The sequence below is a fragment of the Coptis chinensis genome, chromosome 3 (genome assembly GCF_015680905.1).
Source record: "Coptis chinensis isolate HL-2020 chromosome 3, ASM1568090v1, whole genome shotgun sequence".
In the NCBI taxonomy this organism is placed as follows: domain Eukaryota; kingdom Viridiplantae; phylum Streptophyta; class Magnoliopsida; order Ranunculales; family Ranunculaceae; genus Coptis; species Coptis chinensis.
In genome coordinates this window covers 68,130,389-68,202,477 of record NC_141458.1, presented here as the reverse complement: position 1 = coordinate 68,202,477, position 72,089 = coordinate 68,130,389, and the positions used below count along the sequence as shown (strand labels likewise).

General features: G+C 34.5%; 2 protein-coding genes, 2 long non-coding RNA genes and 2 pseudogenes across 15 annotated transcripts in view; 4 read left to right on the top strand and 2 right to left on the bottom strand.

The window, feature by feature from the left end:
• Nucleotides 1-1,328: 1,328 nt before the first annotated feature.
• On the bottom strand, nucleotides 1,329-4,391 carry LOC147510529 (putative receptor-like protein kinase At5g18500 pseudogene; annotated as a pseudogene). Its single transcript, XR_015216008.1, has 4 exons — nucleotides 3,898-4,391; nucleotides 3,704-3,808; nucleotides 1,640-1,747; nucleotides 1,329-1,492 (listed from the first exon to the last, which is right to left on the bottom strand). The product of XR_015216008.1 is annotated as a putative receptor-like protein kinase At5g18500 pseudogene (transcript).
• A 19,283-nt stretch (nucleotides 4,392-23,674) lies between these two features.
• LOC147510528 (pentatricopeptide repeat-containing protein At3g51320 pseudogene) lies at nucleotides 23,675-24,508 on the top strand (annotated as a pseudogene).
• Nucleotides 24,509-41,806: 17,298 nt separating this feature from the next.
• Nucleotides 41,807-43,146, top strand: LOC147510527 (uncharacterized). The gene is made up of 2 exons (XR_015216806.1): nucleotides 41,807-41,960; nucleotides 42,809-43,146. It is a non-coding gene; the product is annotated as an uncharacterized LOC147510527 (long non-coding RNA).
• Nucleotides 43,147-44,150: 1,004 nt separating this feature from the next.
• On the top strand, nucleotides 44,151-48,056 carry LOC147510526 (ubiquitin C-terminal hydrolase 12-like). Of its 9 annotated transcripts, none has more exons than XR_015218915.1 (6): nucleotides 44,311-44,486; nucleotides 44,637-44,705; nucleotides 44,942-45,004; nucleotides 45,301-45,460; nucleotides 46,728-46,900; nucleotides 47,602-48,056. XR_015218915.1 is itself a non-coding variant. In XM_086602468.1 (5 exons), exons 1-4 carry the CDS (start codon nucleotides 44,463-44,465, stop codon nucleotides 45,436-45,438), a joined length of 294 nt encoding a protein of 97 aa, XP_086458594.1. In that variant the 5' UTR covers nucleotides 44,311-44,462; the 3' UTR covers nucleotides 45,439-45,460; nucleotides 47,602-47,741. The 9 variants fall into 9 exon arrangements, 5 of the variants coding, with proteins under 5 accessions (XP_086458596.1, XP_086458594.1, XP_086458595.1 ...); XR_015218914.1 differs by lacking the exons at nucleotides 46,728-46,900; nucleotides 47,602-48,056 and adding exons at nucleotides 46,208-46,298; nucleotides 46,396-46,652; XR_015218916.1 differs by lacking the exons at nucleotides 44,637-44,705; nucleotides 46,728-46,900; nucleotides 47,602-48,056 and adding exons at nucleotides 46,208-46,298; nucleotides 46,396-46,652 and having other exon boundaries at nucleotides 44,151-44,486.
• Nucleotides 48,057-61,371: 13,315 nt separating this feature from the next.
• Nucleotides 61,372-66,181, top strand: LOC147510525 (uncharacterized). 3 transcript variants are annotated; one of them, XR_015218912.1, is made up of 5 exons: nucleotides 61,372-61,791; nucleotides 62,090-62,169; nucleotides 64,220-64,544; nucleotides 64,976-65,006; nucleotides 65,748-66,181. It is a non-coding gene; the product is annotated as an uncharacterized LOC147510525 (long non-coding RNA). The 3 variants fall into 3 exon arrangements; XR_015218913.1 differs by having other exon boundaries at nucleotides 61,377-61,791; nucleotides 64,220-64,254; nucleotides 64,360-66,181; XR_015218911.1 differs by having other exon boundaries at nucleotides 61,379-61,791; nucleotides 64,220-66,181.
• Nucleotides 66,182-71,030: 4,849 nt separating this feature from the next.
• The window catches only part of LOC147510524 (uncharacterized), a 3,171-nt gene continuing 2,112 nt past the window's right edge, over nucleotides 71,031-72,089 (bottom strand). The window contains exon 6 of the mRNA XM_086598168.1: nucleotides 71,031-71,182. Coding sequence (XP_086454294.1) covers nucleotides 71,031-71,182 — 152 coding nt within the window. The remainder of the gene's footprint in view (nucleotides 71,183-72,089) is intronic.

Sequence of the window (72,089 nt, the reverse complement as noted above, 5' to 3'; positions counted from 1 at the left end):
CCATCCCAATTTAACACCTATCCAACCTCCATTCATAAAAAAATCCACCAATTTCTGAGGACTGCATCATGAAACCATTTCAAAGAAACCTCAAATTTGCACTTAAGCCAATTGCCCTCGAGATCATTCATAATTTTCTAAACTTTCCCAGTAAAGAGACTTTGCCCAATATACAAACACAAAAGTCCATCATTTCAGTAGTTGAGAAACCTGGTATGTCTTATTCCCCATCATTTGAGCCTCATGAAGGATGTATACTACCAACCTCTCACTCTCTTGGACAAGTCAACTATGACGGGTTATTGCATAAATTCCATGATGAGTTACATAAGCTTTCTCTTGTCATTCTGTATAGTACACTCCAAATGCATTATTTCATTCTGTTTGGGGGTGTATGCTTTTATATGTTTTTCTATAAAGATCCCCAACTGTTTAGACTATTAGTATATCATTAACAACATATCATCCATCTTATGCATAGTCTTGGGGAATTTGACTTAAAATGACCCCGCACATATAGTCTTGAATATCTGACTATAAAAGATTAATGTTATGTTTTCTTGATGCATTCCTTAAGGTAACCGGAACACTTAACTTGGAGTGTGTGGTTGTAAGTGATGGAGCCTTAGTCCACGTATATCTCGCATATTCTTTGTAAAACACTTTTTACTCATCGTTTAAGTAAGAGTGACACTGTGGAGCGAGTATACAATTTTCTTTTTCTTTCTTTTTCAAAATAGTTGTTTTTCTCCGTTCTCATAATAGATGATTCTCGATACATCAATAGTCACTACACCATAACAGGCTATTTGCAACGGCAAAAAACCGTTGCTAATAATTTTCGCAACGCTTTTTAAGCGTTGCAAATATGGCGTGGGTAAAGTGTTGGAAATATTTGCAACGGTTAATAAGCGTTGCAAACAGAAATTTCCAACGGTTATTAACCGTTGCAAGAAAAACTTTCCAATGGCTTTTAAGCGTTGCAAATATTATTTGTAACGCTTGTTTATGCCTATTTCATACAAAATTTTAGCAACGTTTTTAAATTTGTAACGGTTATGAACCGTTGTTGATGGGTTGAAAATAAAAAAAAAATCTCATATTTTGTAGCAACCAACTAAACCTGCCCCATTTTATTAGGACGCACTTAACCTGCAAAAATAACACTACTTGTTCTATATTGAAACAAACATCTCATTTCCATATTGAAACAAACATCTCAATTCCATGATAAAGTCCCCATTGCCTTTTCATACCATTTGACAAGTAAATAATAGCAAACACAAGACTGAAAAAAATAGGATATTCGTTAAACCATGTATGCAATATAACTTCAAAATATTTTCTAAAAGTTACAAATTCATATTTACAAATAAGGGTAACATATTCAATACGATTTTCCAAGAAATCTCGAATCATTGCAATACTAAGTATTGGTGATGGCTTCACTCACTATAAATCCTAGTGTGGCTCCACAAAGTCCATCTAATTCCTAAAAATTTACAAAACAAATAATGAACTTAGAAATACAATAGTACTAGTTAAACTCATGCAATTAATTAAATATTTGAAAATCCACCTAAAGAAAGTAAGAAGTTGAACAAATGAGAAAATGGAGGGTGAAATTTTAAGCTTTTACCTTGATGAGGAGCTTGAGGTGAGCATGATCATTTGATTGGGGAGCAATTATTTTGGTCTACTTCTTGCTTTTCCCTCCCTCCATCAAATTGATACCCTACACAACACACTGAACAACACATGGAACGACAACAAAATAATCTATCTAGCTATTCTAAAAGGCTTTGAAACACTTTATATATAAACAAAAGCACCACTTCTATAAACCTAGGACTGTCCAAAAATATTGTCCTGCATCAACATGTACTAGCAAGCCATGGACCCAACATAACTCTAAAAAGGAAGGGTTGGAACATAACAATGTATAGAGGAGGTCGACCTACTTTGTACCAAGTGAAATTCAAATTTTCAAACAAACACTTGTGTCCAATGATAATATATAAAGAAAATAATGTGGATTCTCTAACCATGACACCCAACTAGAAGCATCTAGTCATCAAGACATTAGTTTCAAACACAGAGATAAATGGGGCAAATAAATTGTAGATAAAAAAAAAGGGTAAGAAAGAGTTGTACGAAAGATTTGTCTAACCTGTTTTATATTTCTTAAGCACAATGCAAACTCAAATACTGAGTAGTCCACCAATAGGGAAAACCAAACCTAAAAAGTCAACAAATAATGATAAATTGTGAAGACATTGACATGTGGTCGAGCCACACATCCTTGTAGAGTTAGTATAGCGAGTCATAAAGAACAATGAGGTCATGTGCTCCATTGCTCCGTAATATATATAAAGTATTCATTCCATGACTAGCTATGTATGTACTAGTGCAACTGTGCAAGTTATGAATGAAACAAAACTTATGTGCCTGTGTACTTAGTCAAATATGCACAATATATTACTTCCCAATAAGTGGAAGCTCAAAAGGAATTAATTGTGTGGAAGAAACAAACAAGATCTTAATAGTATTTAGCTTCATTTGCAGCTTTAACACGTGACTCTAAGTTGTGCTCATCAAGAGAAGAATTAAGGCTTTGAACATGCTCCCATGCTTGATATTCCAAATCTCTAGCTTCTAGTACCTCCTTGTAGAACCAACAAAAACATATAATTAAACTAATCACATTCTTTATATAGCTATTTTCAATTGCAAACACTAAACTCAACACAGAGAAATCCACTACGTTTTCTACTTTTCTTTTCCACTACATGATACTAGTGTAATCGCGCTCACACAAGCAGGCACACACGCACACGCAGAAAATAAAAAAATAATAACACAAAAGAAGAAAGTCCACGAACCAATCCTGGCCCCACCCTTGTTATGGTATAGTTAATTCATGAGGAAAAGTCGTCCATCCACCCCCCAAACACATTCATCACATATCTTGTTATGGTATAGTTAATTCATGAGGAAAAGTCTTCCATCCATATTAAACTAACAAAGAATCCCACAACAGTGCATAACACCTTAACTTTAATCAAAGCTACTTCAAACAACAATGTATATAGAGTATAGACACTTAACAACTAATCTTTTTCCATAGGAAAATGCTATAAATAGGAAACTCATTGCAAGTTATCAGCAAAACAAACACATCAATGCACATACAAATTTACCTGAAACTAGTTAGTAGACACTGTCTTTCCAAACTCCCTAGTATTATGAGCAGAAAAGTGAACAAGTGATCCTAGCCTTCAACAATTTATGTGGTAACTTTTCCATCCTCCAAGTAATGTTGTGGCAATAGTACAACATACAAAATCAAAACAAAACCTATAAGTGAAACAAAATTGCAAGCACACACTTCTTCCACTATACCCAATCAAACAAGCAGTACAACGAACGGGGAGGGAGAAGGTAAACTAAAAGAAGTGAACTACTAGTGAAATTAGGAATCTAGTGATTCATCTTGGATCTCAAGAAGTTCACATTTTATGAATATAACGAGCTAACTATGAATGCACTAAAAAAATTACGATGACCATCTATGAGCGTTCTTTAAATGGTTGTTCTTATTTCTGAAATTTGTTGGTGCATTGGCTATTAGCATATTATAAGCAGTATCTAAGATAACCTGAAACTTTTTCAAAAATCAGAAGAGTTACGGGTAGACACTGACCTGTGAGTTCCTTCAACACAATAGCCTAGAAGTCGAACTAAGTTTTTGTGACGCACATGACCAATAGCTTCAACTTCAACTCTGAACTCCTTCTCTGCTTCGCCTCTTTAAAAAAAACGAGCAATACATCTTTAGACAACAAAAAAGATGTACAAATATAACACAATTTGAAAAAGAACCATTTGTCAACTTACAGATTGTTGAGGAGCTTCTTAGCTGCCACTGGGGTCCCATTGATCAAATTACCACGGTAAACAACTCCATATCCACCCTCCCCAAGGACGTTTTCCTTCAAAAACCGACTGGTTGCAAGCTCTAAGTCCCTCAATGTAAACCAGTGTCCCCAACCAAGGTGAGAGAACTCAGGCAGGCCACTAAGTGGTGAAGGCACAGTTATATGATACGAAGAAAATGACCTATATACAGTAGCAGTCCCTGAGCTTCCTTCTTCCCCAGATTGAGATCCAGCGCCATCTTTTTCCACATGGTGAAATGAATCCGATTGGCTGCTATTGTTTGATTTCCCCATTCCCACATGGACCATAACCTTGTCCGACTCCTTGTCACTAGATTTTTCATGAATAGTTAGGAGAATCCCTTCACGAGGAACGAATTCATTGCTTGATACTTGCTCCACTCTTACCTCTTTGATTTCTTTAGATACAGTTGGAATTTGACAAAGGGGCATCTTATCGGTAGTCACTAGCAAAGATAAGAAAACCCTAACCTAGTGGTTGTGAGAGAGAAAAAGAGGATTTCTATTTTGACATACCAAGCGTGATTTCTTTTTTGTTTCCCTCTTTTCGAAATTTCGATGTTGCTTTGGCTTTTTGGATTTGTAACACTTCTCAAATGATTTTTAAGCGTTAGCAATTAATTCCGGAAATCCACTAAAAAAAAGTAACGCTTTACAACATTGCTAACACTTATATAGCGTTGGCAACTTGCTAACGGTAAATAACCGTTGCAAAACAAAAACGGTGCGTGTTGCAAATATTCTATTATGGAGTGTTGCAAATATTCTATTATGGTGTAGTGAGTGATGTGATTTTCCAAAAATAAAACGGACAATGGATTCCACATAGACCAACCCTTAGAAGTACACAATCTCCATTCTTCTAAGGGCGGTTTGAGGATCAGTTATGTGTTACTAAGGGTCACCCATATCACCATGCACTTTCTGTCTCAGCTTAAACCATATAGATACCAATTGTCCCTTGCTCACTAACATATTATCACGTCAACCATCAAATACATTTAGACAAGGACAAGGTACCTACAACAATCAGAACAGAGCATTAGTTCCCATCCCATTTTAACCAGAACTACCAAAATCCACCAAAAAGACCTAGTTCCACCACCTACTAGTGTCCAATCAGCTAAATCCTCCCATTATGTCTTGTGCAGTAAACCCCCCAACACACATAATTGAAGCCACAGTTTGACTGAATTGGGTTCAGTAAAGAGCCGACACGAAAGTTGCCTGAGATTACCTATTATGATTTGTTTTCAAAAGCTTAGCGTTTAGAATCACAGCTTTTTGAGTACGAGTTTCTTAAAACACCTCTCCATAATTTTCAAAACTAAAGGATATAAAATGAAAATTATACACCCCGGAATAACAAAAATGATACCGAATTCACGTATAATTTTATCTTCTTGTCAAAACCTCTATTTGGTTAGAGATACATTTTGATTGAGAAAAACAATTAATTAAAACACACACACATACACACACACACACACACATTTCATATGTGTCTGTATAGATAGTGTTTACATACTTTACGTTTCGCACTTTTTATCGTTAGTGTAATAATAATCATGCATGCATGTTAGATCTTCTGCATTATATATGTTTTCGAAAATACAAAAACCCATAAAAATCTCATAGTAGAATAATTATCCTTAGTACAATAAACCATGTATTTCTCATTCTATATCAAACAACCCACGCCCCAAACTTATTTGGGGGTGGTGTATTTTCATCATAAAGAACATAATACAAGTGTATCGCCGTTTTTGTTCATGTTTCTATGGAAATCTCTTTCCTTATCTCTTCATACTTTGAGGACAAAACATATTTCTATTTGGGGGTGGTATTGTAATATTTTGCAAAAACTAGACATTCTATATAGTAGATATAATAGTATATTTCTTCATTTCTTAAAAAAAAAAAAAAAAAAAAAAAAAAAAAAAAAAAAAAAAAAAAAAAAAGACCTAAAATATTTTTATGTTTATTATTAAAAAGTCTTGTTTCCTTTTTCTATGATGAATAAAAAGTTTAGAAGTCTCATTATAGCAATAGAGTAAGGATTTGTTCTTCGAACTTAGACTAATATACATACAGTAGTTTCTACATCTATTCATGAATGACATGCATCAGCATTTGTCTGTATATAGCAGTAAGTTTCCGAGACCAAGGTTAGAACAATTAAGTTCCATATCCTGTGAGAATCTAGTCAAAAGCCTCATCTAAATAATTATTGAGTGATGACACAAAGGATGTCCGGATAGAAAGATCACACGTTCACTTGCTTGATCACCACGCCATATCCTAGGAGAGAATTTAGGCCTTTTTTGGATCGATATAGCCAAATAAACGTCAAAAATCCAAAAAGATAGTTTTTCTCTAGTTACCCCCATTGAGCCTTCACTATTTTCTAAAAACCTTTTTATTCTTCACCAAAAATTCTTAACCCGTTACAACACACAATAAAAAACTTACCCAGCTGACGAGTTGAAAACTGGATGAATATCAGAAAAAGAGAAGAGCACACTACTAAAAATATGATTTTTTGCCGTAGCCAGTTGTGTTGGCAAAAGTCCAAAATTCGTGGAAAAATGTGTTTTGCCGCGGAAAGACCTTTAGCCACAATCGAGGCAATATTGAGTGTGGAAAGAAGTTTTTTGCCACGACTTTTGTCACCGCTGCAAAAGAGTAGACATTTAGCCACTGCCATCTCGTGGCAAAACATTGTTTTATATTTGAATTAGTTTTATTTTTTTTAAATAAATAAAGGGTCCTGTATTGGGCACTCACCAAATTCGATTGGGCAGCCTCCAGCCCAAGCCTAACAAGAAGCCCAACAGCCAAGCCCAATACACCCCACACACACACACACACACACTCAGTGTCCCGGTTACTCATTTTTTTTCAACTGTTCTAACTAGTCATCTCTCTTGCGAGTTCTGAACCCAAAAAAAAAAAGTTTTCTCTCGAACCGGTCATCTCTCTCGTGAGTCCTTGGTTTTATATTCTGAGTTCCATGATGGGCTGAGATCGCTACAACACCGACATGAAATTCGACATAAATTGTTTAAACCAATCATTCAAATTTCTTGTATTAATCACTCCTCCAATGTTGAGTTGATCAAGATATGCATTTGTGCTAATGAAGAAAGAAATAGTCAAGATATACAAGTACCAAACCGAATTATTGTTTGGAAAAGCCCCAAACGACACAGTGAGGTTGTTTTCAAGGTGCCCCAAATGACTTATTGACATCATTTTATATATGGGCCAAACGACCCAATGAGGCCGTTTGAATGTCTTTGTTGTTTTTTTTTTTTGAATATCTTTGTACATTAGTTGTATAAGTTAATATAAGATTTTGAGTTATACTAGAGCTAAATCAAAGTGAGGTCCTGTATCGGACAACCACCAAATTCGACTTAGATTTTGAGTACGTACATTAGTTGGAGCTAAATCAAAGTCTAGTTTCTTTCTTTCATGGTTCAAGTCCACTTCTCATTTTGCACCCAACTTCACTAAAATGAACCTCATGACAAACAAACCAAATTTTTTTAGTCCAAACCACCCAGCTATGTCGTCCAAGAGAGTCCCCAAACGACCTAGCCATGTCGTCCTGGAGATTGCCCAAACTACCCCGCCATATCGTTTAGCTAAAACGTCGAGAGTTTTGTCTCAAACAAACAACACGCACAAACGGCTTGAGTGTACACTGAAACGACATGGCGAGACCGTCCATTTAAGTGTACACTCAAATGATAAGGCGAAACCATTTGAGTGTATACTCAAACGACATAGGGAGACCATTTGAGTGTACACTCAAACGACCCGACCAGGATGGCTCTACTACACGTCTCAGAAGAGTAGATAGTCACTTCACCAAGTGGTAAAATGTTTAAAAAATTGTGCACCAAAAACTGAAGCTTTTTACTTCAAGCAAAATATCTAAAAGATCCCGGGGCATATACACACCAGTCCAAAATCTAGTACAAGACTAAAGTAAACTGCAAAACTAAACAGCCAACAAAACTAAAATGTGAAAACAAATAGAATACACAACTTCAAAAGATGTTGACTCCCTGTGTAGCTCAATGCCACCTCTCAGTGTAGCAGTACCTAGCAAGATACAAAAGTATAATACTAGTAACAGGTACCACGGGGTCCTGCATAACAACAGAAAAGGTGAACGATTAACAAACTATCTATGACGTGAAATTACCACCACAAAGCAACTATTAATAATTACTTACCTTCTATAGAGACCCCATTTTTGCACCCCAGGCATAATTCATTCATGATTTTGCCTTGAATTAAATTTGATCATATAAGGTGATTTGCTTTCTAGAGTCTTCATTTCTACTTCAAACTTCTTTCTTTTCATCTTCTTTTAGCATCTTTAGACTCTCCTCATCATGTTCTAACTATGGAAGAAGTTTCATTGCTTTTTGAGTTTTGAGCTGAAAATGACCAAAATGCCCCTATAACCCTGTGGAGCCCAAATCTCATTTTTTTCCACTCTTTCTTTGGATAAGATTATTTCATATTTGAATTCCCCTTGAAAAATCCTTCGAAATGAGTACAAGCTTGCCTAGGTTCCTTTTGGATTTCAGAAACCCTAATTTTGCCCTATCCCGTTTCAGCCCGTTGTGCGCACTGTTGAGTGTAACGATTTTTTGGAGTAAGATTTCGACCCAAGGGTATTTTTAAGAGTTCATGGACCTTCCTAATGGATTAATTAACATTTTTTGTGAAGAAGAGTTTGCCTAATTTTGACCCGGTCAAAGGGAATTTGCATCATTGAAAATATGGTCAAAATGGGCCTTTTTGTGGATTTTGGACTTATGCTCGTGGGCTGTAGATCCAGCTCGAGTTGGACCTTTTCATTAGGGTTTCTAGCCCATTTTCAAGCCTCCAAAAATCTAGAGAACCTTCCTTAATTGTTTGATTTGATTTGATCCCTAAAATCAAGAATATTCTAGAGAATATGCCATTTTGGAGCCAAGTTTGGAAACCCTGGATTATGGGCTCATTAAGGACGTGTAGGGTTTGATTTTTTTCCCTAATCCATCTAAAAGATCCAAAAACCGAGGGTCAAGATCGCACCCCTTATCCCACCTCTTGAATCAAGGGCCAGATTTAGGAGGTGCATCTAGAAAGATATCAAGCCATTGGATTTTTCTTAATCAATACTCAGCCATTGGATCAAATTCATTACCATATTTGAATCCACGCCCAAAATCTATAAATTTGGGTCTCATTCACCTATAAAAAACATCTAGAGCTAAGGATCTGGAGCTAGGAATTCGGAGTTAATAATCTGGACCTAGCTATTCAGAGCTAATAGTCTAATAGTTTTCTTTTCTTGAGTGTTCTTCTTTTTTTTCTTTTCAAGTTCATCATTCTAGAGTAGAATTTCTTTAGTTTAATCTGGAGTTGAAGGTAAAATTTCGACTTTAAGGTTTTTCTAATGAAGTTTTTCGTGTTCTTCGTCTTTAGTCTTCTTTTCCCCTATTTCGATCTTGAGTAGAAGCTTCTTTTTACCAAAAAGTTGTTTTTTTCTCAAATCACCTGTTTCAATCCAAAATTCATAGTTGTCAATTCCAAATCAAGTTTATCATCATCATTCATCAACAATCAATCAATCTACAATCAAGTATGAGGCAACATTCCAAACAAGGTGACATCTTTCTTTTCCCTTTTATTTTAACTAGTATTGCATATTAGGATTACTTGTTTTTTTTTAGTTTTACTATAGCATATAGTCATTTGCTTTTAAATAATTTAGTGAAGATCATCCAACTTGGTAGATTAATGTTCAAGCTTTCTTCGTTCTCCTATCTCAAAACTTTACACCTCAATAGAAGTAAGGTTGGTTTTTACCAGGCGAGCGTGGGTGCCTAACACCTTCCCACATCGTACATTGACTCCCGAACCCAATAATCATCTAGTTTCGAGGGCTAGTCCTTCACATAGGTTTTACTCAACTTTTCCTTAATAAAGTTAGTGGCGACTCTAAAATCAATTGCATAGACCTAGGTACACATTTTTGTGCGTACACCTTCCTAAACAGATAGAAATGCAACGCTGAGAGAAAAACAAAGCAGCAAACATGTATAGTAGACGTGGGATCCAACAGTCGAACAAATCCCCTGTCATATGAATAGTATTAATACAATCCAAATGAAACACACTCAAAAAATAAAAAATAAAAAGTACTTTGGAAGGAGTGGGTAGTGTACTAGTTATAAAGTTCCAAAGACATATAGTATACAACTAAAGCCGCACTTGGAACCATAAGAGCTTTCATTCACAACTCCTGAATGTATACTCACATTTTAACAACCCCCCCCCCACACACACAACATGTAAAAGAAAACAATGACATTACATAGTAATAGAGCGCATGGATTTATATCAACTTTGATGGCACATCTAGGAGAGACATTAGCTCTAGAGTAACTTCTCAACAACTCATGAGTAAGTTGTCTTGAATATCTCTGCCCGGTATAAAAGCTGATTGGCAATCTCCAATCAAGTTGGAGATGATAGGCTTCAATCTGTTAGTTAGAACCTTGGATATGCATTTATATACAACATTACAACATACTATAGGCCTACATGCCTCAACTCTAAATGGTTTGGAGTTCTTAGGAACTAAACAGAGAAAAGTAGAGTTGATGCTTACATGTTTGTTCATTTTGGCCCCAACCACTACCTGGTATCATGAGTGCTCCAAACAAGTTATCATCTATTATCTTTTAGCACTTATGTGTTAACTGGAGGTCAAGGCTCCGTAATAAGTCTTTATCCATTTTCCATCTTAATTTCATCTCTTATTACACCATAGATACTAGCAAAAACCGGAAGAAGAACCTTCAGTACGTACCAAATTGGTATCAGGGTTTAGGGATGGACAAGCGTGACCAAGCCATGGAGGCATGGAGAAGCTCTCAACTCGCCAATTGGATCTCATGAACCAAATGATTGAAATGTTTGAAAAACTCAATATTTGTATGGATAAATGTATGTTCAACCTGGAGAAACTTCCCAATTACCAGCTCAAGTTTCCATTGGGCGGAATGGTGGGAATGGTGATTCCCAATACACTAGAACAAACAATTCATATGTGCCCTAAGCTTGGAAGAACATGTCACTAACAACTTTCCATTTTGAGGACCCTGCTCAAATGTGGTACCAAATTTTGAAGGAGGAAATGACACTTATAACATGGGAAGAATCCGAACTAGCCATGTTTACTTGCTATGGTCCCAATCCATTTATTGACTTTTTCGGCGACCTGGCTAAATTATAGCAAGTTGGCTCTGTACGAGAATATCAAGCTCAGTTTGAGCAATTGCTTGCGGAGGTTGGGCATCTTCCGCAGGAACGACAAGTGAGTTTCTTTTTTAGTGAGTTTCATCCTTCGATTAGAACCGATGTTCAGGCTGCAAGATTGAACTCATTATCTACAGCAATTGAGTTGGCCCGTTTGTATGAAGCACGAGATTTATCACAGCTGCGACCAGTACCATCGGGGGAATCGGCACTCAATGGTCACGTAAACTTGGTCCCATTTTGTGGGATTTCACAAAGTTACAAATGAAGTTCAAGGTAGCAGAAAAAGAAGTAATCTTGCAAGGTGTATCTCCTCCATATGATAAGCTACTTGGAGACTTACAATTTTGCCGTGAAGCAAAGAACTACCAAGAAGGGAGTATTGCTTCAATTACAATCACTTGGAGCTCCAGTTCCTAAGCTTAAGGCTGGACATCAACCTCCACAATTGCAGCAGATTCTGAATGCATTCCAGGATGTATTTGAATAACCAAAGGGCTTACCACCACCATGAAACCCAGATCACAAAATTCCTTTGATGGCAGGGAGTGAACCAGTATGCATCAGGTCTTATTGTTATTCACAATATCAGAAATAGATAGGCTTGTGGCCGAAATGCTCTCTACAAGTGCGATCAAAACCAGTAATAGTCCTTATTCTTCACCAGCTATTTTGGTTATAAAACACGATGGGTCGTCGCACATGTGTGTCGACTATAGTGCTTTAAACAAGCTCACAATCAAGGATCGCTTTCCTATACCGGTCATTGATGAATTATTAGATGAGCTACATGGTGCAAAGATATTTACAAAGCTTGATCTCCGAAGTGATTATTATCAAATTCGAGTGGTAGCTGATGACCATCAAAGACTGCCTTTTGGACACATCATGGTCATTACGAATTCTTAGTAATGCCATTCGAACACATCATGGTCATTACAAATTCACTATAGCATTTTACAGTCATGCATTACAAGGAAAGAATTTATTGTTGGCTGATTTATTAGAAGGAGATGTTAGCATTGGTATTGACTGTGCAAAAGTGATGTCCACAGTTGTTAGGGAGACGGTTCGTGGTTCGCACCAATCAACATAGCTTGAAATATTTGTGGTCCCAAAGAATTATTAATGTAGCTCAGCAACGATGGTTGTACAAATTGATGGGATTTGATTTTGTTATTGAATACAAAAAGGGAACAGAAAATACAATGGCAGATGCTCTTTCTAGAAGAAATGGTTCTAGACAAAATGAAGAGGAAAATGGTGAACTTGCAGCAATTACTCATCCAGTTCCTAACTGGTTAGAAGATACAAAAGAGGAAGTACATTCTAATTCAGTATTGCAAAACCTCATTCAACGCATCAATGACGAAGCAATGGGGCCATGAAAATTCCAAGATGGAGTTATCTTTTTTAAGAAAGAATTTATCTACCTGAAAATTCTTCTTCAATTAAAGATATCCTAGGATAGTTTCACAACAGTACCCATGAAGGCTATCAATAAACTCTTCAAAGAGTTCTGAGCTACTTTTTACTGGAAAAGAATGAGAACATATGCGGCAATTCATTCCTGCATGTGTTGTTTGTCAATGGCACAAATCAGAACAACTTCCTCCTATGTGGTTGCTTCAACCACTTCCTATTCCAAGTTGGGTATGGGAGGACATCTCTATGGATTTCATTAATGGTCTGCCTATTTCTAATGGGAAACTACTATTCTAGTAGTTGTTGATAGGCTGTCCAAATATGCACACTTCCTCCCTTTGTCACATCTGTGTACACGGCAATTGGCATTGCACGAGTTTTCTTTAATAATATTTTCAAGCTGCATGGTATGCCACGGACAGTTGTGTGTGATAGGGATCCGAGATCCACAAGTAGCTTTTGGTCAGAGTTATTTAAACTGAATGGAACTGATTTTTATTATAGTTCCGCATACCACCCTAAAAGTGATGGCCAAAGTGGAGTGGTGAACCGAACGGTAGAGATGTGTTTTCGATGCTTCACACGTTCTCAGCCTCGCGAATGGATTAAGTGGTTATCATGGGCTGAGTATTGCTATAATACTAGTTGGTATTCGGCTATTGAAACTACTCCTTTCCAAGTTGTTTATGGACGACCACCACCCACTTTACTATCATACATTTCGGGAATGACTGTTGTTGATTCTGTGGAAAGACAATTGATAAATCAAGATCAGATCATTAAAGTTTTGCAAACTACTCTCAAGGAAGCCCATTCCCACATGGAAATGGTTTATGATTGTCACCATATAAATGGTGAGTTTGCAAAAGGAGACTGGGTTAACCTAAAGCTTCAACCATATCATCAAACTTCACTATCCATGTGGAAAAATCTCAAACTTTCTCCCAAGTACTACGGGCCTTTCAAAGTTTTGGAAAAAATAGGAGCAGTTGCTTACTTTTCTTACAAGTTGGAACTTTTGACAGAGACCCGAATTTAGCCAGTGTTCTATGTTTCCTTGCTGAAGAAAAAAATTGGGGAAAATATTTCTATCCAAATTGAACTTCCTATTGCACAAAGTCCTGCAGAAACTCTTTACCCAAAGCCACAAGCAATTTTGGATTATCAGGTGCGCAAGAAGAAAAAGGAGATTCTCATTCATCTATTATCTTTTAGCACTATGTGTTAACTAGAGGTCAAGGCTCTACTATCCATTTTCAATCTTAATTTCTCTTATTACACCATATGTACTAGCAAAAACAGGACGAACAACCCTCAGTACGTACCAATTCTTGAATTATAATTAGATTATGTTTACAAATAATGCCTCCAAAGAGAAAGACGTATCAAGCCTAACCATAATAAGCCCATAAGACAGGCTAAATACCAATTACAAAGGTTTCGAATACAAAATCTCCAACTCACTTTTTGTTGTCGTAATTAGTGTGCATCTTTTTATCAAGTAAAACAAAATATATAAGATAATCATAATGAAATAGTGGAGATTAGTTTCTTACCGCACAAAAGAACCCAGCAATCGTCCGACGTCAGAAAAAGATCGGCCTAGCCAAACCATGTGAACCTGTCAGAAAATGAGGTTTTAGTCTATCATCAACAAGTCTAAGACACAATAACAATAAACATAATCATTAAAAAGAAAGCATCACAAGAAACAAAAACAAAATAATCTCTTACAACTTTAGAAAACATATTGATGAGTTATCATCCATTCACGCCAGTAACAAAGCCGGGCAGAGGGGGTTGAGCATACACCCTGGCTAACCCTAGAATCAAGAATTCTCACTGTTTGTTTTGATTGGTCAAACATAAGTCATAACTCAATTTATGTTCCAGAACTTTGGAACTTCTAACATAGCAACATGTGAACACCTTTCAGACTTTGACAACTGACAATATTTATTTCGTTGTCGTAGTGTTCAGGCCCAAATGCCCAATGACTGTGTGATCATCAAAAATCAAACACCTATAATATTGACTAGCTTTCGAACCCGTCCTACGAACAGGTGCCGTTATATTAAATTATTGTAAAATATTAGCAACTATGCATAGCTATGAGATATGAAAATTATATTAATCAGTCATTAAATTTCTTGCACCACTCTCTATAAAAATGAAGCATCAAACCTTGATAAAACTCATCGACTTCTATTTGTTATTAGGTTTAATAATATAAGTTTGATTGAAATTTTGTGAGAATGTCTAATGTGACGAAGATAATATTGAAGCTACTTGAATAGCATGACATTCTTAATCATAATAAAAAAATTATGATAAACACTACTTAAAATGAAAAACTATATTTGTCGAGACATTTATTCCCTCTACTTATAATACAAACATGTTTTAAGGTTATTAGTTCAATGTATTTGCATTAAGTTTATGATTTTTCATTAATTATTCTTTGAAGTTAGTTCAATGTAGTACATTGCATTCAGTTTCCAATTTCTCATTAATTATTCTGTGAGGTTAGTTCAATGCAATTGCATCAAGTTTTCGATTTCCCGTTAATTATTATTTGAGGTTGGTTCAGTGCAATTGCATTAACTTTATAATTTTCCATTAGTTATTCATTAAAGTTAATTTAGTACAGTTGCATCCAATTTTTTATGTTTAATTAATTAGTCTTTGAGATTAGTTCAATGCATTTGCATCAAGGTTCCAATCTCCCGTTAATTACTCTTTGAGATTAGTTCAATACATCTGCATCCAATTTTTGATTTTTCGTTATTTATATTTTGAGGTTAGTTGAATGCAATTGCATCCAATTTTCGATTCCCGTTATTTATTTTTTGAGGTTAGTTCAATACAGTTGCATCCAGTTTCAGATTTCTCATTAATTATTATTTGTGGTTAGTTCAATACATCTGCATCCAATTTTCAATTTCATGCTAATTGTTCTTTGAGGTCAGTTCAATGCATTTGCATCAAGTTTTTGATTTCCGGTTAATTATTCTGTGAGATTAGTTTAACGTATTTGCATCCATTTTTCGATTTCTCGTTTATTATTTGATAAGATTGCATTTGCATCTAGTTCCCGATTTCCAGTTAATTATTGTTTTAGGTTAGTTCAATGAATTTGCATCCAATTTCTGATTTCCCGTTAATTATTTCTTGAGGTTAGTTCAATGCATTTGCATCCAATTTATTATTTATGCTTTAAGGTTAGTTCGATGCAATTACATTCGGTTTCTGATTTCTCGTTAACTATTTTTTGAGGTTATTTCAGTGCATATTTGCATTTAGTTTCTGATTTCCCACCAATTATTCTATGAGGTTAGTTCAATGCAGTTACATTTGGTTTTTGATTTTATGTTAATTATTTTTTGAGTTTAGTTCAATGCATTTGCATCTAGTTTCTGGTTTCCCATTAATTATTATTTGAGGTTTGTTTAATGTTTAATGCATACCGTTTACAATTTTCCATTAAATATTTTTCAAGGATTTGCATCTATTTTCTAATTTTTCGTTAGTTGTTCTCTGGCGTTAGTTTAATGCAATTGCATCCAGTTTTCGATTTCTAGTTAATTACTTTTTGAGTTTAGTTTATTGCATTTGCATAAAGTTTTCGATTTCCCGTTAATTACTCTTTGAGTTTAGTTATGTATTTGAATCTAGTTTTCGATTTTCTTTTAATTATCCAATGTGGTGTGTAATATCAACTTCTACTGATCTATCTATAGTGTCCTTCCAAACATGACATAAAAAATAAATTATGTTTGATTTACTATGTTGGATCATCAAAGATTATCTAGTTCCCAATTTCCCGTTAATTATTCTTTAAATTATGCATGACTCACTATGTGGAATCTGCAAAGATTATCTATGAACGAGTGTTGTTATATTAATTATTCTAAAAAATATTTGCAAATATGCAGAACTATTATATATTAATATTATATTTGTCACTCATCCAAATTTCTTATAACGTGAAAACCTCACTCTCCATTAAAAAAAAACTCACATTTGATAAAACCATTCAATTTCATTTTGTTGTTTAATAATTGAAGTTTTGTGAGATTGCCTAATAAGGCGAAGTTCATATATATTGAAGCTACTTGAATAGCAAGAAGTTACCAATCATACGGAAAGAGATAAGATAAACACAATTTTAAATGCAAAACTATACTTATCGAGACATTCTCACAACATATAATCCAACTATGTTTTGAGGTTAGTTCAATGCATTTGCATCCAGTTTCTGATTTTTCGTTATTTATATTTTGAGGTTAGTTCAATGCAGTTGAATCTAATTTCTGATTTTCGTTATTTTGTTTTAGGTTAGTTCAACGCGGTTGCATCTAGTTTCCGATTTCTCGTTAATTATTCTTTACAGTTAGTTCAATACATTTGCATCCAATTTCCAATTCCTTGTTAATTGTTCTTTGAGGTCAGCTCAATGCATTTGCATCCAGTTTCTGATTTCCAGTTAATTATTCTGTGAGATTAGTTTAATGCATTTGCATACAATTTTTGATTTCTCGTTTATTATTTGATAAGGTTGCATTTGCATCTAGTTTCCGATTTTTTGTTAATTATTGTTTGATATTAATTTAATGAATTTGCATCCAGTTTCCAATTTCCTGTTAATTATTTCTTGAGGTTAGTTCAATGCATTTGTATTTAGTTTATTTTTTAAGATTAGTTTCTTGATTTTGCAAACCCGGTTTCGATTTCCCGTTAATTATTCTTTAAGATTAGTTTCACGCATTTGCATCATGTTTCCAATTTATAATTAATTTTTCTTTGAGGTTAGTTCAATGCAGTTGCATCCAGTTTTTGATTTCCTATTAATTTAATCTTTGAAGGTTAGTTCAATGCATTTGCATCCAGATCCGATTTCCCGACAATTATTTTTTTATATTAGTTTGATGTATTTGCATCCAAGTTTTGATTTCTCGTTAATTATTCTTTGAGGTTAGTTTAATGCAGTTGTATCCATATTCCAATTTTCTATTAATTACTTTTTAAGATTAGTTTAATGCTTGCATTTACATCTAGTTTTCGATTTCCCGTTAATTATTTTTTGAGGTTAGTTCAATGCAGTTACATCAAATTTATATATATAATGAAAATTTATAAATTTATAAATTTAATTGGAATATGTCATAATTATTGTGGCTAGAATTGTGATTTTTGGAATCATTAATTATGAATAAATATTTAAATCCCATTGTGGATGGCGCATCAAATCGAAAGGGTTTTAGGAAAATCGTTTTCGGTGGAAACTATTGTTTTTACCAATTTAGTTTTTTGTCTTATATTTTTTTTTCCATAATTAGCTATATTGTTTAGGAAAAGTTGGAGACTATGTGACACTCTAGATGAGATTATTTTTTCATAATTAGTTATACTTTTTAGAAAAAGTTAGAGACTCTCTAAAACTTTATATGGGATTGTTTTCTTATTTATATTTTTTTTTTTTTATAAATAGTAATAGAGTTTAGAAAAAACTGGAGTTCCTGCAAATGTTCCAAAAAAATAGATTGGTGAGGATATAACTATAATATATATCTAAAGAATTGAAATATGTCGTAATTATGTGGCTGTAATTGTGATTTTTTGAATCCTTAACTGAATAAATGTCTAAATCACATAGTGGATGGCACATCAAATCGAAAGAGTTTTAGGAAAATCGTTTTCGATGGAAATTATTGTTTTTAGCAATTTAGTTTTTTGTCTCCTATTTTTTTTTCGTAATTAATTAGCTATATTGTTTAGAAAAAGTTGGAGATTCTGTGAAACTCTAGATGAGATTTTTTTTTTTTGTAATTAGCTATAGTGTTTAGGAAAAGTTAGAGAGTCTGTGAAACTTTATATGGGATTGTTTCCTTATTTATATCGTACTTTTTTATATTTAGTAATAGAGTTTAGGAATATATATCTAAGGATAAAGATAAATATTTGTTTTCTATTTTATCTCCTACTTTTTCTTAATTAGCCATAACACGTGGACACTCTAGAAACGCTTCCTCAAGGGTAGAACTCTAATATATATATAAATCCTATTTTGTCTCCTACTTTTTCTTAATTAGCCATGACACGTGGACACTCTAGAAACATTTTCTCAATTGAAGAGGGTAGAGCTATAATATATATATATATATATAGTTGAGAATGCCCCCATTGAAACACATCAACAGAGGGTTTTACTCCATGTGGACACATTAGGCTTTTTTAGCAAAAAACAATCATTCGGCAAAAAAATAAGGAAATCCACGCCCTATTTTCATATTTTCAATTGTTCGCCCTTCTTAACCCAACAAAACAACAAACCTCTAAAAAGCTTCGTCAAAACCCCACCCTAAAAACAAAAAAACATAATACAAATTTAGGAATTCATCACTCCATCAATTCGTCTCCAACTCTCATTCTCCAACAAACTTTACAAATTGCAACATTCAGTCACCCAAAAAAAAACATTCGTCATATCAAAGGTATCATCTTTCTTTTTCATGTTGCTTTAATTTTTGTTGTTGTAAATTTTGGTCATTCGATTTCCATGCGTTGCTTTTATTTATGTTTTCCTCTTTAGTTTTTAAAAATGTGAAGGAATTTTGAATTTTGTATTCGAATTTGTTGTAGAATTTAACCCTCTCACGTCAAACCCCATCGTGCAACCTAGCAGAGATATCAATTTTTCCTTTATTTTCCCCTCTTCCTTCTTCTTTGTTTTTTCCCTGCATTTCATTTCACTATGGTATATCTAGGTTTCTAGATTGCTTACGTGATTCCTATGGTTGTTGGATACTTGGCTTGATATATTTAGTCTGATAATTCATAGTTGTTGCTATAAACATAGAGCTGGTGAACGATATTTATAGATAGGAAAAAATGCATCGTCTAAGCATGTTTTTGTAGTATTTATTGTTTCATATTTGTTGGGGGATGTTGAGGCTATTAGATAAATGTCGATTCTGTTTGCTCGAGTTATAGGGACACTTCCCACCATTAGTCCTCCTTTATGTTCTATAACTTTAGACTGTTGTTACATCTAGCCTGAGTACTACTATAAGTTATACTACATCTTTTACAATTAGTAGCTTAAAATCGAATCAAGGTTTCTTCATTCTCTTTGAACTTCTATTTTCATAAAGTTTATCGATTGATTTATTTTACTAATTTGTAATGTTTAAAAAAAGGAAATTAATTTGTGTCAAGCATGCCCCCATTTAACTTTTTAATCTCTTCCTGATCTTGAAATATCTTTCAAGTGCAATAATGGAAATTTGGAATAACAATTGTACAAGAACGGCATATTCAAATCACTATGAGGATTGTAAGTCTTTTAGTAAGATGTTCTTAGTATATATACTGTCTTGGGGTTTCTTCCACCGTTTTTACAAATCAATTTTTTAATCGTCCAAGTATCAACGACTCTATTAACTTCTGCAGTTGTAGGATTTTTGGTTATAGTTTATTATAAGTTGTGAATATTACCATCATCAGATGATGATGAATTTGAAGCTTGGAATAAAGCATAATAGGATAACTAAATTTTACCTCATTTTTTCTTTTCTTTTTTCATTAGAAAGATCATCTTGAATGGCTTTGTCAGTGAAAAAAAATGAAATAAGCTAATTATATTACGTTTTCAGATTTGAGTTCGGATATGATTTGCTTATGCTCTATAATTATCTCACCAGTGACAGCCTACATTCTCTCTTACATGGTAACACTCTAACACCTTTGCTCCAATATAATTGATTTTCCATAGTTTTATGCTTCCCAAGTACATTTTCAATAGCCATGCATAACTAAGTGTAGTCAGTATTACGGTGATTAGATAGTATGCCCACTATTTGAGAAACTTATATGGAAGATGTTTTTAGGAGTTGCCTCTTAGGTAGAGTGGATCCAAAATTTTGATGTTGCGCTCATTGTTCTATGATTAAACCATATTGAATTTGACATCAAATTTCACCTACTTAAATGTGTGATAGTATGAAAAAAGCAACTAGTTGCTTTCCCTGAGTACCTACATTTGTATAGCGTCTTCTCTTCATTGCAAAATTATAAATTTGTTTATACCTAATGTATATCTAAACTAGCCTTCAATTGCCTCAGCCACCTTTTTGAGTTTCTTAACATAATGGTATTTAATGGAGTTCATTTACTCTTGCAAAGGTTCCTCTTGAGAGGGCCTTGCTTTTTAAAGTAAGTTGAACTTTGAGTATGTTAAATACTTCATGGAAGCCACAAGTGTGCATCGACTCTATTACCACACATGAAGATTCTTACATTAATGCCCTGATTCACTATATTAATGCTTTCTAAATGCACTTGTGTATTTTTTTAGTGACAAATTGACTTAGACATAAGATATAAGGAACAGTTCTATATGTTTTCTATTTGATTTTTTCCTGGGAGCAATTCAATTTTTAAGTTGATGAAGGAAGTTAGCGTGGTATTTATAAATGCTGACTCCAGGCAACAACAGACAATCTCAATGAAGTGAATAATATTAACACGGAAACTAAAGGTATGTATGTACTGCACACAAAAGTATGATTTGTTATACAGTCAAATAAATACTTCAAAGTTATAAAACTCTAACTACTTTTCTTACTATTGTTGATTATGACACTGACTAACTATGACGTTACAATAGTTGATTTATCAATTGAGATGGGAGTTCAGTTTATGATAGTGTAAGATGTAACAGCACGATACTAATGTTGATGTAGTCAATTTACTCACTAATTGTTTTATTGGCAATTTGGCATAAAAATAACCATACAAATAATTAAGTAAACAACCGCAACACAAGCATTAACAGTCACCAATTGGTGTGGAGTTTCAACTTTAAGCCCACAGTTGGGTGGTCTGAATGTCTAAACTCATCAGAGTTGCTGTTATTGTCTGCATTAGCAGCCGAAAGCTAATTACTAAAATCATTACTTATATGTTACATCAATTCAAGACGACCTATCAATTGGACAATTCGGATTTGATATGTATGGTCTGGCATCAATCACCCTATTTGGTTGTAACTTCAGGATTTCCTTGCAATTACCACAAAATACTACATAATGTTTCCCATGGATTTCTTTTCCACCCACCCATCATTTAAATCCTGCAAGTCCTTTGCCAATCTTTTCAGAGTAGCTTCCTATGGTCCTATTAGTGTGGTTTGAGCCTCATTGGGTTATAACTTATAAGCATTCCAAATAAACACGCATTGAGGGGGAACTTTTTACTGTTTGCTTGCGATTTAAGAACACATGTTTATACACATAAGTTTATAGGGATTTTTTGAGTTAACCTCCCATAAGTGTGTAGTGTTTTGAGATAACCCCCCATTTCTAAAAAACCATTGAGCAACTCTTAAAAGAGAGGTAGTATGCACAATGATATGGAAGCCTTTTTCCTTTGTAGTTTGTACATAGATATTTCATCTTATTTTTTCTAAGATATGCTCGAGAAAATAAAGAAGTGTATTGTAATGTTTGTTATGGATTATAACGGTGATTGCAGTTACGTGATGATCTTGGTGTTGCAGTTCTTTTGAATTCAACCTTGGTTATGGCCCAGTTCGAAGTGGCTGCATATTAGAATGGTTTGAGGTACTTTCACGTGTATTTCTCAATCTTTCGATCTACAATTTATACTTTTAATAGGTTGTTGATGATTGTGTGAGTTAGGTAGAACTATTTTGTAGTCATCATCTGTATCAGTGAATATGTTATATAGTCAACCATTATGCACTCCTCAAAGTGCTCATGTATTCCTCAGGTGCATAGAACTTGATTTTAACCATATTTGTGGGAAGATTTATTGTACTATGAGTATTGGTCAGACTATCTCGGGGTTGAGTTTTCATGTAAAATGTCAGTTGTTGGTGATATTGTGTTTGGTTTTAGGTAAAGTCTGACTAATAATGCTTTTGTTCAACTTTGAAACTATCAAACACCTTAACCACAAATGAACCAAAAGGTCACATTCAAACGATTTTATGTCCAATATACATTTTAAGTTTAATCTCTAAATACAAATCATACAATAGTAGCAAAAGTAAGTAACTGATCAAAGAAAGGAATCCTAGAACTAAAGAACTATCCACATTATGAAGCATCTTAAAATGTGTTGACATATATAATTAAAAGGACAACAAATGCGAAGCCTTAGCAAACTACATAAGCTCATTCTCTAATTGTCGGGTAGATGTGGTGCATGTCAGTCCGATAGACTTAAAACATAAATAAAGTTCAAATCGGCTACCTTATTACCACGAAGAATGCAAATGCAGAGCTACAATGCCTTATGGCTCAATAAACAATCAACAAAGTTGATTTTTTAAAATGCAAAACTGTACCATAGCAAGTTGAATCCTTGTTGTTTACTTTCTAATTTTATCCAAAGCTTGCGTTATCTCCAAAATGGGGCTCACACCCCTGCTTCCTAGCCTGTTATGCTAAACCTCCCTCAAGTCGACCCAACCCACTTAACCCCCTTATTTTTAACCCCCCATTAAATAAACTCCCCATTTTTGTGAAACTAATGAATCTCGGTCTATTTTTTATTTCGAAACAAAATTTATTTACTTTTTTACCCTTTCTCTTTTCAGCCAGACCACTCGTTCGTTTTTGGGTTTGTTCTCAATATTTTTTACCGGTAACAATGGCGAAGAACACACCGATTTCAACCTTAAATTTTTCGATGCCTTCTGCATCAATACTGTACTCAAAGCATACTCTTCTTCTTCCATTTCCCACCTCGTCGTTCCCTTGTACTTTAACTTGCTTTCTAAATGTCGTTTTCATCCCAATAGCTTCACATTCCCACTTTTACTCATTTCTTGTGCCAACTCACTTTCTACCCACGTCGGACTCATCTGTCATTCTCACGCTATTAAATTTGGTTACCACAATGTTGTTCATGTTCACAATTCTTTGATTCATATGTATGCTTCTTTCGGTCTTATACATTCCGTGTCCCGTTTGTTTTATTCTATGTCTAATAGAGATTCTGCTTCTTGGAACTCAATTATTAATGGTTATGTAAGAGTGGGTGATGTGGATACTGCACACCGGATTTTTTATCAAATGCCAATGAAAAATGTGGGTTCTTGGAACATTATGATATCTGGATATTTAAACAAAGCACACAACCCGGGATATGGGTTGAAGTTGTTTCGTGAGATGATTAAGATGGGCGTCAGAGGGACTGATACGACTTTTGTTGTTGTGCTTACTGCTTGCGGTCGATTGGCTAGGTTGAAGGAAGATAAATCTGTTCATGGGTCGATGATCAAGAACTTTGGCATGTCAACTTTGATTATTAAAATAGCTTTGAAAGACATGTATAGTAAATGTAGGAGGGTGGATGCTGCGAGAAGAGTTTTCGATAGTGTGTTGGTGAGAAATATTGTTTCTTGGAATGCAATGATATTGGGGTATTGCATTCATGGCTGTCCAGACGATAGCATAAGTCTGTTTCATGAAATGACTGGAATAATGCATTACGATGATGATTATGGTGGTGGTAGGAAGGAAAGGAAAATATCAAAAGCAGCAGAGCAACTTGTTATCCCATATGAGATTACTTTCATCGGTGTTTTATGTGCTTGTGCTCGTGGAGGATTGTTGTCGGATGGAAGAAGTTACTTCAACCAAATGTCATCTGTGTATAATTTGAAGCTCAAGTTTGCCCACTATTGGTGCATGGCGAATCTCTATTTTGGTGTTGGGCTCGTTCAAGAAGCAATGCATAATATATTTGATTGCTCATTTTGATGTTATATAGACACATTTTGTAAAACTATATTTACAGTCACTAAATTTTTATAGACGTTTTTTTGACATTTGAGTTCTAACCAGGTGACGCGGGTTATAGAAATATGAATTGGCATATGCAAATATGAAGTTACATATGTGAATACAAATTTACATATGCGAATATGAAATTTCATAGACATTTTTTCTGACATCTGACAAGTGACACAGGTTATGTAAATTTGAATTTTCATATGTAAATATGAATTTACATGTACACATTGATTTTCACATACGTTTTTTTCCTGTCATCTGACTGGTGACACAGGCTATGAAATGTAAATTTACATATGCAAATATGAATTCTAATAAACTGTTTTCTGGCATAGCTATGAAAATTTGACAAACTGACAAACTAATCAGGCTCATTTCTTGCATTATATCTAGAATTCAAAGATAGTATCCAAAAGTTTCATCCGGAATTCAAAGACAAACTGACATTACATGAAAGATCAAAGATTTGCGTCCATAATTCAAACAAAATTAGTACCCCAAAGTAATCCACCAATAAAACTCAACACATCATTTCATGATCTTCTTTCTTTGGTATGTTATAGCTACGTCAGATGGAGCTAAAGGCACCAACTTATTTCCAATCTTGAACTTATGCTTCTCCTTGCACCAACTGCTTAACAATTTTCCAACTTTTTTTTTATCCACCTTTCCTTCAACAAAAACCATAAAAAAAAGGTTGTTAAAAGGAGTTTCTTTCATCTTGGCAATATGAACATCTCTAATTCTTCCTTTGAACTCTTGGAAAAGTGCTAGCATAGGCAAAGCAAAAGAACGGAACACCTTGGTAGAGCTAGTAGGTTTTACCTCCTGTTGCAACAAGGGGTTGTAATAAATAACTCAATCTGTTAAACTAACATTTCAAATTTTACTTTCACATATGAAAATACAGATTTACACAGCAAATAAAGTTATGCAAATAAACTTTTACATATGAAAATATAAACCAAAACAATACTGATGAATGCATATATATGCAAATATGAATTTTGATAGCATTCTTGTTAAGACTTGTTACATCTGCTAGGCTATGTTAATACCAATTTACATATGCAGATAACAATTATTACCAGATATGTGACTTCTAGTGACTTTACTCCTGATGCCTCACTACCAGCCTTCTTCTTTCTTTTTTTCTTTCTTTCTTAGAATTCGAATATTGCTTCCTTTTAGCTTGTTTCTCTCCTTCAACCATTTCATCAACGTTGTCAAGCGAAGCTTGGAGAATAGTTTTAGATTTTTTTCTTCATTTTTTGGGGGTTTTGTTAATTTCGAGTTTGAGATCTAAAAACCTGGGTTGGAATGGTTGTTAATTTTGAGTTTCAGATTTGAGTTTCAGGTTTGCAAGAAGAGAGGATGCAGCGAGAAGAAAGAGAGAAGAGAAATTTGAGATCTAGGTTTTTATGTGTGCGGGTATTTTAGTCAGTTCGGGTGTTTTAGAAAAAGAGGGATTTTTTATGGGTTAGTACGTAGTGAGGGGGTTTTTATGCAGGATGTGTATGAACAAGGGAGATTAAACCCAAAATCTGAAAACGCAATACAAGTATACAAGTTTAATTAATAGCAAAATTTGATTGCATAATATCTAATACCAATTGGCTAACCCTGGACGTGAATCCTAGCTACGCCATTGTATAACTTCAAAAACCCATGGATCAAAATAATAGATTAATACCTTCTTCCACTCTTTATTCCAGTCCTCCATTAGCGCCTTAAATTCATTAATCAAATCTATAATGTCTTTCACTAGTTTAATAGTTATTAAAACCAAATCAATTTAAATACTAATAAATTGAACTAATTAACTAAGAAAATGAGGTTAATTTATCTTGTCAGCTATTAATACGAAAGTAACAATTTTCTTTTGCTTCCTTCTCTCTTCATCTTGAACTCTAACGAAAAATTTCTTTTTGGTTTAATGTTTGATAATGAAACAAAACAGGACTGGTTTTATTGAATTGAAAGACATTTCTCCTGAGATTAGGGCAACTGCTAGAATTAATCGCTCTCATTTTCTAATGTTTTTTGTTTTATATATGTGTGTGGGCCTCTCTGTTGTGCTTGCTCATAATGGACCTTCTCCTAAAGCCCACAGCAAATTCATATGATCAAATGGTCAATCAGCAATCACAAGTTCACACCCAAATTAGATTTCTTCAAAACGAATTAGACATGAAAAACATGTATGCTTAGTGGGTGTTTGGTTCTCATTTTTATGAAAAAATATTTATTCTAAAAACAGTTTTTCAATAAACATGTTTAGTTGTGATTTTTTTTTAAAAGCTATTTTATCAAATCAGATTTCGCACTATATTTCTCGATATATTTTGGCATATCGTTGCATAAATCACTAAAGTCTAAAACATTCGGAGAGTTAATTTGCCTTTAGCACCCAAAGTGTTTCCTTCAAAGAAAAATAGTTTTTTAACTTGAAAAACAAGTTTTACCTAATTATCATAAAACAAGTTTTTGGGACCAAAAAGTGCTTTTTGGATGAAAAACTATTTTTTTTTAAATAGAAACCAAACATATTTAATTTTTCAAAAAATATTTTTTTACTAATAAACACTTTTTGGCAATAAATAAATAGGATCCAAACACCCCCTTATGCTATGACGGAAAATGTTTATTTGTAACTCCAGCGTGCTTCAATGGTGATCAAAAAGTATGATTATACATTTATGCTCTTAGTAATTTCAATAAGGTTATACCAGCTCCATTTAAAAATGACTCCAAAAAAACTCCACCATTAAATACAATGAATTAGAAGCTAATTTTTGGTGGAGATTCACAAAATAGAGATCATCCTCATAAAAAATCAATTCACTTGAAGATGTACAACCTCGTCAAAAATATTATGAAATTATCAAACGACCCATATTCTTTAATTTCGGTACAACTTTTGACAATGTTAAACGTTTATAATGTTAAATTACTAAAACCAAAATAACAAATAAATAAATAAAAAATTGCCTATATTTCCACAAACAATTCAACCAAATAAAGAAAGAAAATAAAGAAAAATAAACCTTAACTCCCCAAAAAAGATTTTTTGACATAATCATCAAAACATTTGCTTAAGTCAATAGATAGATAATCATATGAATTTTTTTCTCCATTCAAAATGAATGTAAACTAAAGTGATAAAAAAATGGAATTTTGTGACAAGAAAGAGAGTGAGGGGATTGAGAATGACGAAGGTGAATTTTTTGGGTGCCCAACTTTTTTTTAGGGCATTGGGTTTTATTTTTTTTACTTTATTTTTTTATCTTCTTTCTTTTTTTGTTTAATTTGTTTGTGGAAATATAGGCAAGATTTTTGCTATTTATTTGTTACTATTTCGGGTGTTAGTTATTTAATTAGGTAAGTTATTAGTTATTTTTTTGTTTCTATCTTTTTTTTATGGGAAAGAGAAATATAATTTGAACTAGCTTGTAAGCCCGTGCATACACACCGGCTCTTTTGAAAACATTTAGATTTTTTTTAGAAAATTGGGACTACCATTTTAATTTTCTAACAAATTGTTTTAAATGAAGTTTTACTTAAATTTTGAAAACCCGTTTTTTCAATTGGGAGAGAGATCCTATTTTAATAGGAGAATAATTAATGTTTTAATTAAATATGCTAGATTTTCTCTTTTCAATATGGGAGGAATTCCCATTTTAATAGGAGAATGATTCCCGCTTTAATTAGAAGTGTTAGAATTTGTTTGAATAGGAGAGGAATCCTCTTATAATAGGAGATGACGTGAAATTTTAATAGAGCTCGAAAAATACCCCTTGTGGGAGCTTTAATATTAAGATATAGATGTCACGTAAGATATGGAGTCCCTATGGAGTTATTAAGGGAGTCTAAATAGATGTTTTGTAATGGAACCCCTCTCCCCCCCCCTCCCCAACTAAAAAAAATCACCTTGACTAAATATGTTTGACATTGTCAAAAGGTGTATATTGTGGGCCATTGGTTAATTTCACAACATTCAAAAAAAAATTGGCGTTGTATATAACTATATATATTAGTGCACGCCCTATGGGCAAGGGCGTCAAATTGAATCAGTGCTACACCAGCAGTTCCTCCAAAACTTTGTCCCATAAAAGAACTTCAACTTTGACATCCGTAAGTGAAATATATCCAAAATGAAAATTGACAACAAAAAAATTCGACATGCCCCCTCACATAAATCAAAATTCAACAAAAAAATTCTCACAAGTTGACATGTACTCGTATAGTGCTAGAAATCATGAAACGCGAGGGATCACATAGAGAACACAAACAGGTTTATTATAACGTTGTGTATAATCGCACAAAGTTATCGAAAATAATAATAATAATAATCGCACAAATATGTTTATAACGTTGTTAACTGCACATTGTTCCAAGTAATTTATTATGAACAATGCAACTTTTTTTTTCCAGTTTCTAATTTTGTTTTTTATAATATGGTCGAACAATAAAGTCTTGGAAGTTGGTAAATATAAACAATACGTAAGTGCATGGTCTATTCTACATCAATATTTGTTTGAAATTATATATGGTTTAAATTCAACATAGGTCATCGTTTGAATATGAAAGTTAATCTGTTAGTTTATACTAGGAGAGTCATATGATTATTAGTTAGTTAGGTTAAGGAGATAAGGTGGAGAAGAAGAAGGATGGAGGCACAAGAAGAAGGTAGGGTTTAGAGTATATTCATTACTCTACCCAGTAGTTCATATATATACTTAACTTACATTGGTTGTTAAGATACCCTAATACATGAAAATAGAAAAAGACTAGATAAAGTTTAGTTTCGACATGCTGAATTGATAGGCGCACGCCTATATATAAGGAACATATAATTGGTGCACGCCTTTACATATTTCAACAACTGATAGGAACATATAATAGGCGCACGCCTATCTATCTAACAAAACAAAGTTGTTTCCTGACTCGCGGCTGGGATTGAGTTTAAGGGGTATAAATCGACGGTCGGGACGAGTGCCACAATTACAGCCCATGATTATAGAAATAAATTAGATTCTTAAGTGTGAAATTAAACCTAAAAAACCCTTCGTTTCTGCGAAACAGCAAAATCCGTTCGTTCTCAAATTAAAAAAAAAAAAACCGTTCGGTCATCCACTGTTAATTAAACTTCATCGCCTTAAACTCTCTTGTGTTCTTCCTCTCTCTCATCCTCACTTCAACTGTCACCGTAAATCTCATTCTCATCCTCACTTCAACTGCCATCCGTCAATCTCATGTAAGTAATTTATAATTTAATTTGTTTTGTATTGCTTTGAGCCTTTGATTTTACTGTTGTTTTGGTTAGCTAGCATCTTAATTTCGAAAACAGTCGAACAGAAAAACCCAATGGTTTTCCTATCAAATTGCGAATTGGAAAAGTTCTCTCTTGCAATTTCTTCCAAAGAAAGCAATTCAAATGTCTCTCTTGCAATTCTCAGGTTGGTTTCTTATCACTTCTCTCTACCTTTGTGGTTCTCATGCCTCTATTTTCATATGCCTATCTCTTCCCTTAGTTTTTTTTTTTTTTTTTTTTTTTTTTTTTTTCCGGTTTTATGCTAACTCTGTTGGAGACTGGCTGAATTTCAGTAAAAGGGGTTCGTAATAAAGAAATTGATGTGTATAGGATTCACCATCTCTTGAATCTTGGACCAATTGTATAAGCATCTCTTATTGCTCTTTTGTGCCAGGTTCTTATTTCTTAGATGGAGTCAATTGGATATGGCATGGAGATGAAATCATTACATGAATAGGTTGATGAATATTTTTTTAGTTCTTCTCTTTTTTATGGATCAAGTAATATGGTTATCTTTTTCCATTTTTAATAATCATATTTTCCGATGTTGATTTGCATGTATGCTTTTCCTGGCTCGAATTTTGTGTTTAATCATGGTGACAAAAAGTGATGACAACGTCGGTAATAGAAGTGAAAGCCAATTAATTTGGGATTGATCTAATTCAACTTCATTTGCATTTCAAAACTCTCCTTCTTAACAGCCAATGGGAATTCCTGGGTTATAAACTTTACCACATGACTCCTTCCTCTAACCTAATTCATTGTTTTCCTAGATTTCAACTTATCTATTTTGTAGTGACAATGAGGAGGTGATGAAGTATGAAGACATGCTTGAATTGAATCTGAAGCTGGATTTGGTAATTTTATCATCTTTTTCGAGTTCGTCAGGTATTTTTAGGGGAACGGATATGTTCGGATGAGGATATGTCTGTATCCGAATCCGAATCCGAAAATTTATACCGATATCCGAATCCGAATCCGAATCCGATGGATATTAAAAAATTATCCGAATCCAATTTCGGATATCCGAAACGGATATCGGATAATATCCGATCCGAAAATAAAAATTAATTAAAATTTTATTTGCTTTGAATAATTCATTTTACCACTATAAAAACTAGTATAAATATATATATTTGTCATTTATTATTATTATTTTGTTATTATAGTTTTATATTATTAGTTTATGATTTTATATAATATTTTATACAATAAAAAATTAATTAATTAATTATATATAAAAACTATTAATTTTTTAAATCGGATCGGATATTATCGGATGCGGATATGTCAGTATCCGAATCCGAATCCGAAACCAGTTTGGACATAATAAAAAAAATCCGAATCCGAATCCGAATCCGAAATTTTCAGATAATATCCGATTTTTCGAATACGAATTCGAACCGGATTCGAATATTTGGATATCCACTTGCACCCCTAGGTATTTTGTTCTTTGACCATTTTGGTTTTGAAATAAAGACTTACGTTATTCGGGTTTGAAGGAACATCTAAAATGGAACTAGCACGAGCGGTAGAGTGATCTCATTGGGGAACTTGATGTTTGTACAGGCAAAGATCAATCAGTGAGGACCAGACTCTAGCCACATAAATTTTTTTTTCTAATCTTCCATCATAAATGTATATGGTGTGGTGTTAGGCTACTTTATTCTTTGTTCATTCTGCCTTTTAACAAATACATGTACCAATTGTTTAGCTAGAATAAAGAACAATAACCATTTGGTTTCCATAACAGATAATGTGCGTAATATGTGTATAAAGCTACTCCAAAGTTGGCCCTTATTGAGTTATTAAGAATCCCTTATCGAGTTACCAAGAGTTCAACGAGGGGGAGCCTGAAAATTTCAACCAATCTATGTACAAGGTGAAACTCCCAATCCATATAGCTTGAAGCAGATGATTGGCTTGAGAAATAAAAGTAGATTAGAACCAAGTGTATCATGGTGATAGAAAGTATGTAAAATACCAGGAATAAGAGTTTCAAGCAGTTCATTGGTGGTTGCAATGAAAGAAGGTTAATTCTAAGTGTATAATGGTTGGCTCTGCAACAGGGTTTTCTGAAAATTCTGAGCACTAGCTCTTTTATCCTCTCTCATGCATATGAGATGAAACTCATAACCATTTTAGGGAAACTAAATCTTTGTCGAGTTGGGGTGGTTGGAGAAGTGAGCATTATATAGAAGCAGTCTATGTGGACTTTAAAGATGGATGATATACTGCTTGGATTGCAGAAAGGATGTGTTTTCCACTGATCGATTTGCCTCTTAACCCAAGAAGCATGTGCAAAAGAGTGGGCCAGCAATCTCTCAACAAATTTTCATGTGTCGTCCTTTAACGTTTAGCAGAGTAGTAAGTTTATTTGGATCTTCAGCAGCACTGTACTTTTCAAAAGTAAGGTAGTACGTGCCTTGACATTTCTATTACACTAGATACATCTAATCCCCATATAAGAGAATAATTTTTCTGAAATTCTCTCAACTGTGTTGTGGTTTCTATCTCTTACGTCCTTATTCAAGACATTCTAAAATTCGATGATATAGTGAAAAAAACGATATTCTGACTCGATGATTTGCTTCCAACAAATATAAGATTTGTACTTGGTGATTCACATATACTTTACATAATCGCACTTTTGATGCTGACTTTGTTGTTGATTTCGTTTCAAATTTGTGTCAAATATGTGTCCTATGCAGTAACAAACCAGAATTGGAAATCTGCAGGCACATGTTAAAAATAATTTTGTGCTACCATTGCTGATCAAGGAAGGTTAGGTAATGTATATGTGTTTTCGTGTCCACTATCATTTTGTATGGTGTTTTGTTCTACTAACCATGCGTAACATCTTTATATTGTGGTACAACCACTGAATATTTGATTAATTTTCATATATTCAAGTGTTCATAGCCAAAATACCTAAATGTTAGTTCCCCTCCTCTCACACCAAAGAATTGGAGATTACCGTTGAAATGGTCATGGGCTTTTCCGTTCAAGTGGTGAAATCTATACGTCAACTTTGTTATTTAACTCTTCCAAGTTTCCATACTATGATACTAGCTATATGACTATATAGTATAATTCTTAAATAAACTCAAGAATTGAGAATCTCATTTTTGTTACCTGTTTTAATGATTCTAATCATTCTATAATATATTTCATCTATTTCATTTTGATCTGACATCTACTAAGGCATACTAACATGTACTTGGGGTGCTATGAGTAACCAAAACATGTGTTCGGGGCCATCCAAAGAACATGAATTGCATTGTTTTTGGCATAGACTAATTTGTTTGGTAGTGCAGAGCATAGTGTTTTGCAACTACGTTTTCTTTTATCTCATGTTTTCCTTACATATTTAGATTTTTTCTTTTCTTTTCATTTCTTTACTTTCTTGCATATCAATGGGTGATGCCTCAATTATCCTTGAATCACTACCTTGATACGTTTGACATGTATTTTTTAAAAATTTTGTTTTTACAGTCTGCTTCTTTTCAATATCTGGCATATTGTCAAATTGAGCATTTAATTTTGAAGTTATTTTCTCATTTTGGATAAGATATTTTTACTATCTCTCTTTGTATAAATGTAATGGGTTCAAAGAACTATGTCATTGGGGTTGGCATAATATGGGAGTTATGTCTGCATATTAAAAACTATGTATTCACGCACTACAAGGTGTTAGGTGAGAAGTTAGAAAACATACAAGCGACACTACCCAAGGGGAGAGGGGATGCGACACTATGAGGTGTGGGTGGTAGGCTAAAAATATAGCTCAGATGTACCTAGGTACACATGCTTATTTTAATTCGAAAATCAAGATTTAGGAGATGATGTCTTTATTGGATCAAATTTACAATCCAATGATCTTGCTGGTTTCACTTGATGGGATAGTTTCCTGATCTTGCTGTATTGTTTCTTGGGTTGGATATTAGCTATGTAAATGGTGTGCTTAGCTACTAATTATTGGCACTTTCTTACTATAGAATGGCATAGCTTTGATGAAGTATAAAACTTGAAGGCATGTTACTGTATTTGAGACATAGATTTGGCTTAATGGTTTTAGGATGCCGTCTTGGTTTCACACTTTTGCCCAAATGAACAATATATTTAGGAAATAGATTATAGATGGCTACTTACAAATTAAATGTTTGTGGGTACACCTCAACTTCTTTTCGTCGAGACAGATAACTTTTAGACTTCGATTTTGAGCAGAATACAATGAAAATTGTGTTGACATTCTCAGTATCTCTTGAAGTTTTCCCTTATACTGAGAGCTCCACAGATGCTCCAAGATAACTTTTTAAGTTGAGTGCTACTTTAACAAGGTGTCAAATGCTATAGCTTGATCCTACAGTAGAAAATACACACACCAACACACAAAATTACTGATTTATTCCTACTCTACTTTTTGTTCGAGGAAATAAAAACTTTTTTTTATATTTCACTATTTTTATTATTATTTCGGTTCAGGGAAAACTGTTAGTGCTTATTTGAAGTCTGTCTTTCAATTTCAGAGAGGGGTGGCTGATCAAACTCGGACTTCGCATGGGTACTTGGATGAACAATGGGAATAACTTGAAGAACAAAAGTAAAAAGCCTTTGCAGATCAAGTAGCTTAAATAGAACTTTTAGGTGAGAAGTCATTTGAAATAATTCGATCACAAGCTGGTACCAACATAAGAGATTATAAGGATCATCCAGAAAAATATCACCTCCTCTGCTGCTTCAAACACTACCCCTTCATCCCAGAATTATAGCTTCTTACATAATTTATATTTTTGAGTCTTTGCCAAAACACTTCAACTTCTATAGTGTTGTCATTTTTATTTTGTTTAGGTCAACCTGTTCAAATATTGCAGATACTTATATTGTTCTATATTTTGGTGGCAATTCCATCACCTATACTTTTGAATAATTGTTTATCTTTGTTGATGATTATGAATTGTCTACAACTGAATCATTCTTAAGTTTATTAGTTGTGTTGTCTTTACGTTTCCAATGCTATTCAGTGAGTATCTGCATTTGTTATGATTGTGCTGGTGGTGTTGTGTGGTTTGTGCTGGCTGGTGTGTAATTGTGGTGTTGCATGTGTGGTGCAGGTGGCAGGTGGTGGTGCTGGCAGGTGGTTATAGTGTGGTGAGTGTGTGTTGGTTGGTGTGTGTGTGTGGTGGTGATGTGCGGTGGTAGGTGGTGTAGTGGTGCTGCTGTCTACTACTTGGTGTAGGTGGTGCTGGTGAGTGGTGATGTGTCTACTATGTAGTGGTGTAGGTGTTGTTGGTGTAGTGGTGTAGGTGGCAGGTGGTTTAGTGGTGTAGTGTTTGGTGTGTGTAGATTGGTGTCTGTTGCTGCCTCATGCATGCTACCTCCTAGCTGCGATCTTGATGATCTTGCCGATGTTGATCTTCTTTGTTGGTGTTCTTCTTTGATGTTGATGTTGCCTGCTGTGTTGCTTGATATGTGTGTGATATGCAACTTTTTTATCATGTCAACTTTTCTATGCAATCACACTCTCTAAGATACCTCTTTATTTTTTTATTCATTTCTTTTAAATATTACTCATTCTTTATGCAGAAAATAGGTAGTCTGCCGAACACCTCTAGAGATATAAAGCCATATTGCCATGAATACACTATTCGGGAGACGAGTTTTATGATACGTGACAATTTGTTTGGAGATTGACCATCTATGACGGTAAGACGGCAAACCCAATCAAATCTTAGTGCGTTCAATTCCATTTTAGTTGTGAATTCAGTTCTAGGCACTTGGTGTGTACCACAGTGTTAATAAGAACTAAAAGATGTGTTTGATTCGAATATAAAGCGAAATTCCATTCCAGTACATTGCTGATGATTGTTGTTCAGTTTTCTCATTTTTATTTGTGGTTGACTTATGATTTGTTATTCAGTTTTCTCATTTTTATTTTTATTGTAAACTGATTCAAGCTAGATATTTAAACTTTGTGGGCATGCAAATAGGCTAATGCAGGACGAGCCTCAGTCCCACCCTTATCACTTCATTAGACAAGCTAGATAACAGGGCCTAACTGAAATTGAAAGCCAGAAGCACTTATCCTAAATGTCCTACAATAAGACTCGGTTATACCCATCAGGATTTTCACATTTAGTCAGAAAGCTAGGAAAGGTAATGACCAGTTAAACATATCTTGCATACATAAATTTGAAATAGTCAAACAAGAGCTTAAGCGGCACCTCGATTATCAAGTCCCCATCAATTAAAAGGCATAATAATTTCACAAAGACGTCTCGGGTCGCCTTCTTTTAATCAAATAAATCTAGATAGAGTAAGGTATTCCTACTTCCAAAATGCACATATTTCATTAAGAGAAATATCACCTTGACCTAAACAATCGTCCACAATAAGGCAAATTATCGACTTAATAACAGGAGGAACAATATTAACTAATATGAATATTGGGATACCAAACGATTAAGAAATCCTGCAAGTGTTTAAACACAGTAGAAGGCGATACCAATCAGATGTATAAACCTACACACCGAGTTACCTACATTAATCCATGCGAGTGCTTAAAACAGTGATATGAAGGATACTAGCTACCATGTAACACACCAAATACTTTATCATAACCTGGGCGGTATATTCCTACTCTTGCTTACTAGGTTTATTACACTTGCTCAACCACATCATTAACACAGAACACAAGCTATAACCAGTTGAATCACACCCTACTCCACCAATCAAAAAAGCTTATAAGAACTTCGATGAGAAAAAAAAAAGAATTGCTCCACTAGGCATGCATCAACCGTACCAGATTGGAAGATTGTCCTACAGTTCATACTATCACAAGCACACACACACTGTGGGTTGATTTAAACAATCAACACAAATTAATAACAAATAACTTAACTTTCTACATCAAAATATACTGACAACTTACAAGTGCACTAAGATATTTTTCACAATGTTTACCACCCAAAATGCACTAAGATATTACATTCTTTTCATTGAGCTGTCTTTTTTTGGAAATGACATGCCATTCATTATGCACAATGCCTTTTTTTTTAATTACCTTATTTTGGAAATGAAGTGTCTGTATGCGAATCTTTCTTTGCTATTTTTTTTTCTCCTGAACAATTTAATTTTAGTAAGTGATTGCTCTTGGCCTATTTTGCTTATTGTCTTAACTTAAGATGGTCCGGTATTGGATTATGAGTACCAGAAACGATAATGCAAAATCTGACACAATTAGGGCATTGGTATGTGCTATCGTGTACACCATTTAGAATGTGCTACAACTGCATGTTCTAATACTCTTTAGAAGATGAAAGTCCATAAAGCTCTAAAGGAGATACCTAGAACTTTGGCAAACAAAGAACATAATAGGATGACTAGGTTCGTATATATACAATTGAAGCATATTGAGACAACCAATATTTAATGCAACTGGGTCAGATTGCTTGAAGAAACTCGGAAGTTGAATGCAGAATAGTTAAATGATTACAAATAGAATTGGGCGTGGAGTTCTTATTAAGGAAAAACATTAGAAAGACTGACTTTATCTTTTTGTAGTAGTCAAGATGCTAGATATATTATACTTACTGGAGTTTAAAGGTTTAGATATTAGTATGATAGCAGCAGACCAGATTAACATACAAAAACTTAGTGTATTCAAATTGCAAGAGATTTGTGTATACAAATAAATTATAATAAGCCACCAATAATGTTCTTGGTATCTCCATCACATCCAAGCTTCTAGAAGTGCATTGATGAATTTTTTTGAAAACATAGAGCTCCTATATTTAGAGAAATAATCAGAGGAACTGACCTACTTGATAGTTGATATAAGCTCTGCAATTTGCCTTATTTCAAAGTGCTTTATGGATTTCATTGTAACTCTACCATTTCACAACCGTAACCTTATATGGATGAAGTTCATCTCAGTCCTCAATTATGCATTTCTCTATTAAGCCGTTTAACCAAATAACCTTATTACATCGACTTCAACTTGGTGAATAGTTTGCCAACAACGAACTACGTTTCAAGAAATTTTTAAAAATTATTATGTTATCCAATTACCCGTGTTTTCCTTACTAAAAATGTTATACGTTAGATTCACCTATTTCCAAATGCTTTCAGTAAATTAGTTACAAATTTTTTAAAAGAAAACTACTCATTACTAAATAAGTTGTTATTTATTAACACATTATACTTTTCGAGTTGCCTACTTCTCAAATCTCCATTTCCATTACACTAAATACATATGTAATTTTTAATCAATCTATCTAGAATGCCACTTTATGAAATCCGTGCCGAAGGCACGGGCATTAACTAGTCAATATAACAAAACAAAGCTGCTTTCTGACTCGCGGCTGGGATTCCATCCAAAGGTGGATAAATCAAAGGTCAGGACGCGCTATAGTGAGTGTGCGCAAGATTAGAAATTAGCACCGATTATATAATTGAAAAGTTCCCTTATTAATTAGGCATAATTATATCAAGTCTCAAAACCCTTCGTATCCCGCTCTTCCTCTCCTTCAGCCCTCTATCTTTCTCGAATCACCATTAATACTTCTCTCTCTGTATTCCACTCAGGTACTTTCTTGGATTACGTCAAATTGATGCCGAAGATGACCATAGCTAGCAACCTCTGGTGGGACTTGGAGCCCAAAAAAGGACCAGTCATTTCGTCTTCTTCTTCCATTTTCCCCCATTGCAATAGATCTCTCTGAAAATTTCTAAATTCTTTAATGTCCCAATGATTTTTAAGAATTCTTTCATGCAGGTTTTGAAAACGCCTGTATCATTGGACATGCTTGGGTGATTTTTTAATGGATCAGGGAAACCAATTGATAATGGACCCCCCATTCTACCCGAGGCTTACTTGGATATCTCTGGTATGTCATAATTCTTATGCCATCAGGAGCTTGTTATGAGATATTGAAATGTGTATATCTTCTTAATATTTCTAGTTGGTATGTTTTCTTATTTCAGCCTAATGCTTATATGTGGCTATCAGGTGCCTAACACATATATCACGTCTGAAATAGTCAACTATTTTTCTTATTAATTGGTTTTGAGCTGAAATTTTGGTTCGCTTACAAAATCTGGTTCACACAGATCATTTTTAGTTGCCTGGACAATGTGCAGATGCACCTTCAACAAGCTTTTGGTGTCTTTATACTATTTCGCATGTTTTCAGTACCTACTCTATGTCTGCAAATTCTTCTCTCACTAATGAACACCCGATAACGCAAGATTATTTGTTAAATAATTAAAACCATTTGCTCAGCTGCGCTTATAACAGAATGTACACGCATTTGTTTGTAAGTTCAGATTTGTTTGCTTCTGATTTGCAACGTCGGCTTCCCATGTTACAGACACCAAAAGATTTGTTAATTAGCTTGCCATATTTACCAGGTATAGTTTTACAAGTTGATCAAAATATATGTTTGGAGTTGGAGAAACACTTTGTTTAAGATAATGTGTTCAAGGTGATCGATAATGTGTAATGACAAATAATTTCAGTTGTGAAGCCCTCCTCTTTCAGGCAAGTAATTTCTCTTTCTCTCTGTTGTCATGCTCTGTAATTGTCCTTTTACTTTCATTGTTTTATTGGATACTGAACTAAGAATGGCAGAAAATTGGAAGTGTCTCTCTTTCATTCGTTTTTGTTCTCATCAAATTCTATATTCTATCTGCAATTGATTTCTTTTTGGAAATGGGTTGTATTCTACAATCTCCTCATTGAAATTCGTCTCAAAGTCTGAACCCTGAAGTCATAATTTTTCTCAGATAGTATCTCTTTAAATCAAATCTCACCTCTTTCTTTTTCAATTCATCTCAATCCATCGCTGGAAGGTATTCTCACAAGTAACTAATCTCCTCTTATGTGTTTTGTTTTCACCAGAAACTCCACACCACAATCAAATCTATATTGAATTACTGATTAAGCTATTCTTCATTGAACTCAGGATGACAAATCTTTTGCTGCAAGAATTCTTGAATAAATTGAAAACGTCCAGGTATGAAATGTCTAATGCTTTTTTGTGGATGTAATTCGTGTTCTCCCTTCTTTTTTTGTGAAGGTGTTCAAATATGCTCCCACTGTTGAGAAAGCAATCATATTCATTGCTTATTTTTGTTAAATGCTATTGTGTAGTTATGTGATGTTTCAATGGGTAAATATTCTCTGCGAATATTTATCTTCATATTAGGCGGTATTATCTATTCTAATTAGGTATATAGGGTGTATGATTAGTATCGTAGATTTTTTTTGTCATTTTTCTTCGTGTCGCTTCTATCGGACATTTTTAACAGGGTCATAGACTGAGAACCAGTCAAATATTTTACTATCAAAATTTTAGCTTTTATTGAGAAAAAGAATTAGGTGATGGTAATGGCAGACTGGCAACTCTACTGAAGGCGAGGTGGTAAAGTTTGTGTCCTCACTATAGGTAGTCTGCTGAATTGTTTTTTTCCTTTTAATTAAAATTTTAGTATTATGGTATTGGTAAATTTGAACATGTCGGAACCATACACATATATTTGAATTGAATTTTTTTAAAGAAATGTATAATATTCTTCCTCTAGGGACAATATGATGTTGTTGATATTATTTGATATTTGCGAGTGTAGAAAAACGTGTTCATAACTTCAATACTACTGTTTTTTATCGTGCGATTTACAATCCATAATCCTAGGGGCAGTTTACGCCATGGGTATTATTGTATAAATGCATTTGCGCAATATAAGGAGATCATAGTATTTTAATCAAGATTCAACAGTTAGTACAGAAAGTTTGTAGCCTTCTACAGGTATGAGATTGTGTATTTAGGTATGACTTTATTGTTTGATCTTAATATTATTCCTTTCACAAATTTGTGTAGGTAGTTTTCATGTTTTATTTTTCTTTCTTTTTGGAATAATTGTCGGATAAGCAGCCCCCACCCACTCATTAATTAATATCTTCCTGTTAATGATATGATATTATTCAAATTGCTCAAAGTTTTACTGCCCACCCTATCATGAACTCTTTATTATATTAGAAATTTTGATATGTTGTTTTCGGTTCGTTTACTCATGCCAAATATGGACTTATATTTGAGTAAAACTTCTCACCCTATCATGAACTCTTTATTATATTAGAAATTTTGATATGTTGTTTTCGGTTCGTTTACTCATGCCAAATATGGACTTATATTTGAGTATTATGCATCTGCTACTACTAGATTAGCTCATGCACTCCTTAGCCTTACTTGAAGAGGGCTTATGCATCAAAGCCATGGCCAAAGGAACTACACAATGGTGGGAAGATGGACTCACTTATTTTATATTTTTGAACTAAATATAAAAGAGTGAAGTCTAACAAAGCTTCCTTTTAATTCTCCTTGGAACTTGATATATATTTTTAACACTATGTAACACATAACCTTTTTGCTATTAATACAAGTATCCTTTTTAATTTTTATCTTATATAAGCTTCCTGTTTATTATTAGTTTAGGCAGGGCTGATAATGTAAAGTAGTATTAAGTTTCACGTCAATTCGTCACACATAGAGAACTCAAAAGTGAAGGCGTTAGATGTCGAATTTTGAAACCAGCCAAAAGACCACCCAGAAAAGGCAACAATTAACTGTTGAAATATCTTACACTTATCTAGGTCTCATTTCTCAATTTCTGTTCCTAGGCAATCATTGGATTTTAATTATGACTATGAGGCCTGGTCTTATATTGCGTTGACTTTGATCAATTAAGTCTATCCTTCGATATAATTGATTTGAGTATTATGGTCAAATTGTTCAAAATTGTTTCATTTTGTCGTATAAACAATAGAAATAACATATTTGGACCAAATTCGGTTAAACTACTTTGAATTATATTTATTCGCGATTCAACTTTATATCAATATAGAAAACACTAATATTTAGTTTCTTATACAACCGTGATTTTGTCTGTAGTATACTCAATTTGCATTCTTACTTTGATACTCCTCGCTCTACAATTGTCTATAGCTCCATTTCATGATTCAAATAGTTGGAGTGGTTGATTCAGAATTGTGTTGTCCACAAAATTAGAGTGGCTGATTTCGAATCACATCAAACTCTCATAGAGGTATCATATTTCAACATTTTATTGTACAACTTGCAACATAAGAGCAGAAACAATTAATCTATAATAGAATTGTTGTAGTGATGATAAATGTACAATATCTAAATGGATGTTTGGTTAGTTACTTCCTTTCTTAGGGGGTTTGAAGTATTAATTGAAATGGATAAGACATCTTAATTTGTTGATTGGCAAGCACAAGTTCAGCAGACAAATTTACATGAAACTTGTTAAGGAAGCCAAGGTTTGTGTACACAAAATTCTAATTATTTTATGCTTTAGAATTTTCTTTACTTCAAAATGTTGTTAGTTGTCACTAGCTTACTCGGGCTTAAGGGATAATTTGTGAATTATATGAAACTTCATATAGTTGAAATTGAATGAAGCAACAAACTAAGTACGCCTATTTTTATGTTGGAATTAAATGATGTTGTTTGACTATTTGATGCAATTCAATCAATTCTCAATGAAGCGAGCTTTCTTCTTATTTATATCAAGAACAAAGCAAAATTGAAAAGCTGAGGTGGTGTTCTTTATGGTGATGTCATACTTACAGCATAACCAGAAAAAGCATAATGAACTGAAATTACTACTAATTTATTAGATATCTCAAGGTTGGGGTTCACGTTGTCAGTTAAATCTCTTCTTTGGGTAAGCATTGTATGAAGAGTAAGGTGGAATAGTAGGAAGAATAGTACGTAAGAAGTGATGGGTTCTTGCTTCTTTATTTTTTTTTCCTCGAGCTTTGTACTTTAGTGGTAGTTTACAACTCCATGCTTTATTAAGTAGATGTATTGGTTCTTTGGTAGACATGTTCCTGCTCACTTAATGGAGTTTTTTTTTTTTTTTAACAGAGCGATTTCATTTTCTCTCTCACATTATGGTTGGTAGTTTGTACCAACTCCAACTAATGGCGGCAAAGGTCAAGAGGACGAACCAAGATTTTACCGAGGACTCAAATCAAGAAGTACACTTAATGTAACTTATTGAAATGAGTTCAGTAATGTGTTGTAGATATTTCAGTAGAAGGTTTGGTTGTAAAGCCTGTAAAATTTCCCTCGGATGCATCAGTCTTCTCGAACATATGTTGGTATTCTGCTTGATATCATTCAAAGGCCATATAGCAATGGGTAAAGTTGTTTTTTGTTCAAATCTTTTGATTTGTCTTATTACAACATATATCTTCTTTCATTAGCTTCTACATGTCATGAGCCTTTTATAGTTATAAGCTGATGGAATTGTTTTGTCCCATTGAACAGTAGTTGTAGTGGTCACCGTTTAGAGTACAAGTGAAATGCATTTCTTCTAATGGGTATGTCTCCCCATTTACTTTGAAATTTATTGGATTTGGATGTTCCAATATTTCTTTTCCTTTTTTTTTTTTTTTTTTGCGAGCATTGCAGCATGGTAGTAGCAAGATAAGCAATTTGGGTAGATTTGATTGGATCGCCAGTGCCAATTTACACTTCCAATTAATGCAGACGATGCGAGCTCAAATGCAGAGCCATCTCATCTTGCTCCAATCTCATTTTTTTTTATTTCAAACTAATATAGATAGAGTATGATATGGGTATTCAACTTATAAGATGAAAACTGCAAGCCCGGAAGCTTTATGTGATAGATGTACTTCAAAGTAATATGTTAATAAATGTGTTGATTCGATGTCTTGACAAATTTTTTTGATGGCAACATCAGGAACTTTTCTTTTGAATTTTCTTTTGAATTTTTATGGATTTAGTGAGACTTTCAATTTTGGACATGCATATCATTGTATAAAGTTTTTAATTGTCACTTCTTGAAGTTGTATCAAAACTTTGCCATGGTAATTGTAATTTTAGTCATAGTAATTACTAAATATTTTGGTCCCAATGACGTCTTCTTTTGTCATAATAATCTATGTTGGATTGCTAACCACACAGTTTAAAATTGCTGGCAATATCTTTGTCGTGTCCAGCCCATGCTTCCAGTTCTTGAAGAGATGAATTGCATATTTGCATGCAAATCAAAACCATAAAGACTTCCGTGCTGAAGGCACGGGTATTAGCTAGTCTAATATAACAAGGGAGGAAAGTTTTATGACTAACGGATGGGATTTCATTTGAGGGGGTATAAATCGACGATGGGGACGCGTTATGACGTGGAATGAAGATTAGAAGAATAAACACGATTTATGAGTGGTAATTAAAGTTTTTAATTATGGTAATTAATTAGGCACGTTTTCTCTCTTCAGCTTCACACGACTGTCTCTCTTCACCCTCTCCAAGACACAAAACGACCTCCTCTTTTGTGAAAACCTTCGACCTTTGGTTCTCCTTCCCTTCTCTCTCCCCCCACCTCTCAGTTCTCAAACATGTAATTCCCATTTATGATTAATCTAGGTTTATCCCATCCGTCTTCTTCTCTTTCTATTTGAGAAATCTGCGGCTCCTGTTCTTCTACATATTGTGGTTCCCTTCCATTTTGCACATCAATTATCTCTTTCTCCCATTCAAGTTGCACCTTGTATTGATGGCAAATAAGCGAATTATACAGGTACGTGTTTCTGGACTTCAACTTTGAACTTTCTCTTTGATTGTTTATGAGGGTTGTATTTTGGAACACAACTTTGATTTCCAACTCAAGAAAACAACAAGAACAGGTCATTCTTATCTATACATCTAGGGAATGACATAGATGTCACAGAGTCACAGGAAACACCTGATGTCGGGAAGGCCACATGTGAAGGGAAAATGTTGTGTTATCTTAAAACAGGTTAGGTATGGTTCTGGGATCAAGTGATCCATTCTCATTAAATCTTCCATCATGCACCGTCCTACAAATGTTTGTATGGTGGTTGTTATATATTTAGCACTCATTATACTCAAATAATTATACTCAAATTCTTTATGTATTCGTCCTTCATATGTTTGAATGGATCACTTGAGAAAATAAGTCATTTAATAAGAGTTCTCAAATATGGTTAGCACTCATTCAATTTTTCATTGTAGTTAAGCAATGGAAGCAATAGATTGGCAAACACGAGTATGGAGGGCAAAACTCACAGAAGGAAGGTTTGTACACCTACATTCATATTCTATCACATGAACTTCATTTAACTTAATCAAAATTCGTACTTCCTTAGTTTTGAGAAACCTACACCTCTTTTCTTTTTGTTAAGCTATTTCTTTGATACTTTGTATACTTGATATGACTTATTAGTTGACGCAGGTTTTTTGTTTTGTCATTTTTGGTCATTGTTGAATCAAGGTTTAGTATAAATGAACTACAAAATGTATCTTATGAAATCAGTTTAGGATAAGATAAAACATGTCTATGTTTAATAAATTGAATCTTACTCTTCATGCAGAGACACAACCCTAATTTTAGTGCAAAACATCCTGATTGGGGATTTTGGAATTTTATTCCTCTTAGTGAGCTAAGGGACCCTGACAGAGGGTTTCTTCTTGATGATACTTTAATTGAGGAGGTCTCAAGTCTCCATTAGAGCACACTATGAAGCAGCATTGGTAAGTAATACGTAGGAAATATTTTCATTTGTATACACTGTTTTGAGTTTCTTACTTTTTCCTTTTTGATTGGTGGATATGATCTGTGATAGGATGTTTTCCCTTTTCGACCGCTTAATAGTTTGGTTGTTACCTTGAGCGTTGATTTTTGATAAACATGTGATTCAACTCCCACCAAAGGGATATACCCGTGAACATATGTTCATGAATTATGCACTTAACTCCAATCACTCAGCTCTGAAGTGAGTTATAGTGATTTAAAAGTGGGATTGGCCAATTTGAAATGTGTTTCTCTACAAAATAGTATGATAATTTGTTTCAGGTTTTCCACTTGGTCAGATTTTTATTGGGAATAGGTTTATTCTTATGTCATAATATTTTTAAGTTTGATTCTTCTGGAAGCTCATCCTATTTTATGACCTTGATATCCATTGACCTTGCCTAAATTTTTTGTGACTGAAGTTGCATTTAAGAATTAAATTGCGGTAGATATGGTGGATATGCATGGTCGATTGTTCTTTGATCATCACGTTCATTTGTTCCGAGCTGTTATAATTTGGTAAAAATCGGAGTAATATTTTATTTTTTACGTACCAGTATACATAGTCTTACTTAATTATTAAAAATATATCATTTTACCCCTTTAAATAATGATATTGACCTCATAGGTAATGTCTTTGTTTTGAAATTTGAAACCTATTGTATTGTTCTATGCTTGATAGCTATGTGCACACCCTCCTTTTGCAGCCATAAATGAGGCGATTTGGTTTAAGCTTCGTTTCATAGCATTGGAGGCCTATTGACTACTAAAGTTTTCTACGTTGTGTACACAAGCTTTGTATGTATGAGTGATTGTACTAATCCAATTGTTTACTTATGCCAAGAGTAGATTTCTTTACTAAATCAATTAATTTTATGTAATCAATCTTTATCAGGGTAGAAACCTTTTCATTCTTAGTCAAGGCATAGCTTCTGCACTATTCGTTGCAAACAAAAATGGTGGTTTCTTGAAATCAGCCCTGTACGTCCTTTCTTGGTTATAAAAGCTTTAGCTTACTGCTATGAGATAATGAGAACCATGATATTCACATAGACATAATAATGTCTTGATGGTGTTAGAAGAATTTCCAATGTAGTTTATTTTCAATATTCGAGTTTTTTCAATGTATATATTGTTTTAGCTTTTGTGCAAGTATTGAGATACTCTGTATCTTCCGTTTCTTTGTTGTTGATATTATATTACTATTAATTTTTCTGTATGTATCAGCCATTCATGAAGTTTAAAAGAGAGGGAAGGACATGAAGTAAATGTACGTTGGTAGTCAAGTTATAACAAGCTAAGCTTACGCTTTAGAATTAGGAAGTTATTTTGTAAACGCCAAATCTTCGTCTTTTCCTTTTTGCCACTCAAGAAGACTGAAGTTCATTTCTTCTTCTCGGGTATGCTCACTTCGTTTTTCTCCGTTTCTATTCTCTTAGTCTTTTACATTTGAAATCTTGGGGTTCACATTTTCTTTCTTTCTTTTTTAGTTCCCCAACTTTGGAATCCTACTATATCTTAAGCATGTACTTTGTGCCAGAGACACCATTAACAATGTTGCAAGGCATGGTACGTGGGGCCAAACGATCCATTGATAGTGCATTAATAGTGTCCTAGGCAACACAATTAGTAGGTAAATGTAACATTGTTTAAAATGGCCCCCTCCTTAAAAAACATTGTGCCACTAAGCACACAAAATAAACACTACCTTACTGCAAAGTTGGACTAAATGTTTCTGGTATGACTCTAGGATTAATTTAGCAGGTAAAATATTTACGAGTATAAATATAAGGGACTGGGTGGTCGTGTTAGTGGCACGGATGGCATAGAGTGGGGATTACGAGGATGACATTTCTGAACATATGAAATAAACCTGTGTTTGAGTGTGCAAACACAAACAAGCACAGCATGTAAACACAAACAAAGCTTCCAAAGGGAAGTAGATAATAAGATGCATAGGGGCTCGGAAGAAATTATCATCCAGATAAAGCAAGAAAAAAAAAACATAGTTTTCTTTCATTTTCGAATGACATTAGTGTTGCAGACTTGCAGTACATATATGGCCATATCATCTTCATGATTGGTTTGAAACATTTTCTAGGGGTCCTTAAGACAGATATAATTGCAACGGAACAGCTGCAGCTATATGTAAGGATCCAGATGGTGCATTACTGACAGGTTTATATAAAATGGTTAGTGAGAAACACCTTTTGAAGCTTAGTGCCTCGGAGACTGGGAGCAGAGAAGCCAAAGTTCTTTTTGGAAAGATTGCAGCTAGACAAGGCGATTATCGTAGGATATAACTTAGAACTGATGAGAAAGCTGAGAAATGATGTAGGGAGCTGAATTGGCATGTGGGAACCAGAAGATAGTCCATAGCATTAGACCACCCTTTAAATTTTTGTTTGGAGTTGTAATAGACTTATAAGTGTTTTGGAAGTCACCTAGCAGCAACTTGGGAGTCTCAAGAACTGGGTCAATTGGCTCTCAAGTCACGTATGTTACAATGGGGCTAATTGTTTTCTAGTTTTTAATTAATCTCCACCAAGTCACTAACTAGCTGTTTTTGTTTAAGCGTCTCTTAATCAAATTCCTGCATAATCTAACACGACGTTCATTTTCTAAAGTTCTAAAAGTGGCACGTGGGTTTTTATTGTGCTGCAAACATTTTGTGGGTGTGCAGTAGCCATTTTTTCCACTGTACATAAATTTTGATTAGCAATTCATAAAGTAACACTTATATATCTTGAAGAAATGAATATCACTGAGTTCATTCAAATTATTGTTTATGATATTGTTCAAAGACATTCCGTGCCAAAGGAAATCACATGCAAAACTTCAAAATTTGAAATGATGACCGAATATTGGAGCTTTTAAAAATTAAGAAACAATTTCAAATGAATACCTCCTAATCAATTTCGGCAATTATTGTTCGACAATTATTTCTTCTTTTTCAACATCAAAGCAAATCAAGAAAATTTAAAATGTTTTCGGCAATACAAATTCAAGCTAGATTGTGTTGTTTTTAATGCAAGGAAAAGGTCGTTCAAGACTACAACAAAAGGGGTTTTTTGCAGCGCACTCTTTTGCAACGCCAAAAAATTGTTGCTACAAGTCACCAATTGCAACGCCTGTAGGGGCTGCTAAAATTTCACCGTGTTATGAGTTTGAATTTATCAATTGCAGCCCCTCGTGCGTAGCAACTAGTGTAATTAAATTTTTAGAAAAAAATAAATGCAATTTTTTTATTAGGACTTTATCAATTAGGACGCCACTTTCGCTACTAATGTTACAGCTTATAATTTACCGCGCCTTCTTCGTTGTTACAAGGATGTACAAATCTAAAATGGGTATTTGGTATATCCTTTATTGTGACGAGAATGGTGTTGCTCTTGGGCATTCTTTAAGAGGGGGTATTTTCATTTTTGGCTCTCGAACAAAAACTAGAAATTGAAAAACCCTAAACACTTTCTTTTCTCAAACTTTTCCTCCAACCACCAAAGCAACAAAATTGACCACACTTTATTTCTCTCTCTTTTTGCGGTGAGCAAAGGTTTTTTTTTTTTCTATCTTTTTTTTCGCTTGAGAAGCTTCAAATTGTGGGTGTATTGCAAAGCTTAATTTTGGTTTTAGGTTTCCTTCAAAGCTTCGACTTTTGGGTTGAGCTTCAAAAAAATTCAGGTTGGCTTAATTATCTTTGGCTCTTAATTGATTTATCAGGTTAGATGCTGAAATTTCTACTAAAGGAAAAAAGTTTGATGCTTTAATTTTTTAGGTTCGTATTCTTCTCATTTGTAATTGTTTGATTGTAGATGGTTTTGATTCTTTCCCAAATGGTGTTGTTTTGATGTTCCTTTGTTTTTCCCCTCTGTTACGATGTTCCTTTGTTTCCCCCCTTTAGTAAAACATAGTTTTTGTTAGTGGAAAATTTGTTGTTATGCGCCATTTTAGTGGAAAATTTTCCTTGATTAAGTGTTGTCAATTAAAGTAATTAGATCTTACTTCCATAGTTGCTACTAAATCTGTTCCCGACTTATACAGCTCAACCTTTTTTCTTTACCATTTTTGCACAAAAGTAGGATTTGAACTTTTTTTCTTTGCCATGTATTGTATACAAACCTTTAAGTTAATAAATACATTAATGGAATGTTTGTGCCATTTGTTTGGTGGAATTTGTTTCACCTTGTTGTAGTTGTAATCAAGTGTTCCCTCACTTCTATGAACTATGAAAAATATCACTAGACTGTGTCCAGACCTTTGAGTGTGTACTTGTTAATCTTTAGAATAGGAAAAATATTACTAGATTGTGTCTAGACCTTTGAGTGTACTTTTTAATCTTTAGAATAGATAAAATTCAGTCTCGTTGTTCCTTAAATTTTTGTGTGGCTGTACTATAAGTTATGGGTTGATAGTTACATTATGAGATATTCTCTTTGGGTAAATGTTTGGGTTGATAGTTACATTGCCTTATCGGTAGTTCATTTTGTTACGTGGATGTAGTGGTTAGATTGGTGTTAAAGTTCTGAATTGTACGTAGGTTAGTTTATACTTGACATGGGGTAAGTTGCTTTTATACTAAAGTTCTATGCGTCTGATGGTTGTAACTGGAATGTTTTAAACACACAAATGATGCTTGCTTCATTTTAAATGCTAACACATCCAAAGCCAGCACTACTCTAGATCTTCTTTTGGCTAGTCTTAGAACTTGCCTCAACATTTAATTTAGACTATTCGTGTTTTGGTGGTTCCCATGTTGTGTTGCTGTGGACTTTTGGTTTTCTGATTTCTTTCCCCATGTTTATGTCAGTAAATAGTTCTGGTAAAAACTAAACTTATAGGTGAGTAGTCCAATCTTCATTTTATGGTGGTAGAAACTAGTGTTAAACTTATAACTAGGTGAGTATAAGCCCTAGTCCCAGTAACTAAACTTATAGATTTTTTTTTACTTGTCTCACTAAAGAGATTATCTTAACCTGGTGGTGATTTTCGGACTTCTGACTCAGATATATCACCTACTCAAAAGAGGAGGAAGCAGTTCGATGCATTCAAGTAGTGCATAATTATATCTTACAAGGTCAACCTTTAATGTATGCTCATGGTCATTTCTTCAATGGGTTTGCTTTGTAAGAAATGTCTCAGTTTAAATGTTAATGGCTATTTATGGGTTACGTTTTGCAGAGCTTGCTTTGGAACCACAAAGTCTTGCCACACTTGGTTGAGAAACATGGTATAAATGTGCTACTTGGTGTGCTTTTGGCTGTCATGTGCAATTTTCTTGTGTTAGCTTGAGCGTTTTACGATACAATGTCTTTCTGATCCAGCCTTGTAGTAATCACAACTGTGTATATTTGCATGATATTGGAACCGAAGAAGATAGTTTCCTTAAAAAGATGAGATTGTTTTACGCATATACAAGGTATAGTATTTACGGTAGAACAATGCATTTGTTTACGCTTATTATATCTTGGCGCATTGTACTTTTAAAACATGTGAGTACATATGAGGATGTATGGGTGTGTATACATACATAGGTATTTACTTTGGTCATAGCGACAAACTATGTGTTTTTTTTTTTTTTTTTTTTTTTTTAGTTCTGTTCTTTGAGTAATTATTCTCTTGTGGTTTGATTTGTGTAACATTTTGTTTGTTTTCTCTTCATTATGTTCTCTCCTACTCTGTCTTTGTTATTTTCTAGCGGGCTTTCTCACTTTACAACCTTCTCTTTGAGTAAGATATAACTTTTTAATGTTTTTAAAATTTGAAAGCGGGTTGCAACTAGTTCTCACCGAGGAAGTGGTCCCTGCTTGGAGACCCCAAAGCCGAAAACGCGCGTCGGCATCTAAAATCCATCTATTCTATTGTCTTATGCGGGACATACCGTTCAGCAAAGCTCAACACACCGACCCGAAGCCTATCCTATAGTATAGAAGTAAGAGGGTGTATATATGGGCATAAGCGACCGGGCGAGGTGGAGCATCCTTTTCGGTTAAGCCTCTAGAGTTGGGTCATACTCAACTCGATCCCGGTCCGGGTCGACCTAACCTTGATGAAGGAGTGGATAACACGACCCGAGAGAGTTTGAAGTGAGGAGCCAAAGGAGTGAACGTCTAATTTCTATTAGAGTTTAGATAGATAAAATAGGGGGATGGGAGTCAAATCCATAGGTGGCAAAGAATAAGCAAAGCGAGGAGTAGATCGATCGACTTCTAATTAGACAAGCCCCATTGCGGTCGTTTTCTCGGTTTGTACCGATTCATTGTGCCCGCCCGGTGATCTTTGATACAGTTTGCCCGGTTAAAAGGGCAGAAGGTGGTTAAGTCAGCTCAATCAAGTAAAAGTACATCATTTGGTGATCAATTGCCCGGCTTAAAAGGCTCAAGGACTTGTTTTCCGAGTTTGGAGCGATAACATCCTGCAAGGTCATGCTTGATTCTCAATGGCGAGGCGGGGGTTTGGTTTTGTTGCCTTTTCTACCCGAGAGAATGCCACTAAAGGCAGTCAAAGAAATGAATGGAAAGATGATTGGAAAAAAGCCTCTTTATGTTCTTTGGCCCCCGAGTAAAGAAGAAAGGAAGGCAATTCTAGAGGCACGTCTGCTTTCAAGTTCAAGCATCGGGGAGTGGCACATGTGTCCTCCGATTTGCATTTATCATCTCCTTTGGCTTCTACCCATGGCCCTCAAAGCAACCTTACTTTGGCCAAGGTTATGCTAGTTTAGTTTGACCACAGCCGCGAGGTTATGGATATGAGCAATTTGATTTTGGAAATCGTCCGGCTATGGCTCACGATTATCTGATGCATGACCACCTCTCGAGCCAAAGGGCGGCTGAAGCGCCAATAGGTGTAAGACTAAGTGGAACTCCACAACAACAACTGCATCGAGGCACGCCCTGCTCAAGTCCAAGCATCGGGGAATGGCACATCGTCCTCCGGTTTGCATTTATCATATCCTTTGGCTCCTACACTTGGCCCCGGACACCTACTTTTCGCCAAGGCTATTCTGATTTAGTTCCACTAGAGCCTGCAGGTTGTGGCTATGAGCAACAATTTGTGTTTGGAAATCTTCCAGCTATGGCTTTAAAGTATATGATGCCAGACCACCTCTGGAGTGAAGGGCAGCCTGGACTTCCGATGAGGTGTAAATCGCGATGGAATTCCACAACCAAGAATCGCCGGATGTGAGAGTCGGATATATCCTCTGTTGTAGTGACTTGAACATGTTTTTTTTTTTTTTTTTTGAAACGTTTATGAGGGGTTTGGCAGACCCCAACCTGTATTAATCAAACTCTCTGGTACAACTTACCAATAGCATCTTCCTCTACTATTACATTAAGCTCATACGTAAGAGGAGGCATGCTTACAAAATTAACTCCAAGATTTATAATTCTATCCCGAGTAGTACTAGACTTAGCCATCAAGTCTGCCGCTCTATTCTTTTCCCTATACACATGGGACACACTAACCGACCCACACTGGTTCATTAGCCTCGGATGCCTTCCATCAGTATCGAGGCGGTACCAAGGGCTCATCTCACATGCATTAATAACTTGGACTGCTCTTAGAGAATCGGATTCAACCAGAATCATATTACAGTTAACACTGAGAGCTGCCAGAAGACCCGCCTCAATTCCTTTTAACTCTTGGATAATCACCAATCGTAAGTTCACATTTCCCATGTATAAGAGTATAGGAGACCCCTCATGGTTCCTCAATATACCGCCATAACCAACACTATCTTCAGTCACCGACCCATCCGAATTAATCTTGACGAACCCAAAAGGTGGTTTGGTCCACTTAACTAGCTCAGACGCTCGCTGCTTTATAGTGATCTCAATACCAAGTCTCACAATCAAATTCCTTGTCGCTGAAGAAGAGTCCTCAGTGGACTTGATTTACTCGCTGCAAGTAGGTTTTCATCTTCTCCATGATGTAGCTGCTAATCGACTCTGCAGAATGTGCTCTGTTCCTGAACCTCCTGCTATTCCTCTCGTTCCAAATCCCATACACAGTTGCACAAATCATCACCCTTGTTATCTCACTTGAGATCAAGTTCGATCTTGTCGTGGTGCAATGAAACGCCACTTTCGTGGATTCGCGCACCACTCCTCCCCCAGATTATCTTTTTACCACAGCCCAAATCTTTTTTTGTGAGCGCACAATTGAAGTAGAGATGCTTCAAATTTTACGGGAGTTTGTCGTTACACAAGCAACACTCTGAATGAGAGAGAATCTTCCTATGAATCGGCCCGATCTTGTGTTGCGGACATCCATAAGCAGGTTGCTAGGTGATGAAAGAATGTTTCGGAATATTATATTTGCCCCACACCAATTTATACCAACCAACCTTTTCTCTCATCTTCTTGATGGATATGTAAGCTGACTTAGTGGAGAACCTACCTGAACTTGTAACAGTCCACAATACCAAATCCTGAGCCATATTGACATTGATGGGAGTCTGTAAGATTTTTTATTTCAACTCACCGTTTGGCAAGTTGAGGACCTTATCGTTCCAAGTACCGTTCGTAATCAGCTCACTTACTTTAGCATCATCTGGTTCATGGATGAAATTTCTAGCTTGTGCATTGTGGATTAGCAACATAGAGGCTATCCAAGGATCGTGCCATAAACTAGTTCCTTCTCCGTTAGTAATCAAGCATCTAATATATTTCCGAGCAATCTTTCTGTGTTTCAGTATACTCCTCCACACCCACGAGCAATCCGAAGGAATCTTTATAGTCCAAAAATGTTTCTGTCGAATGTGGTACTCCCAAGTCCACTTCGTCCACAGAGTTTCATCCTTAGTAGCAACCTTAAAGACAAACCCACAGTATGCTGCTTTGTTCCATACCCTAGGATCAATAATACTCAGTCCACCTTCCTCTTTATGCAACCTCAAGGTTGCATGACTTGCTTTATGTATCTTCACTTGTACCAAATCTCCAGACCACATAAATATGTTACAGAGTTTAGTGACCTTGTCCAAGACACCAACTGGAATGATAAAAGTCTTCGCCCAATATATATGAAACGAGGACAGGATAGACTGTATAAGTTGTAATCTGCCCGCATAAGATAAAGACCTGTTCTTCGGTTGGACATTCTCATGGTGATTTTTCAATCGGTGGCAAGCAATCCTTAGTGCGATTCTAGCGAAAGTGGCGGCAGCCCGGATATTTTATGGGAGGGTGACCGGTTGAACCCCAACAAACCCGCAAGAGCTAGCCCATCATCATTTGTCATACTACCGGTGAGTATAGACGTCTTGAGTATTTATCTTCAGCCCACGTGAGAGAAGAGAAATAATTGATTGCCGACTTAATGACCCAAGATAGAGCCGACTTCCCCTTTACAAAAAAAGTAGCACATCATCAAACAAAACTTCGGATGAGTTATTGCAAGTCTTTTACATCATCGGAATGAGGTGGATGCCTTTCAACAGAGCCCTTACGCCAGCAGACCACCTAACAGTTCCATTACCAGTACGAACAAATACGGAGACAAAGGATCACCTTGCCTTAACCCTCGTTTCCCTTCAAAGAAGCCATACGGACTACCATTGACAAGGACTGAATAACAAGGAGAAGAGAAGCACATAACTAGCCAACCAATAAACTTGTCGGGGAATCTGAATCTCTTGAGCACCAGCAGTAGAGATTCCCAGCTAACAGTGTCATAAGCTTTTTGGATATCAACTTTGATAGTGCATCTCTGCGGCCCATGCTTTCTGTTGTATCCTCTGAGCAATTCATGAGCCAGTAGAAGATTGTCCTGTATATATCTTCTAGGAACGAATGCTGACTGATTAAGAGCGATCAACTGTTCCATGTAAGGCTTCATCCTATTACTGAGAACCTTTGCAATACATTTAAAAGTAATATTGCAGCATGCAATCGGACGAAATTCATCAACCTGTGAAACAAAAGGCTTTTTAGGAATCAGACATAGAAATGTTGCATTAGTACCTTTATGAATTTTGTTTTGACCGAACACTTCCTTGACAGCTCTTAGGAAATCTTCACCGACTATGTCCCATGAATCTTTGAAGAAGAATGTTGTATAGCCATCAGGCCCTGGGGATTTAAAGTCCTCCATATCAAATAAAGCTCGTGTAATTTCCCCATTTGTAACCTCTTCTGACAGTTTAGCTGCTTGTACCGAATCCACCACCCCCTAGCGATATGTCCTCCAACGGCAACCCAAGATTTCGTCGATGCGAGGCCCTCAACTCCCGAAGGTCCCGAAGAAAGCCCGATGAAAGCGTTGGACACTTGTGCTACTCCTTCATGTTTTACCCCGCTCATATCTGAAACAGTCCACACAAAATTACGATTCCTTCTTTCTTTTATTGCTTGATGGAAGAATGCATTTCCTTTATCGCCGTAATCTAGCCAATCATTTTCATCTTTGACCTTAAGTTCCATATACTCCATCTCAATCAGTTTACACAGGAGAGTTCTAGCTTTTCTTTCCTTTTTCATGGCGGAGGTGCGTAGGGAACTTTGTAGTTCTTTCTGTAATCTGTGAAGATCCTCCCTTGCTGCCTCAGTTTTTATATGAATATCGGACATATGCACCCTTGCCCATCCTCGCAGTTTAGACTTAAGAATCTTCAATTTTTGGACCAGTATATATAGACAACTGCCCGTCACCTCTGTAGCCCAAACTTGCTGAACCAACTCTTTGAAACTGTCATGAAGGGCCCATGAATTACAAAACCGGAAAGGAACTCTCCCTTTTTCAGCATCAACCAAGCAGACTATCATGGGAGAATGGTCCGAAATTCCTTGCGGAAGGAATTCAGCTGAGGCATGCACAAACAAAGACGACTAGAGGATGTTGATAAGAACCCTGTCAATCTTTGACCATTTCCTATTAGCTCCTACTCCATAATTAGTCCACGTAAAATAACACCCTGATGCTTTTAAATCAAACAACCCAGATCGACTAGGGGTCCCCTAAAAGGAACTATTTCTCGAGGATGGACCAGCTCCCCTATCCTCTCATGAGAATAGAGCACACTATTAAAGTCTCCCTGCACACACCAAGGTCCTGTAAAACTATTGTGAAGCTGCCGCAAATCCTGCCACAGCCCTAATCTCTCCTGGCTATTATTACTCACATAGATAAGCGTTGATAGGAAGCTAGCTGAGTTAGGACGAATAGTCACCCTGTAGTGTACAAACTGAGCTGTCTCTTGAATCTTACTCACGTCCACAAAATTTGGGTTCCAAAGAATCCATATTCTACCCCCAGGATTACTACTATAATTACTCTCAAAATGCCAATTCAGAGCACATATATCACTAATGTTTTTCCTCTTCACCTCCTTGACTTTCGTTTCCAGAAGCCCCAACAAGCAAAGATTATTCTTCAGAATGAATTTATTCACTTCCTTCACTTTTTTTATTTCGTTTAGTCCCCTGATATTCCATGTTCCAATCTTGATCATTTTGCTTAATGTTTATTACTACCGGACCCCTTTGGTCTACCTTTCTTCTTCCTCTCAGATACCTGAGCATGCTTACCCTGAGCTGTACTTCCATCCTCATTGTTTATCTCGTTGATTTCTGCTCTTTTCTGTGCCCTGGTTTTAGCTTTCACCACCTTTTCCTTAACCGGCTCATGATCTGTGAAGAATTCTATAGGATTTTGTTGGTGCAGTAACTGAGAAACTGCTGTAGATGGACCAGTCACCAGATGTACTGAAGAAGTAAGTAGGTGAAGCCATGATTGGCCAGTTGGCTTTTAAAGGGACAATTTTTTTGCTAAGAAAGTTGATTTATGTGTTTATAGCTTCTATTATAGAATAGAATACTAATGGAGAACAGTATCATTAGTTTAATCAAGGCCATGGTGTTTGGCAAGATCGATTTTGCGTCACGGATCTCGGTCATATCACTATTAGTTGTATAATGAGTGTGCGTTTTCTGAAGAAAAAAAATTGCCCTGGCTTAAGCTTATGAATAGTATGATTTTGTTTACGCTGTTTTCGCAGCTCTCGCATCGAAAGAAGAGGAAGACTAGTGCTTCTTTTGAAGACGAACATCAAAACAATGATTTCTTTTAATACGCTTCGACATGAGATTGACGATCGAGGGCTTTTGTGCCTAGGGTGGAGTTGGGAATAATTCAATTGGAACACCACAGAGGGCACGCATGACCAGGAAGGTTTTGAAGTGAAAATATACCACACCTCCCTTTTATTTTGTGCTTGGAGTTGGAAATGAGCTGCTATGCCCACAGCTCTTATTCGAGTCCTTTTATTTTGAGTATCTGAGGAAGCATCCCACCGATACCTTTACATCTGACTCTGCCATCTGTTGGAACTGCTTTTTGTAGTTGAGCTTGTTTGCTTGATTTACTTGATGTTTAGCATTGCTTATTTTATTGTTTCATTGGTGATAACTTTATGACACGAGGTTTTTTAATGGTTTGGCATTTACATGTACAATTTAGTTCAAAATCTATTAGCTTTTGGTTATTTTTGTCTTCTTATTTGATCTGTACCTTCATGAATGTGATCGAGTTATAACTTTGATAAGTTCTTTCTAAGTTTTTGGCCATGGGCACCAATTTACGCATATAGGAGGTGCATAGTTTTACATGCATTGCCAACTTGTGTATATTAGGTTTATTAATGTTTCTAATAAATTTACTAACGTGATTTTTTTTTTTTTTTTTTTTTTTTTTTTTTTTTTTTTTTAAATTTGTTGTGCTAGATTGGTTGATTGGTCGCGTAGTAGTAGTAGAGCCAAGAAGAAGCTCGAGTGGATTTGCTCAAATTAGCATGCTATAGATATTATTTGTGGAATTTTAGTTTTGAATAATTCGTTTAAATTTAGTTGAGCGTTGTTAAGATTATGTGAGGCGATGTATTTTTCATAAAAAATAGTTATGTGAATTCTTTAAGATTTTTGTATTGAATGATTTAGTAATGAAATTCATTTTGTTATGATTTGTGGTGAATTGTTATAGGGTTCTTGTGTTCTATAAAAATTGTTTTTGGGCGAGGATTATGTAAATGAAAATGTACAGGTATATGTATGAATTGCACCATTTGTAATGCTAAATCGTCCCAAATAAAGCGTGTGCTTTTCTCGGAATTTATATCATTTGCAACAATTTTGGTGTAGCTAAAAACTTTGATTCTACGTAAGTAGCGTAGACACCTTTTGCCACACTTGGTGTGTCGCTAAATTTATGGACTTCTTTTCCCCGCCAAAAATGCGACTAAAAATTCAAACTTTCCGCACTATGTAGCCACATATATAAACTTTCCGCAACAGAAATAGTGTAGCAAAAGGTTGCCTTTTGCGACGCCTAGTTGTGCAGCTAAAGGTATCACTTTTGCAACGCCATCCTAGTTGTTACAAGCTCTCTTTTGCGACGCCAAGCGTTGCAAATAGTTTGAAATAAATTTGCAATTAATTTAATTTTCATAAATGAAGTAGCAACGGAATTAGTGTATTAGCAACGCCCATAGGTGTCGCAACAAACTAGGAACATTTGACATGCCACTTTTGGCGTTGCATTTGAGTATTTGAGATGCACTTTTTAGCCACGCCTTTGCAACGCCATCTGGTGCGTTGCGACAGATCTTTTGCCACGCTCAAAGGCACTTTTAGCGATAGGGTATGGCGCTGCTAAAAACATGTTCTGTTGTAGTGTTAGATAACTTTTGTGCAGTTGTTTGGTTACATCTCCGTGTTCCACATGGGCAATATTATTTCAGGTTCTTTAGCCAACATAGTTTTATGTAAATTCTATTAAAATGTTAATTTTCTTTCATATCATATATTTTAATATTGTATTAGTAAACAGTAAGCAACAATACATGCCGAACATATGAATTCTAAAGATTGTTGTGCTATAATATATTCTCTAGCACTGTTCAATTTAAGAATCTTCGAAAACAATCTGTGCCGAAGTCACGGGCATTAACTAGTCAACTTAACAAAACAGGACTGTTTTCTGAATCGCGGCTGGGATTCAGTTTGAGGGGTATAAATCGAGAGTCAAAACAGAAGACACGTGTAAAATTAGAAAAGAATTAACTAGTAATTAATTAGCACAAATTCTTTTCCAATAAACCCTTCGGTTCTCTATCTTCTTAAACGGCGCTAAGCAAGATTGGGCATAATTAAATTTGACGTCTTTTAAGTTTCTGTAACAGTGTAACCCATCGTCTCTTGCTTTCTTTCACTGTCTCGCCACCATTTTTACCTTCTCAAACCCAACGTAATCTCTCTTCTCTATCTGACTTCATGTCCTAACTTGGCTCTCCAAAAACCATTAGTCGCCATTAAGTCCGTTGCTAAATGATAAGTAGAAAATTGAACCCACGTTTAAGTCACTCTCTTCTTCTCTCCCTTCTAAATTTAGACATCACAATTAGAAACAATAGAAATAAAAAATGAAGTAATGGAATTCCAATTCTTTTTTTGGGTTCTTTTAGATCAAGTGAAACCATAAGATTGAGTGGAAGACACTCTTTTGCTCTGGAAAAAAACATGGAAACGCAAAAGGATGTAGTAACTCAGTTCGCTGGAGTGCGAAGACAAGTCCGACTTCAAACACCATTGTGATCAAACACTCATTGCATCTATGCACCATAATCTTTATTATTAGTTTGTAATAACTTTCCAGGTTTTGGCATCTTCGTCTCCTTCATCCACAATCAATTTTTTTTCCTTCATCCATTGGCTTCATCATAAAAAAGTTGATTATGGATGAAGAGGTAAACTTTATCATCATAAAAGTCTTTTGCTTGACTTTCAAATTTGAGTGATTTTTTTTCATCTGCTAAAGTGTTCCTGGTTGGGTGCTTGCTTCCACATAGTTGGTTAATATCTAGATAATTTGCTATTCTGTTACAAGCAATGTTTTGAAAACCGAACCGGTGATCGAACCGATTTTTTGTTAAAATGGTTCAACCATGGTTCGACTCGGTCGGACCGATTGATGTTTATTTAGTAAATTTTTTAATAATTACAATAATAAAATGAATAAATACATGTTTTAATTTAATATTAATTGGTATTATATATCAAAATAAATTTATTATACAAAAAATACATAGTAGTATGTTGGTTTGGAGTTTGGATTATCTTGTTTAGGTGTTAAGTTCAACTCCCCATATTATCAATTTTTGAAAAAAAAAAAAAAAAAAATTATATAAGGGTGATCCGGTTTAGAGCGGAACCGGTTCGCCAGTTCAACCACGGTTTAAACTTAGACCGAGAGTCCAACCATAAACTCAAGTTTTAACTGAACCGAACCGAAAATTTACCGGTTCCGGTCGGATCACGGTTCAACCACCGGTCCGGTCCGGTTTTCTAAACACTGGTTACAAGTGGTGGACAGTGGGGTAACAAGATTCACTGAAGAGAATAACCCTTAGAAATATGTGGTGCTAGATACTCTGTCATGGGTTCCATGACCAATTAGTTTTAAGTCTGCAAAATTGTAGATTCACACTCCAACTTATATCTGTAATTATGTGATTCAGATCTCTGCGGAAAATGTAATAAGACGTGATTGTTAGAAAGATTTAGAAGTAAGTTTTGGAACTTCTACTGGAGGCACAATTTTGTCTGCGTTTAATAGGTCTGATCACATTTGCCAAACTTGGTTTTATTACTGTCTTTTGCCTTATTTGTAGCATATTACGCATTTGATTATCAATAGGGTAAAAAAGGAGAAAAGGATACATGTGTTTGACTACCAAAAAGGAAGAAAACACAAAAAAGGGAATGATATGTTTTTTATTAGATTTGAGGATAACAGTCCATTTTAAGGAGAGAAAACAAATGTGCATATAAATGAAAGACACAATCTGATTAAAGGTGCGGCTGGGATTCAATTTCAGGGGTATAAATCGAGGGTCGGGATTAGACAACCCATGAGTTGGATTAGACATTAATTAGATTCTTAATTGTGAAATTAGAAACCCTTCGTTTCTTTACGACTCTTTAATAGTGAAAACCCTTTGTTTCTATTTTCGTTCTCTCTCCCAGAAACCCACAACCGTTCTTAATTGTGCAATTAAATTTAAAAGAACCCTTCATTTAAACTTAACAAAACAGGGCTGTCATCTAACGGCAAAAAATCCTTCGTTCTCAAATTTACCAAAACCCAAACCCTTCAATCACTTCAATTTAAATGAGGTCTCTAATTATTTGGTTCTCCAACGCCAACTTTTTCCACTCTGTCAAACCCTTCCTCTTCATCGTTTGGGTTTCTCTCTCACTCTTGAATAAAGGTTCCCTCTTCATCTATGCATGGACTAAAGGTGTGTTGTTGATTTGACATTTACCATGTTTCATTGATTTTTGAATTTTGAATTTGTTTTAACTCTATATACTATTTCATTCATGTAATTGTCATGGCTATATTTCTTCAATCTGCTATGGTATTTCTTGCCTTCACTGTCTCATTGTATTGGTGTTTGCTTTTTCATTTCTACTTAATTTTTATAAAGTGTAGGCGGTTTCTTCATATTATTGCAATATTGGAGGTTTGGTTAATTTGCAAGTTCACATAATCATAATTCTCTTCGCCCCTCATAATCTTCTGAAATTGGTTTTCAGGTTTCTTCTGAAGGATGTTGGCTTTTTCTTATCTACATGCATTTTTTATACCTAGACTATCATACACATTAAGTATAAAGGTAAATCCGATGTTTTAATTGGGTTGAATACGGGTTCAAAAATAGAGTTCTTAAATGGGGTTTTCTTTTCACACTTGAAATTAATATGTATGTTTGGTTTAGTGCTACAACTTTTTTTTTTTTTTTTTTTTTTTTTTTGAGTTGAGGAACCGTTGTTTGTTTGTGTTTGTGTGTTTTCGCTATTTTTGTTTTCATTTTAAGTTTTGCACTTGCTGTGTTTGTTGTTTCTATTACTATTATTTTCCATTTGTATGGTACTTTATAATTCTTTCACCGGCGAATGGAGTTTGTATTCCAAGCACTATAAGCAATAAGGAGGTGCTACAAAGGTACGCCTTATTCGGGTATTTAATTTTATTTTTCATGTTATGTTTTAAAATGGATGTGCAAATACATAAAAAAAAAAAAAAGTTGTAATGCCTAGGAAAAACGTACACTTATAGCGGTATGGCAAAACCACTCTTGACCAAATTGCAAATGTGCACTGATTTTATGTTCATCAAATTAACATTATTGATGGCAAGACACCAATCTATGTATACCTGGCATGACTATTTATAAGCATTTCATTGCTCTTTTAGTGAAGACTATCTCAGCTAAGTGCATTACACGCAACGATTAGATGAAAAGTTGTGTAGGTTAACAGGGATGTTTATTCCATTTTTGCATAGTAAGAATCATATATGGTCTTTAATAGGATTTTTTTTAGCATTTTGTTAGGTTTTTGTTATTCTTGCTTCTTGCTAAGGTTCAAACACGTTGTATTGCATGGCAAATATTTTTTTTCCCCATTTTGTTCATTTTAATTAATCATGGAAATGAGGCATCTTATAGGTTGTTCTTTGGGGCATAGTGTGTTGCTTAAAAATTCTTGCACTGCTGTGAAACTTTACACAATTTGTTGATCAAACCACTTGACCAAGTGACTGATATTTTGTTGTATTTGTTCTCGATCCTCGATAGGCACAGTTAATAAATTGATATATGTTACACCTTTGACTATTACTTAGTGCATATATTGTTTTCATCGAACAGTCTAAAATGATGCATTTATTGCATATGTTTAGGAGTCGTCTGTTTTGATTTTGGTGGTTGCTGGTTTTGACTTCAGTACTTTGGTAATTTGGCATACTATTATCAAATATATTTACTGGACTGTTACACCTCTCACATTGTTGTTGGCGATGGAGGTATTGAAATCGGCATTGGAAGTAGTGTTGGTGTTCGGACTGGTACTACTGTTGCTACCTGAAAATCTACTTCATATTTGAAATTGATTTATAGAGTAATCTATACAGATACTGCTAGCACAATCTTAATAGTAAAACTATGAGTTAGCGAGTGAGATCAAGTGTAATTTGTGCTCAGCGCAACCTATATTCTGTGTTGTTTTTGGTTTTTGTTTTTTTTTTTTTTTTTTTTTTTTTTTTTTTTGCTTTGGTAAGATTTGAATGTATCTGTAACGTGGAGATGTATGTATGTTAGTTGCACTGTATAAATCGTGTATTAGGGTTTTTGGGATGTTTGTTTATTTATAGTTTTTTTTTCTTATTCGAGGATTACTTACTTGATTTAAATGGCATTAGTCGAGATGGTTAAGTAGCTAGTTCTACGAATCAATATATCTTTTAGTAGTTGAATTTATGACTGAGGTATGAGGTTTTATATTTGGTTTGGATGTATTCTTATTAAATTTTTAGGTTATTATAGGTTTATATTTATGTAATGTCGAATATACAAAAGAGACTGTCAAAATTTTACTAGAAAAGTCACATATCTTAGGTATGTAATTGCATGAGATTTGGGGCGTTGTAAAATGATATCATTATACTAATATTGTATATACATTCCTGTTGAATTGAAATATTCTCCAACTACCCATGTCGATCACTTTGTTATCTTTTTAGCTTTTGATACCTTCCCCTCCTAAAAATGAAATTCGTGAATCCATGTTGTTCCCTGGACTCTGTAATAAACTTAATTTCTTATTGCATAATCGTGTGTGTTAAGATTTATACCAATTTGATAAATATTTTTGTTTGGCTTTCAGTTATGTCATTGAGGTAGATATTGATTACACTTGAGGTATTATACCTTTCTATAACCCCTTTAAAATTTATACGCGCGCTTAACGGATTGTACCCTCATTTTAGGCCACTTAGGTGAATATGATTTCATTGCCAATTGCAGAACTTTGAAGTCACATCTCTTTCATTTTGGTCAACTGCGCCCTCCTTTTCACGCTATTAACGATCCAGTGCCTTTCTTTTAACTTTGCACTTTGTTTATCTTAACTTTGCACTTTGTTTCTTCTTTCATTGCCAATTGCAGAACTTTAAAGTCACATCTCTTTCATTTGGGTCAACTGCGCCAAGGTAATATCATTTTCACGCTATTAACGCTCCAATGCCTTTCTTTTAACTTTGCACTTTGTTTATCTTAACCTTGCACTTTGTTTCTTCATCTATGTTTTTAGATTGTAATAGTTTTATATTGTAGGTTTTTTATTTGTTTTTGTTTCTTTCATTTAGTTACATCCGATTGTGTAACTTATTTAGTCAATCCCAACTGGACCCAACAATCATTCCACACTAATCCTAAAAGTAATCTAAGTTCTATGTACTTAATTTTAGTTATTTGTCCTCCTAACTGAGGAACCGTTGTTTGTTTGTATTTGTGTGTTTTTGCCATTTTTGTTTTCATTTTAAGTTTTGCATTTGCTATATTTGTTGTTTCTATTACTATTCTTTTCCATTTGTATGGTACTTTATAATTCTTTCACCGGCGAATGGAGTTTGTATTGCAGGCTCTATAAGCAATAAGGAGGTGCTACAAAGGTACAGATCGGGCATTTTATTTTATTTTCATGTTGTGTTTTAAAATGGAGGTGCAAATACATAAAAATGTTGTAATGCCTAGGAAAAACGTACACTTATAGCGGTATGGCAAAGCCACTCTTGACCAAATTGCAAATGTGCACTGATTTTATGTTCATCAAATTAACATTATTGATGCCAAGACACCAATCTATGTATACTTGGCATGACTATTTATAAGCATTTCATTGCTCTTTTAGTGAAGACTATCTTAGCTAAGCGCATTACACACACAACGATTAGATGAAAGTTGTGTAGGTTAACAGCGATGTTTATTCCATTTTTGCATAGTAAGAATCATATATGGTCTTTAATATGATTCTTTTGCATATTGTTGGGTTTTTGTTATTCTTGCTTCTTGCTAAGTTTCAGACATGTATTGCATGGCAAATATTTTTTTTTCCCATTTTTTTCATTTTAATTATTCATGGAAATGAGGCATATTATAGGTTGTTCTTTGGGGCATAGTGTATTGCTTAAAAATTCTTGCATTGCTGTCAAATTTTACACGATTTGTAGATCAAATCGCTTGACTAAGTAACTTATATTTTGTTGCATTTGTTCCCGATCCTTGATAACTATGTTGCTAGCAATATAGGCACAGTTAATAAATTGATATATATTACACCTTTGATTGCTACTTAATGCATATCTTGTTTTCATCTAACAGTCTAAAATAATGCATTTATTGCGTATGTTTAGGAGTCGTCTATTTTGATTTTGGTGGTCGTTGGTTTTGACTTCGGTATTTTGGCATACTATTATCAAATATATTCACTGGACTGTTACACCTCTCACATTGTCATTGGCGATGGAGGTATTGGAATCGGCATTGGAAGTAGTGTTGGTGTTGGGGCTTGGTACTGCCGTTGCTACCCGAAAATATGCTCTCTTTGAAATTGATTTATAGAGTAAAAGTACGATTGATAATGTGAGAAAAAGTGTAATCTATGCAGATACTGCTAGCACAATCTTAATAGTAAAACTGTGAGTTAGTGAGTGAGATCCAGTGTAATTTGTGCTCAGCGCAATCTCTATTATGTGATTTTTTTTTTTTTTGGTGAGATTTGAATGTATCTGTAGTCTGTGAAAAGTTGTCGAGCAATTGAATTGTTACATGCTACTGTATTTTACCATCACACAGACCAACTATTGGAACAATGGAGAGTATCTACACTTCTCCAGTACCAGTAACTAGCAACCACTGATGATATCCAATGTAGGTGTTGGGGGCCTTGTGCACAAATTCATCACTATACAATATTTACCTGGATTTTACGGTTTAGACATAAATGAACATAACTTATAAGTACATAGAATCAAAGAATTACTTGGAAAATCACCAAGAGTTACTGATTAAGTTGCAAAAAGTAACAAAAAGTAACGAAACTAAATAAGATAATGGTCTTTCACATACTGCTATAAAACATAGTACTTTGTGAAGAGTACACGGTTCTCAGTGATGTTCAAGTATTTGCTTATTCGATTTTTTTAATTACTTATAATAGTTAATTACTATCATGTTCGGAGGAAGAGGTGTAGCTTTTGGATGTTGTTGCAAAGTTGAAGTCTATCCATAGGCAAGTAAGTGTAAAAGCCAAGAATTTTTTTTTCTTCCTTTGCCTAATTATTGTACTTTGAGATCAATGATTGTTAGGGGGTTACAATATATTATAACTTCATGAAATCCGCGGCACAGGCATTAACTAGTATATCAATATAACAAGGGAGAGAAGTTTTATAACCCACGACTGGGATTCCATCATACGGTGGGCTGAGTAGTGGTTGGGTTACATATAACGCCTCGATTACTGTGTTGGAGTTTGATGGTAATTAAGACTTCCCATTAATTTAGCAAATCAATTAGTAGTAATTAAGACTTCTATTTATTAAATCAATAAATAATGATAGTTAAAATTTTCTATTAATTAAGCAAATCAATAAATAATGGTTTAATTGGTAATTAAAACTTTTCATTAATTTATTAAATCAATAAATAATGATAGTTAAAAAAATTTATTAATTTCGCAAATCAATAAATAATGGTTTAATTAGGTAATTAAAAAATAATTTTCCAACAATATCAAATTAGTTAATGCTTTTAGCAATATTACAAAAATTAAAATAAAGAACTCAGTTCAATCAAATTTTCAATTTTTTTTTTTTTTTTATCAAAGTTGATTTTTAAGGAATCAAAAATCATACACATCAATTGTTCCCACATAGTCACCACAGTGTGAGGTTTTTTGACACTGACAACAAGTTTTCAGGAGGCCACTCGTCCTATGATAGCCTACATGAGCAAACTTCACTACATATCTTCCATGAATCCATAAATCCGGAAAAAAAAAATCTCTATGTTGGGATTTGGCGGATGAATTACTTATGTCTCATATCTCAAACAACTTCATAGATGCTAGAATTCATACATGAGGCGACCCTTGCCCCCACAGGCTAGGCACCTTTCCAAGTACTTGTTTCAACCTCGCTTCACGGGCTAGGCGATGCAGTATATTCCCACACGGGCCAGGGTATTACACTATATGCCAAATATTTAGACTATCTAAAATACTAAAATAAAATTAGCAAATTATTTAAGGTTTCTACCATTTTTCCAAAAGCAATTTACTAAAAGACAAGTCTACGAAAAAATCAAAATAAAAAATAACAAGTTTATTGAGAAGTTCTTATAGAGATGATCAACGGTTCAATGAGGCCTTTCCACGGGTATTTTAATTTCTTAATTGATAGGTTACAAGAATTTAAAAACGGATCGGAAAGTTATGACAAGTACGAATTGGATATTACTACAGAGTTAACTGGTTAAAATATAGGATGAGATATACTCTAAAATAGTAGGATTTCAATCTCAGTCAATAACATGCGAGACGTTAAAATATGAGGACGACAAAACCATTATGCAACACTTTAAAATGGATAGTTGGTTTACATCGTCTCGATGAACAGTTGGAAATTATAGAAAAACTATGAGTTAACAAAAATGAAATAAACAAAAACAATTCAAAACCATAAAATGAAATCAAATTATGAAATTTAGGAAAAGTACGTACCTCCAGTGCATGTAGTCACCATTTATTATTATTATTATTATTATTTTGATACATATATATATATATATGGGGAGGGATAGAGACACATTCTTATGCGCACATTATAGCCACATTGTAAATTAATTCAAGCAAAATCATGGACTTAAAAGTTGAATTAAGGACTGATTTTTTGTAGATATCATCTTTCCACCATAGCGAACATGCTCACAAAAATTTAGCTCATTCAAAGAAGTCTAACATTAGAACATGCTTACAAAACTTTTAGACTGTTAGATGAAAAGTTCAAAAATAAACACAAATGAACACTAATTTTTACATGGTTAGACATATCCAAATATTATGATTTTTTGTGAGAATGATCTTCATGGTGGGGAGATCATCTCCACAAAAAACTAGGCCTTAATTCATTTGTATGTAAAAAATGTGGCTATAATGTGAGTATAATGAATGTGCCTCTATCCCCTATATATATATATATATATATATATATATATATATATATATATATATATATATATATATATATATATATATATCTGAATTAAGTTTCTTTTGAACTACAAAATTTCATGTTCAGTCCGTTGAAATATGTTCAAAATAATTTTTGTAGAGTGAATTTGACACAAATCTTTTTCTATTTTTTTTTCATGTCTTATACTTCACCGGTTACGCTGAAGTAAGAGATGAGTCAGGTGTGCCGTCATGAGTCGAACAAGAGCAAATTAACATTTGTTGATATACCTTACAATGTGCAAAGGATTGCTCAAAGTGTAGTTAACCGTTGCAGTGAATATTCTCAATTGTATAGTATGGTTCAATTACTTAGCTGGTAACTTTGGTATACTTGCAATTTGCATAGGTTTTTTGTTTACATTTTCAATGTCAACAGTGGTTGTGTTGCTTCAATATTCCAAAGTAACAAACACAAGGAAGGTTTTGCCAAAATTCTTTGCGACATGGTGTTCATAGACGTGTAGAGAGCACCAAAGAAAAAAGACGACAACATAATTTGTGCCTTCATAGTTAGCTGGAGCATATCATATTCATATTTTGTAATCAATTTTTTTTTTTTTTTTTTTTTTTTTTTGTAGTTTATTTATTTTATTTATTTATTTTTAATATCGGAAACTAAATCATTAGGAGGGTGTATATACATGCTAGGGATACATATTGCCAAAACATGTGTGATGTATAAAGTTTGTGGACAAGCACGTTTAATGTATCATATTAATCAAAATTGTTTTGGTTCGATGAATTTTTCACAAGTACTTTTTGTTTTTGTTTTATTTCTTGAAATTGTGAAAAATACATGAATTAAAATATATATATGTCCAAGACAAAAAACTGTACCAAAATCATAAAATAATGCATCAATAATTATTATTTAAATAAGAGACGAACAAAGAGATGATGTTTGTTAAAACTGTGCCTAGGAGAAAATATCAGTGAATCTAAATAAGAAAAAAAAAATATTAAAAAAAGGGTTTTTTAAACTTTGGTACCACTTTTTAGTACGATATTAGGAAATAGCACCACTTTTCAAAAAAATTAGGAAATAGTACCACTTATGTCAGTTGACCGAGTTGACCAAAGTCAAACTATTTCAATCTGCTTGTATTTTCATAATACCCATAATACCCTTAATGTGGTTATCACGTGAGTAGGCAAAATACTGTTTAAAAAGACAAAAACATGTGTCAAAATCACAATTTAATCCAACGGTTCAAAGAATAGAGTCGTTGGGGGTTATCACCCATATAAGATCGAGTTCTTCTTCCCTTTTCATTCAAATCATATTCTTCTTCCCTTTTCCTGCAAGTCATCTTCTTCCTAATCATCTTTAAACAGTACTTTGCCAAATAAACTTTTAAACAAAGCCAAATAAACGAAGCCATGGGTGGAGTTCCTATAAGAAGTTTTGTTGCACTTGGGGTATTTGTTGAACTAATTAAACTGTAATGGCAGAATAGTGGTACTAAAACCTAATTCATTCTGACAGTTTCTAATTCATTTTTTTCACAGATATGTCAACTGTGTGAGCAAGAAGGCCACACAGCTCTAGCTTGTGCCTACCTTTATAAGAGATGCAACAGCAGCTCCCCTTATTCTCCCAATAGGTGCAGAGGCATTATGAAATTAAACGAAGGTTTTGATGATTCTGGCAAAATAGTTCAAATGTGGCTTTCATGTGACTGGGTAGGGTGCTTCCATAAGGAGATGATTTACAGTGCTCCCAACTAGCCAATGGTGCCTACTGAGAAGAATACTACTCTTGTACTAGATTGTGAAGTGTATGGTAATCAGCTGTGCGTTGTTGATTATCCTAAGTGATGGTGTGTGGTAATCAGCCGTGTGTTGTTGATTATCCTAAGTGATGATGTGTGTTCATGTAATGGTTTTTTTCTAATAATATAAAAGTGAAGTTCAAATTCCTATAAAAGTTAAGTTCCTATAAACCCTAACAAGATATATCTGCAACAAATTCAAATAAGATAAAACAGCAAACCATAAACAAATATGCAACATGAACACATGAACAACAAATCTGCAACACTAACCATCTTATTGCAACATGAACACTAACCATAATACTTCAAACCAAACTATAATACTGCAACATAACCATAATACTTCAAACAGATAAAACAATAAATCTACAACATGAACACTAACCATCTTAAACAAACCATAATACTTTAAACCAAACCATAATACTGCAACACTAACCATAATACTTCAAAGACACATAAACAAACCTAATCATAAAAGTAGCAAACCTGAAGCTAGATACATAAACAAACTTGAACCTAGCTAGATAACAAAGTAGCAAAACACATAACCAAACCTAATCATTGAACCAAAAGACAGAAACAAAGGACCCCAGAAACAACCTAAACATAGAAGTCTCTACAATTTAAGCTGAAGCAGCCCTTAAACCTTGCACCACGACTCTAATTGCATCCTTCTTGTTCTTCTCAACCAAAGCAGCCTTGCTCTTCTTATTCTTCTCCAAAGCAATCTTGCTCTTCTCTAAAACAGCTTTGCTCTTCTCTAAAGCCTTACTCCCTTCCACATCACTTAAATATTGGCGGACCTCATCTTATGTGCAGCCTGGATGTTCATCTATGAAGTCCTTGCAGATCTTTCTTCCTTGTGCCCCAAACTTGTTATACCCACTTTTATATAAATGAGGATAAGGTGTAGGTGACTCTACTGCAACTTCTTTTCCCTTCCCCATGGGTGTTTGCTTTCTCCTATCCATTTCAGTATTCAGTATTGATGTTATGTACTTGAGTCTTGTGTGTGGAGGACTAAGTGTTTAGGGTTGTGGTTTTATAGGCTAAATCATTTAATGAGTTGGTTGAAGAAGGTTTAACTAGGGAAACTTAAATACTGGGTCTTCCCTTTTGATGCATCTAGGTGGGACTTAAAGACTACAACTACCAAGATATAAGGGGATATACTGCTAGAATCCAAGGTAAGGACTGGGTAAACATAAGGACTTCAAAGTACAAGGACTGCATATTCAAACAAGTGCATATGTAAACAAAACAAGGGTATGCACAAATAGTAGCAAAACAAATATATAAAAATCAACATAAACACATAAGGACACATAACATAAGTACTGGATTCAATTAAAATAGATAGGGACACATAAACACAAGTACTGGATTCCATAACACATAAGGGACATAAACACATAACACATAACACAAGTACTATATTACAATAACACATAAGGGACACATAACACAACCATTTGTTTCTGACATCATATCCCATTGTTTGTGACATCATAAGCATAACCATGATCCAAAACAAGCAAAACTTGCAAAAAACACCAAAATATGCAAGCAATAACTGACCAACTACTATGTCTGGCTAAGTGGCTCTTGTGCTGATGCTGATGTACTTACATTTCTTGGAGGAGTTGAAGGTATTTCTCCTCCTCCTCTAACTCCTATCTCTC

What these genes read in the sequence shown, in the direction of transcription:
- LOC147510526 (XM_086602468.1), top strand. Translation starts at nt 44,463, where the DNA reads ATGGCAAATAAGCGAATTATACAG. An exon ending in CAAATAAGCGAATTATACAG is followed by an intron (nt 44,487 to 44,636) that starts GTACGTGTTTCT and finishes TAGATGTCACAG; the next exon opens with AGTCACAGGAAACACCTGAT. An exon ending in GCAAAACTCACAGAAGGAAG is followed by an intron (nt 45,005 to 45,300) that starts GTTTGTACACCT and finishes CTCTTCATGCAG; the next exon opens with AGACACAACCCTAATTTTAG.